Source organism: Peromyscus eremicus, chromosome 7, assembly GCF_949786415.1.
Source record: "Peromyscus eremicus chromosome 7, PerEre_H2_v1, whole genome shotgun sequence".
Taxonomy (NCBI): Eukaryota; Metazoa; Chordata; class Mammalia; order Rodentia; family Cricetidae; genus Peromyscus; species Peromyscus eremicus.
In genome coordinates, this window is record NC_081422.1 from 52684685 (window position 1) to 52755237 (window position 70553).

Sequence of the window (70553 nt, forward strand, 5' to 3'; positions counted from 1 at the left end):
CAGTACTTCTTATCACCCTTAATTTGCATACAAGGAGCACAGTTTTAGACAATCAGACAGACGACTCCATTTTGTACTGGTCTTACCACACTGGTCTGACTGACTGGGTTTTGGAAATGTTTTTGTGGTTAGCTAGCTGGCTTTTGTAAGCAGCCTGGCTATCGGGTTGGGAATATTTATAACATGTATGAACTGCATTGTACTCCAGGCAGATGGTCTTGGAGAGAATTCCTTTGAGCTGAGTTTAAGGAAGTTCCTTGAGCCAAGACTGAAGGAATTTTTTCCCCTCATTTGACAACAAACACATTTTGTACAGTTGGATAGGGACTTCCAAACTCTGTGTGTGTGTGTGTGTGTGTGTGTGTGTGTGTGTGTGTGTGTGTGTGTGTAAATGATGGGGAGAATGAGTGGACATTCTAGACCTCTCCACAGGCATCTACTTCACTCAGGCCCAGTGGGTCTGGAGCTGACACATGGATTCCGTCACAAAAGCAAAGGGTAGTCCTGCCTACCATTCCCTGAGCCCCAGGCTCAGCATGGCCCTTGTGTAGGAATCCACTGAGGGGGAATGTGTCCTAGAGGTGGAATGTGCCCTGGAGCTCTCACCCATATAGTCTTTCACTTCTCTCCAGATGTCTCCACCCCCACAGAAGGCTCAGCACTCCCATGACCACTTCTTACCTGCGCTGTAACTGGAGATGGGGCCTCTCCAGAAACTGCACACCCCTAACAAGGGAGGGAAACTGGTCTCTGGTGGACGGCTGACAGCCTTACAGAAATCCTCACTGTGATTTCTGACTGTCCAAACCGCTAGCTGCTCTCCCTGAGTGCAGCTGTCTATGAAAGAAAACACTCCTTTTGGAGGTCGCCCATCTGAAAGGTCCTAGAGAAGGCACAGCACAAAGTGCATTCAAACTTCAGCTGCAGGGACGTGAAAATAGGCCAAAAATTATCTTAAGAGATTCCTTAGGGGGTGGCAGTAATGAAACAGAAAGAGGTTGAGAGACATTGCCCTAAAATTTTTAAAAATTAAAATTAGGATAAACTCGAGCATTGGGACCGGAAGGTTGAGGGAGACAGGAGCTTCCAAGGACCTGTATTTCTCATCACCTGAGATTGGACAATCAGGAAACCACTAAAGGAGACAGGTAGCCTTCGCAGTGGGGGTGGGGGTGGGGGGTTACAAATGATGCTGGTCTGGGCATGGGCTCCTGTGAGGGTCAATTCTACTTCTGCCATATGCAAGAGAGCCGACCTTGAACAAGATATTGGCCTTGCTGTTCCCAGTGTTCACTGACAGGATGAAGACAAAGGTGTAATGTAGCTGGAAGGAGGCAAAGAAGCTACAGCTACGTGTGCTCGTGGCTAAGGCGTGTCCGGCGTGCAGTCTCCCTCCTGCTATGAGAGCCGGGAGACTACACACCTGGATGTCCTGGGCTCCCGCCCCTAGTGAGATCTGCACATGCCTCGGTCCCTCCCATGATTGGTGGGACTTGGCTCCACTGGGGTTCAGTGAGCTGCAGTGGAGGCCCATCTAATCGCTTCTGAAAGATGGTCCCAGGAAGGGATCCAGCATGCACTGGGGTGCCATGGTAGCAGGTGTTTCTCCGAAGCTTCAAGGACTTCTTGGTTGCTAAAGTCACACAGATCAACTCTGCTGCTAACTGGATTCCCAACCCTCATTCCAAATGTGAACCTTAGTCTGATCTACAGCTAGCTGAACTCATGCCCGCTAACCTGGCTCGGCTCTCACTCTCCCATGGTCTTCATCCTGATCTCACCGATTATCCATTTCCCAAACCGAGACCACACGCTTCCACATTCACAGGCTTGCCGTGCCTGTGTCCCTGGATTTATAGTTACTTAGTATTGATGATAAGTAGACCTTTAAAGAATTCCATGTTACTGTTATTCTGAGTGATGGTTACCTCAGAAATCAGCAAGACTGGTAATGTTGTTTCTGATGTGTTCAAATATAAAAAGCTCAACATTTGAAAAATTGTTTTCCGTGGGTCAGCTGCCTAAAGCTGTCTCTTGTAGTCCTAGAAGAATACACAGCACACTACCAAGGGTTGGTATAGTTTATTTTAAGTCTAGGATACCAACCCCAGGAGTGCTGTGCACAATGATCTTCCCAACAGCAACCTCTGGCCAGACGTGGGCTGTGGCGCCCTCTGCTGACAGAATCTGGGAGTGGTGCAGCTTGGCTCCTCTTCTACCTGGGCTGGCTCAGCGTCCTGACCTAACGTTCAGTGTACCACACTCTACACTAACTAGCTGTTCCACTCTCTTGATGGAGAATAAAGACACAATGTGAAACAGAAACGCTGAATTCAGAGAAGCTGGACAACCCTGGTGTGTCGTGGGCAGGGAGTCTCAGATCTAAGGGTCTGCTGAGAGGGGCTAGACCAAGTTTAGGCATTGAAGGTGGGGTGGAGTAGGGTCCAGGGTGGCAGAACAGCAGGCACCTGGGTAGCATTTGGGTATTGTGCAGGTTGGAGAAACATGGTTGGGGCTGGGCCAAAGCAGACTTTCAAGAAACATTCACAAGGGCATGAGCTAGGTAGCCTTTGGTTCCCAAAAGAGGGGCTGGGGCGGAGATGAGCCAAGTAGCTTCAGGAAGCCTGCTCTCTATTCCAGGTCCTTCTCCCATTGGGTGTGTTATGAACACAGAGCCAACTACTGCTTAGAGGCTACAAGGTGGCGCCTGACTCTTATCGGCTCCCAGAGACCTAGGCCCCCCTCCCCCAACACAGTGTGTATTAATAGTATCACTTTGCTAAGATTTGCTGTTGGTTTTCTTATAAAGTGGTAAGTCTCATCTTATTTGTGTGTGTGTGTGTGTGTGTGTGTGTGTGTGTGTGTGTGTGCGCGCGCGCGCGCATGTGAAATAAGACCTTAACATCAGAAAGCTGATCTTCTCATTGATTCTAGCAAAGATCTCATGATGTAAAAATCTAATACATATTATCTCATTTATAAAGGAGCTGCCTGGGAACCAGGGCGTCAACAGTACCAGATCAGGGCCACAGGCTACCGAGAACTGAATTCCAGTGCCCAAACTTGTAGCCCAATAAGGTCTTGGTTGTTGCTGGTGGTGGTGGTAGGGCAGATCTTGACAGAAATTTAAAATGTAGCACATACAGCATATTTAAACTTTGATAATTTTTTGGTCAAAGGGTCAAACTGAGAGACTAAAACTCTAGGAGTGGAACTTGGGCAGCTGGGGCAGCAAGTGGGTATAATGATGATGTTGCTGAATAAGCCTGTCACCTGGCTGTTCATCCAGCCAAGGAGCACTAGAGTGGTGTGCACCAAAGCCTCGGACGTTCTACGTTAAGTTCCATCCAGGATATCAAAGACACTGTATGAACACACTGCCCATGTCCTACGCTGCCCCTCAATTCCAGTTTATAGGATTTTATTGCCTGCTCCAGGAACTTGAAAACAGGAGAGGCCCCAGAAGCAAAGTACATGCATGTCTCTGGCCCCCACCTCGCTCTAGGAGGTAATTCTCAAAGTTGGTGCCTCTGACCTTTGGGAATCATTCTGAGGAAAGTCTACCTGCTTCTCCCTACTTGAAGTAGAGGATTCATGTCCTTAATGCCTTTAGCTCTGAACAAGGGGATGCTCAGCTCTGCCAGACTCTGAAAGACTTCCCCCAGAGTCAAGTTGGGCAATTTCCTGCTCACCCATGCTTGGGAGAGCCTCTTGTCTCCATGAAAGAGGAGGCTTGATGGCTCCTCTAGGAAAGGAAGGCTGAGGAGAGTTTGTGATTGGAACATTAGGCTTTCAAGATTCACATATTTACCAGGCAGTGGTGGTGCACAACTTTAATCCCAGCACTTGGGGGTTAGGGACAGGTGGATCTCTGTGAGTTTGAGGCCAGCCTAGTCTACAGAGCAAGTTCCAGGACAGCCAGAGCTACATTGAGAAACACTGTCTTGGAAAAACAATCACATATTTACTACGGGCTGTAACAGCAGATAGGGCAGGGCTTTCCTTCTTTCCTTTGTCATAAATCCATGATCAGATGCAACTGAAGACAGCCGGTCTGGTGGGGCTGAGACTCAGTGGGCCCTGTTTCATTCAGGGATAGGCTAAGGACGAGGTATGACACATGGCCCCAGTACCTCCTTGCCCTGTACAGCCAGGCTAGGGTCTCAGCCTCTTTACCTTTCCCGTCCTCACCCCACCCAGAACTCTAATGGATGGCTGTCAGGGTCCAGCCTCACTGTGGTAGGAATGAGCTTCTATAGAATGCCTTAGAACATCAGGACACCCGTAGGATGGGTCGCCACATGAAAGTGGAGACCACCAACCTGTCAAGACTGGACCTCTGGGCTACCTGGGAAATACCCTGGGAGCAGGAAGCAGGGAATGGGTCAGGGTGAGAATGTGGACAACACCAGCCACAGTTCAGCTAACCACAGGGGACAGCTGACCTTCAAGATGATCACAAGGTTGGGGACCAAAGGCTTGGCATGAGAGCTAGGGTCCAAGGGTGAGGATGCTTATCTGCTGCTCCAGCAAGCTACTGTCCATGCCTGAAAGCCCACAATGATTGAGCTGGCTGGGGACTCTGAGTTAATAATGCGAGTCAGCCAGAACCAGAAACCCATTTCACAGAACACTGGAGCTCTGGTCTTCTCCTAATCATATTCAATAAACACAGCCCAGGGGCTTTCTCTACTTCCCTTTGAGGGGGAGGTGGCCTATGACAGCAGTGATGCTCAGAACTGAGCATACGGCATCACCTGGAGAACCTGTTAATGCTGCAGGTCCTACTCCAGAAGGCCTGATTCTAGGGACCTCGAGTAAAGCCCACAGGTTCACCTTCCCAAGCTCTCGACGCAAGTGCCCCACTGGGTGTCCCTTGGAAGGGCTGAGTGCAAGGAGAGCTTATGTGGCCTGATGAACTAAGAACCAAGTTGGAAGGGTCAGTCTGTAGAAACACGGTTACGAATGGATGGAGCAACAGCTTCTACCTCTCTCTGCTGCTAGAAGGCCCCTTTGGAATGAGAGTGCTTAAAAAAAAAAAACAAAAGTGAACACAGTTGGCCTCTGGACAGTGGGAGCTGGGAGAACCCAAATTCATGAAGGGCAGTTTGGTTTGAAAGGCACTTTGGGTGCCCGTGGGGCTGCTGGTATAGTGGTAAACACTACCTTAGAGCAGTGGTTTTCAACCTGTGGGTCGCCATCATGGGAAACCGTGTATTTCCGATGGTCTTAGGAATTGAGACACTGCTCGGTAGCAAAATTACAGTTACGGTTGGGGGTTCCTAAGACCATCATAAATACATGTTTTCCAATGGTGGCAACCCACAGGTTGAGAACCTCTGCCTTGGGGTGTTATCTGTGGGGGCTATCAGCAGATCGCTTGGGACACGAAGCATCAAGGAAGAGCTGCAAGACCACCCGTGGTAGTGGTAGGTGAGGTGACTGGGGCCATGTGAAAACCAACCAGAGCGCCCAGAGGCCATGCCTTCTTTACTCAAGTCTTCCTGGTTCTGGCTTCTAAATGGAGGGACTTGGTCTGCAGTGCCTTTGGTGTCTGCTGTGGGAATTTTAGAGAAAGAGCATTTGGTCCCAGATAAAGGGCACCTATTCTGAACTAAGTAACAGTTCCGTATCGGAGACCATTACCCGGGAATGTGGTGAAGGGTGGGGCCTGGCTCAGGGATGCCCCTCCTTCTGTGGCCGGCCACCAGCTAAGCCGGGCATCGCTTCCTTTCAGCTCTGCTGGGAGGCCTTTTTGGCCAAGCTCTGGCGAGAGAGAGGAGTAGAGCTGCCTTCTGATCTGGCCGGGGCATGCCTTTCCAACAGTCCTTCCAGGTAGGTGCTCAGAGCCTGAAGGTACTGAGTAAGCTGGACGGAAGCCGATGAGGTCTGCAGGCTCAGATAGCGGCCATACTGCTTCAAGCCCTCTTGCCGGTTGCTGCGGTATGCCGTCATCAATTCTAGGAAGCTCACGTTGTGAAGAGCCAAGAGGCGGGCCTCAGGCAGGGGCAGCACACTTGCCTGAACTAGGGGCTGCAGGGAGGCGAAACACTGCAAGTTACTGAAGGGGTAGACATGCTGGACCAGCTGTGGTCCTGGGGAGATCTCTAGGAGACAGCACAAGTCTCGCATGGCCAGCACGGCCGCCAGGGCACTCTGCTCACTCATGTTTCTTGCCAGGTAGGTCTTGGCCAGGTTTCTGAGTTTGAAGCTGCTGGCACCGGGGATGCGTTCCTGGATGAGAGGCAACACAGCCAGGAAACCGGAGATGGCGTCCTGGAATTCCCACAGCTTGTCAATATCCTCCAGGGCCTTGAAGAAGATGGGGAGGCCAGGCCCCCACAGCTTGGAGCAGGCCAAGATGGGACGGTGCATGGAGGTGAGGAAGCGGAGGAAGTGCTGCAGTCCGACCTCCAGGGAGACAGCCTTAGAGTAGACACTGAAGGCCCCGGGCTGGATGAGCACTCGGAACTTGCTTTCCCGATTCACGGCTGCCAGTTGGCTAATTTTCTGGGCTAGGCAGGAAAGAAGGGCAGGGTGAGCTTCCACGGTTCAGGAGGTACTGGGGTGGGTGCAAGGGGTCAAGCTGCTGACTCACTATCTAGAGAGCCCACCTTAAGGCCTGCTGGCAGAAACCAAATATCCTCCATGAGTAGTTCTCGCCTGGCTCTGATGGGAGAGGGGTCAGGGGCTCACTTGTCGGAAGATGGCTCTCCCTATCCCTCCTGCCCTAGAGTTTGCCCAACCCTAAGAACTCTTCCCCTTTTGTATTTTCTCAGCCTCCACCTCCACCAGAGACCCTCAGAATGTTTCTTCTGGGCCTTCTATTCTCCTGCTCCTACCTCCAACCCCATCAGTCCCAGCTGGATCACAGCCCAGGGCTGCAGACAGCAGAAATGGCCTATGTACCCTATAAAAGTATGGCCCAGAGTCTCCTCCTGAAGCCTGCAGATGGCTTTTTTGTGCTATACATATACCCGATGCTTCTGGCTGGTAGGCTAGCCCTAATGGCAGGGCTCATAACTGGTTGGCCAGGGCAAAGGGTCAGAGCTGAGGGACCAGGGCAAGGATGACATCGAGGAAGATAAGGGTCTTCCAGGAGGAGGAGTCACAACTCTCTGAGTCCTAGGTTCTGCAGGCCTCCCTGTGTATCCATTTGTGGGGTGGACCCTGTTTTGGGAAATGTGCGCTCAAAGCCAAAGGTCAAGTGTGGATTACTTGTCAGCCATGAGCTCACACACTGTTCCCAGCCTCTCCGTCTTGTCAGAAATGAACCTGTGGTGTTACACGTCTCCCTCCCACACCCAGGTTCCACTTCAGGCCAACATGGCAACACCAGGCATCCCAGGTGGGGTCAGAGTCCTCTGTCCACCTGGCTGCCAGGGCCCGCCAGTGCTAAGAGCTGCTGGAGCCTTACAGGTGTCTCTACCTGCACTCTTCCTGGGGACTCAGAGACTAAAATAAAAAGAGATGATGTAGCTCTTGGGGAACCCACTTTCATTGTCAATCTTGAGGTCAAAGAAAACCAGGGGCCTGTCTTCTGCTTGGGGGTCAGCGAGGCTCTCGTCCAGTGCCCTGAGGGAATTGGGGCCCTCCAGCTGGAGGCCACTGGACTCACTGCTGCTATCTTCCAGCTCGTGGGAAGGCTGCAACATAAGAAAAGCCAATAGGTCAGGAGTTCAGAGGCCTGGAGGTCCAGGAGAGACGAGTCTGCGCTCTGGAGCAAGTATGCACACACACACACAGGAAGATGCAGGAATGTCACCAAGCTGGCACAGTCGGAGCGTCTTTGTGCACCAGAGGGTAGATTAGTGGGGATGCACAAATGCGTGTGCAGGTGTGAAACAGGTCACACATGTGAGCCAGGGCACACACCTTAGGAAGGGATGTGTGAATGGGTAAGACCCTACAGGTGAGCATGAGTATGCACAGGTGTGGGGAGGCAGGCATGAGGGATATGAATCTATGAACAGTGTTGACACAAGATTGTGAAAGTGTGAGATGGGGTGGGGTGAGGTGGGGCAAGCTGTGCCTGCTTGTGGAGGCTCAGGGAAGGGGCCAACAGCTCGGTGTGCAAGGCCTGAGACATGTGCTCCTAAGTTCATCTCTGAGCAGACTCAGAAGAAACAGAAGGCACAAACAGGAACAGGAGATAGGAGCTTCATCTGCGATCCCAGGTGATTCTTGGGGAGGGGGAGGAGTCTGGCTTTCCTCAAAACCAGACTGTCCCATGGGGTCTTGTAGTATCGGGAAGGAAAGGGCTGCTTGGCCTCTTGGAGTCCACATCTAGGTGGACACACATTCCCTGGCTGGGAGAGGGTCTGGGAGGGAGCAGCTGAGAGCCTCAGATCCTGGAGACTTCAACTCTCCACATCCGTACCTCAGCTGCACAGAGGAGCCTTCCGGGACCCACGGCAGGTTTGCTGTGAGGCTCGGCTCCCCAGCATCAAGGTTGTCCTTGCTGGAACACCTGGCCTCAAGGATGGGAAGAGCTCTTTCTACCTCTGAGATTTTCCCAAGGAGCTGGGGCTACAGATAGGGTAGAGTCTCTGAGGATGATATACAAAGTTACTTAACAGCGCAGCTGGTTAGTGTCCTAGGAATGCCATGTTTGGACACTAGACAGGGCCAGGGTCTCTGGAACAGAGCCCGTATAAGGCTCCAGGTCTGTCTTCTTACAGACTGCTCTGGTAGTCAATGGAGTCAGCACCTGGGGCTGAGGCCTCAGTTCACTGTGGCCTCCAGCTAATGAGAGACAGTTAGCATAACTGCTGTCCTGGTGGTTGTTGTTGTTTTTGTTAACTTGACCCAAGCTAGAGTTATCTGAGGAGGAGGAACTACGGTTGGGGAAATGCCTCCAAAAGATTGCGCTTAGGCAACTTGTGGGGTACTTTCTTAATGAGTGATTGATATGGGAGGGCAAAGCCCACTGTGGGTGGTGCCACCCCCTGGGCAGGTGGTCCTGAGGTGTATAAGAAAGCAGACTGAGCAAGCCAAGAGGAGTAAGCCAGTAAGTAGCACTCCTCCATGGATTCTGCATCAGTTGCTGCCGTGAGTTCCTGCCCTGACTTCCCCGGATGATAGACTACAAGCTGTATCCTGAAATAAACCCTTTCCTGCCCAAGTCGTTTTTGGTCATGGTGTTTACCACCCACCTTTCTGAAACACTTGCTTTCCACAAACCTTCAGCCAAGAGAAGTCATATTGCTCACTAGAAAGCTAACCAGGGCTGGGCTTTCCTATAGAAGGCTGCTTTTCACTCAACTTACATTTGCAGTCCTGTGCCGGGCACCCCAACTTCTTCCCAGCCTGCCTTGCACCCAGAGACCCCACATGGCTTGCCTTTCCTGTGAGGACCTTTCTGGAGGCGTTCTCCTAGTTGCTAGCCGAGAGCAGTAGACCCAGTCCTCTTCCCCGGGGAAGAATCCGGTCATTTTCTGTCTGCGGCTTCCGGGGTCTTTTCCTCTACTCGGGGTTTCTGTCTGTAGGTCCCAGTGTCTATCCTCCCACGTGGACTGGGGGCAGAGCTGGACCACCCTGGCCATGGCCTTCCCCAGTCTGGGAACGTGCACTCTTGCCAGCCACTGAAGAGCAGGCTCACTCGCCCAGTCCGTTCTGCTACCACTGACATAACACACGGGCTTCATCTTCCTGGGTCTTCTTCTAGCTTCAAACGTCACTTCAAAAGCCCCTTTGTGGTCCCAGGTGCTTCCACCTGACTCCCGGCAATGACTTCCATGTCCTTCTGACGATGTCCCTTCAAGGCCTCGAAGGCAATTTTCCAGAGCAGGACATCTGGAGTGCCACACAACTGGACCTTCCGGTTAGTGCCTTCATCTTCACACCACATGGCAGGAAGCCTCATTTCTATATCTGCCTTCTCTGAGGGAACCTGTGAGTGTCTCATTAACAAGACGCCTCTTCCCCTTCCTCTGCGCCGCGACCAGAGAGAGGAAAGGCTGGGTCTGTCTGTTAGCCTGGACACAGCCCTTCCTGCCCCATCTCTGAGAATTGCCATGCAGGATGGCAGAGGCTGGTCTCTCTGGAACACCGTCTACTTGAGCTAGGCAGCTGTAAACTCCCAATTTTCTTTTTCTCTTACCTCCCAAACCAGCCTAGCACGAGTGGACCATTTAAGCAAGACGTTTCTAAAGGAGAGCCTACAGGGAGGCCACAGAGCATCTGGCACCGGCGTCTTTCCCTCCTGGCTCAGCAAGGGAGCCTCTGGTCACGCCTGCAGCCCTCTCCTCCATCTTAGTCCAAAAACCAGGACAGGGTGTGAAGGACAGGAGTAGACAGACAGACAGACAGACAGAGAGATGCTGGTGGGGGAAAGGGAAGTGGAGGCAGAAGGGAATAGGGTTGAGAAAATAGAGGTCGGCCCAGGGGTGAGAACAGCAAAGGGAAGGGCAAAATACTCTGAGAAACTGTGGAGTGATGAGGAGAGCCCAGGGGACGGGATGGGGGCTTAAGTGTCACTGTGGGCTATAAGCTCTCCTCCCCCTGTTCCCTGACAGAGGCAAGAGCCGGCCTTTCCTGTCCCTCCTGTATCACAGCCACTGTGTAAATGTCACTTTCTTTAAAACAAATGAGCATTCCTCTCACCCAGATGCTTAAGTGAATCCCCCAAATCAGTGGTGCTTGACTTTGGCCAGGCCTGAGTGGCATAAAAAGCTCTGGAAGTCCAGGCTGCACAGGGAACGATTCAATTAGAATCTGCAGGGGTGGTACCCAGCAATCTGCAATTGCTTAAACTCCTCCGTGCACCGCCAGGCTTGAGAACCCCTGGTCTACATAGGGGTTCGTTCCATGTTTGATCACCAACCGAACAGACACAAGCCAAATCCTTTGGGAAGCCAGCATTCAGCTTCGAGGAGCCATCTAGTACCTTCCATCAATGCTCAGCGAGAATTGTGATCCTGAGGAACTTTCTCAGCACTAAAGCTCCAGCTACACCTGGGCTCAGTTTAGCAAGACGCATGCATCTCTGGGGTTTGCAGGCACCAACTCCTAGCTCTTGCAGTCTTGAAGGCCTTGGAGGCACAACAAAGATATATGGAGTCCAGGCCACCTAACTGACTGCTACGACCCTTCTCCAGGCAGCTCTGCTCTTAGGCAAACCCTTCCCACCTTCTCGGCCAAGCACCTGACTCATGGTCTCTGACATGAGTGCTCATCAGTGTCACGACTGCATCTCTGCACCAGCTGCTGTCCATGGTCCTCCCTTCCTCTGCCAGTCATCACTGCTGCGTCTATCACAGGCTGCTCCCTTAGCTAAACCCCTTCCTGCCTGGTCCTTCTGCTGCCAAGGTGTCTCATCATCTGCCACAAATATGGGTGAGAACACCTACCTCTTCTGCTGTGACTCCTCAAACAGTGGCCCTGGCTAAGTGCAGGACTCGCCCACCTTTCCAGGGTTTAAGCAACAGTTCTCATCCCATGGACTCTACAAGAGACTAGGACTTGCTTTCTGCTCCAAAACTGTGACCGAGCTCTTCCAACGCATTCTACCTTGTTTAGTCTCTCCCCCTCAGACAGAGCTGCAGGTCAAGCTGGGCCTACCCCAGCTCACTAGGAAAAGGTGGCACTTCAACAGGCCAATAGTATAGAACAGCCCCTCACTGCAAGGCAGAACAAAGGCCCCACAGCGAGGATATGTGGCTGGGTAGCCTGGAACACTGTCCTCCCTCCAAGCTGCAGAGTGGGGATTTGTGGGGAGGTATGCTGTAGTGCCTCAGGGGTTTGGGAGGGTCCTAGAAGATGAGAGTGAAATGCATGAGAGGATCTAGTTTATTTTTTAAGTTGGGGACTCCTGTAATGGCTAGTTTTTACATATATACACAAAAGCAGTGGACTCTTCTCTTCTGCTCCCCAGGCCTGCTCTGCAGTGAGCAATGCCTTCTCCCTGGTCACCCCTTCCTAACCTGAAATGTATATCTCCCTTGGTGACCCTGGTACCCCCCAATGATGGTGGAGTTGGATTTCCTCTTCCCATCTGCTATGCTGCTTGTGGCATCTCCTGAGCTGAACCCTGCACTATGTCCAGGGAAACTGCTGGGTTACTTCTCTCCACTGTTCCTTCCTAGGTTCCCACCTCCATCCACCAGCAGTAGCTTGAACTTTATCAAAGATGATGAGCTAGAAAGAAATGTCCAGGTACCAGAAGAATACAAGCCATGGAAAGGCGAGGATCAAATTTTGGCTGGAGGTGAGAAATAATTAAAAGGGGTCTCCTGGGCTCTCAGCTTTTGTACCTAGGCAGATGGCAGAGTGATAGCGCGAGAGGAAATAAAGAGAATGTGTGAGGTACATAGGGGGACATCTAGGCAGAGCTGGCGGAAGGCCCTGACATTCTGGTCTGGCAGGCGGGAGCAAGTGTGGGCATCAGCTCTCTCTGGGCAACAACCAGTCAGAGTGGGCTGCACAGAGTATAGAGGAAAGAAGGCCCCGAGCCAATGCCAGAATGCTAACCTTTACAAGAGCAAGGAGGCCTGGAATGGAGCGCCCAGAGATACAAAGAGAAAACAGACTTCTGGGAAGAGCTAACCCAGTCACAAACGCCATGGGCCGTCTGGGACCACCGTGCTGAGAGGCCTGGGGCTCCCCTGGTGCTGACGGGTAGGGTTTGCAGGCATGGTGGAGAGGTTCAGAACGTGAGTTGAGGAGCGGTGTGAAGCACAGGCCAAGGGAGAAGCAGGGAGTGGGCAGAGACTGGCCCGAAGGCAGCGGATGAATCAGAAGACACAGGCCGATGAGCATGAGGTAGAGTGAGGCTTCCCACAGGGCAGGGGCGGGGCTGGCTGGGCTAGCTGGGCCAGGACACAGGTGTGGGTCTTAGAGGCAAGCCGACTTCCGGGCAGAAGGGCAGCAACAGGCAAATCTGTAATTAGGTAGCAGATGCCCACGATTCCCACACTGTCCAAAGGGTTTCTGTTTCCTCCCAGAGCAAAAGGTACAGTCAACAGGTAAGAAAGAAGCCCAGGAAGAAGCCCAGAGAAGTATCCCTAGGGAGCCAAATGAAAGCAGGAGGGTGTGACCAGAGTCCTTTGCTCTTGGCCTTCCTGTGTGGCTTTTCTCCAGCTTGTCTCCAGGGGGCAGCAGAGTCAACATGGCCCTGAATCTGTGGTTGTTTCTGCCAGCAGGTCTCCAAGAGAGAATGATTGAAACATCTCAGCTGGAGGGAGGTGATGGTAGGTTTGAGGGCTGGAGGAACATGAGGCGGTGGTCTGAGTCAGGGCAGTCCATTTAGAGATGGTGTCAAGGAACGCAGTGTGGCCATGTCACTGCTGGGCAGCTGAAGTGGCAGGCTGAAGATCCTTCAGAGACCAAGGAGCTTAGGACAGATGGCGGGTGTTGAAATCAACCAGGAAGAAAGCAAGACATGAGGGGGGAGAAAAAATGTAGGGGGGGAAATGGTCCTATCGTCCCTCCATGAGAGGGGAGGTGGGCAGGTGTCCAAGACAGACTGGGGAGATAAGGTTAGTTACACCCTAAGAGCCACCTCAAAGCCACCAGGTGAGCTGTACAGGCCTTGTCCTGCTTCCCACTTTGGATGCTCATAAGTGTGGAAGGAAGAGAGCCATGTTTTCCCCCAGAGAGGAGCTAAGTTCCATGCAGGATAAAAGACAAACAGCCCTCCAGGGAAGATCCTACACGGGATCTGATGGCTGTGGAATAAGGGTTCACAACGGAGATCATTTAACAAGTATTTATTGAGCAGTCATACCTGCCAGGCCTTGGGATGGATAGTCTCTGCATGCATCGGCAGGGATATCTGGCCACAAGACTGCAGACAGTGGCATGGGGTGGCAAGCAGCCACGGAGGAGGGAAGAACTCAGGTTCTCAGAGGCCTGTCTGATAGAGGGCCTAGGCCTGGACTGGTAGGGATGAAGCCTCTTGGGTGGCTAAGGGGGTGGTAATGAAATTTCAAAGACTTCAAGGGAGACCTTGAACTTGGGGATTCTCCGCAGTGGCTTTGTTAGAATCTCTGGGGGTACCTGCTACCTGTGCACTACCCATGGAAAAAGCATTAGGCTGAGAAGCAAGGGTGAAAAACTAAGTTGCAAAGCCACTGGTGGAAATCGGGGGGGGGGGGGGGAGCCCCGGGAGAGCCCCCGAAGGCTCTGCGCATCCAGCAGAGTGTGCTGATGCCCCCCTGTAGATAAGTTATCAGCAGGACGCCTGGGAAGCCCTATGGTGGCAGGGGTGGTGGCCTGAGCTACCAGAGGAGGCCTGTGTCGGGGCATAACATCACTGGGGGTATAGGCTACCAAGAATGTGATGAAGGCAGGGGGCTCTCCTTGCTTTGTGTGAGAAAATGCAGATCTGACAGAGGACAGCAGGATGCTTCTGGCAAGTGGTAGGCTGGCCGGAAGACTCGGTGTCAGAGCCGGCAGCTTGCTCAGTGGGATGATGGGAAGACCAAGCTGGTGGCTGGCAGGTGCCTTGAGGTAGACTGCGGGCCCTGTTGGAGTGGGAGTTCCAATGTGGGTGGGAGGCTCTTCGGGTGCTCAGCAGGGAGGAGTAGGTTGGCGAAGAGGGTGTTGCAGTGGTATCCAGTAGCTCTGTATATTTTCCAATACAGAATCTCAGACTGTGGCTGGAAAGAACCTCGGGGACCCCTGATCTAACCTTTCTCCCGACTCAGGCTCTGTTTCCCCCAGACGCTTAAGAGTCTAGTCTCTAATAACATACCTCCAGGTAGTCACTGGTTTCACTATAAGATGCCTTTAAAGAAGTTTTCTAATGTGAAGTAAAATCTTGCATGTAGCTCCTGTGGTGGTTTGAATGAGAATGTTCCCCATACGCTCAAATGTTTGAATACTTGGACCCCAGTTGGTGGAACTGTTTGGGAAGGATTAGGAGGTGTGGCCTTGTTGGAGGAGGTGTGTTACTGGGAATGGGCTTTGAGGTTTCAAAAGCCCTTGCCATTCCCAGTCAGCAGCGCTCTCTGTAATTTGTGCTTGTGTATCAGATGTGAGCTCTCAATGACTGCTCCAGCACCACACCTGCCTGACTCTTTCTACTATAAGATGCCTTTGTCATGGTGTCTCTTCCCAGCGATAGAAAAGTAAATAAGTCACTCCTGCCCATTATTTGTTACCCATGGACACATTCTATCCATCACTAGCCTTCATTGATTGATTTTGTTGTTTTGTTTGTTTGTTTTTCAGACAGGATCTCTCTACATATCTCTGGGTGTCCTGGAACTCACTATGTGGACCAGACCAGCCTTCAATTCACAGGGATCCATACCTGCCTCTGCCTCCCAAATGCTAGGATTAAAGGCAGAAACCACTACACCTGGCTCATTGTTTAACCAGAGAACGAACTCTTGTCCAGCTCTCCTCATGGAGAACTTAGCAGATAGAAAATATATAAGGAAGCTCTAGACAAGGGCTTTGGATATTCCAGAGGACAGCCAGGCCCTGGAGGAAGCAGTCTAGCAAGCATTTCAGAGGCATTCTTGCCTGGTGCAGTGAGGGGCTAGGATGTAATAAGCATGCAGCTGGTACTTGCAAACTCTCCTTGGTACAGTTTAGGCTTTGATTGCCTCACTAGAAAATTCCCCAGGTGCCAGATGAGCCCCAGAGTCACCTGCTGTGGCTGCAGCCTTTGGGGCCTTAAATGAGGGGAGGCAGGAGTCCTAGGCCGAACTCCGAGTTACTCACCAGATTCTCGGTATCTGAGTCTTCCGAGCTGCTGATCACCACAATTCGCTCTTCTGAAATGGAGAGGGGGTGGTGGCATTAAATCCTTCCTGAGATATCCACTGGCTGGGGTAAGAGATGGCCACCCAGGAGAGTCCTTGTAAGCCAATGGACTGAGGGTGGCAGATGCCCTGTCCTGTGTGCATCAGGAGGAGATAGAGTGTATATACCTCCAAGTAATAGTGTTTGGCACTGGCCGAGTTTTGGAGGAAAGGAGTCAGAGCTAGGGCATAGCCCCTCAAGTGTCCCACACTGGAATCACAGCAAAGTACAGTGTAAACTACCCCCACCATACTCAATGGCAGCTCAGAGCAATGTGTGCATGGGAATCCTGGTGGCTTTGAGCGCCTAGGTGGGATCAGAATGTGGGGTGGGAGCTGGGAGTGTTCCAGATATCTGAGGACAGCATGAGGGTCTTACCCAAGTGCCAGCTTGCCTAATCTCCTTACCTGTTTTCTCTGTGTCGCTGGTAACATGGTTGCTGGTGGGCGGGGGGGTCTCCTTTTCTCGGATGGGGCTCTCAGGGCTGGATGGCCCATCCAGATGGGGAGGAGAGATGGCCCTGGAAGTGCTGGGCCTGGGCTGCTCAGGGGAGCTAGAGATCAACCTGTTCTCATCCTCCTCTGTGGACTCCATCTTGATGATCTTCCGGCGGCGGCAATCGCTATGGCAGCACTTCCTCTTCATGGGGGTGATTGTCTGAGAGGCCTCCTGCACAGTGGGGAGTTATGGGGTGACTCAGGAGTCTGTAGGGTTGCTGGGCTGAGGACCCTGAGCTGTGTGCCAGGGGCTTGTGGCATGGTTTTGCTCCTGTTCCTTTGGCCAGGCTGACCATGTCTCTGCAAACAGGAAGCTCTCTCGGGTTGCCATGCACACTGGTCATGGCCGCTGACCAACAACATCTCTGTTGGCCTCACAGCTTTGGCTGTCTCAGCATCCCAGCCGGGCTGAGACTGGCTCAAGCTTATTGGGAGCTTCCTAGGGGAGCATCCCAGAGCAATGGAGACTATGGAGTCCCTGCTGAGCAAATAAAGACCTCAGGAAGGCCCCGATTCTCATCCGGCTATGCCTCAATGCTGGCTGGAGTCTGAGCCTTTCTGATGAGGCGGGGCTGAGTAGGGGGGACTTACCTCTCGATATGTGGAGCCTTCTTTCATAGAGAAAGCATATACTGGCACAGGGTGGGCTCCAGGCACTGACTGCACCACAGCCACGGGTGGAGTCTTAGACAGCCTCAGGGCCTGAGCCTGGGTCCTCTGCACCTCACTGGCCTGTAAAATCAGGTAACAAGAAAGTCAGAAGTGACCAGGGACCCTGGGCCTAACAACCTGCCTCGGTTGTAAGCTTCTTGGTCCCAATCAGATTGTTCACTGGGACAAGTAGTTCTCCCCAAACCCTCCATGAGGGCACTTGCTTCTGACCTTGGGTTGCTGGTACCCAGGCACCACGTCAATTTCCTGACAGGGTAAGAAGATACCTCAGGGACCACAGAGCCCAACTCCTCAGAAGATGCCTGACAACTAGCCTCGCTTGCTCACCGCTAGAGACAAGCTGCTTGCTGGTGAAAGCAGCACCTGCCTCAGCAGTGAGAGAGTAGCAGCAGTGAGAAAATCCGAGCCCAGCCTCCTGTGAGCTTGCCTCTACCCCTGAGTCTTAACTCTGTCCAGCAGCTGCTGCATATTGGAATTACTTAAAACTCACTGGGCCTCGGTCTCCTTCCAAAAAAAGTGGGATAATAACATTTGTTTCATATGACAATACGGACGAAAGGTGCCAAACATCTTCAGCATATCTAAAAGAGTATGCAGTACTTACAGAGTCTCATTAGTGGGCGTGATGAGGACGGCTAATGAATATAATACTGGTTTTATTACTATTCCATGTCAGACTTGGTGCTCGGGTTTTTGTGTATCTATATCAAAATGAAGCAGGGGCGGTCCCCCAAAAAGTGAAAAAGGAGCTGGAGAGATGGCACAGAGGTTAAGAGCACTGGCTACTCTTGCCAAGGACCCAGGTTCAGTTCCCAGTACCCACGTGGCAGCTCCCACTCATCTGTAACCCCAGTTTTAGGGGATCTGACATTCTCCTCTGGCCCCCGCAGGCACTGCACACACATGGTACACTTATGTGTAGGCAAAACACTTATACACATAAAATAACAATAAATAAACCTTTTTCAAAATGAAAGAATTTCCACATGACTTACCCATTCCACTCCTAGGCACTGCCCCTAAAGGACTAAAGGTGGGTGTTCAAACGCAAACTTCCACACGGGGCTGGGCAGGCAGCTCAATGGTAAAGCACCTGCCCACCCTGTGCCGAGCCCCAGATTCAATCCTCAGAACAGGAGCCAAAGGTTTAAACATCTTATCTTTTTCTTCATAGCTCCGCCATTGCTGGCCTACAAAAGGCTCTCCTTCTACTCAGGCCAGGAACTCTGGAGGGCAAGGCTGGGTGCCTCTCCTTCTGTTCCCTCAACACTCCACTCACCAGCATTAAAGAAGCAGAAGACAGTAAGGGGGAAAGTCACAACTGATTTATAGTTAGTGTCTTAGAACAGCAGTTCTCAGCATGTGGGTCACGACCCCTTCGGGGTTTGAATGACCCTTTCACAGGGGTTGTCTAAGCGCATTGGAAAACACAGCTATTTACACTATGATTCATAACAGTAGCAAAATTACAGTTATGAAGTAGCAATGAAAATAATTTTATGGTTGGAGGTCACCACACCATGAGGAACCGTATTAAAGGGTCACAGCTTTAGGAAGGTTGAGAACCACTGGGTTAGAGTTTTAAAATCATAAATACGTTCCCTGCTGAGGCAGTGCTGTGAGGGCCAGAGCCGAATCTCCTACCAGGACTGACGACGCAGTCACATTACCCTGAGATAGGTCTGTGCCTGCCTCCTGTGACCTTTGCACCCACACACTGCTACCCACCTCTTTCTGGACTCCTATCCTCGCCACTCAGGCTATGACCATGGTGTAAAGCAGGAATTTTTGTAAAGCAGGGCACTGCCAAAGTTCAAGTTCAAACTGCTTCACCGCTGAGTCTCTTTGGGTCTGCATCTCTGCAGGAGGCCTTAGGCTCCATGCTGTCTTGTACCTCTAAATTCTCAAAGTCCTGCCTCCCCCAGGAAGCCTTTCCTGATTGCTGGAGCCCACGGCAATCTCTTGCCCGTGGGTCACCCCAGGGCAAAGATAGAGAGGCTTAATACCCTTGTTGCCCACCAGAGGATCTGCTTGGTCCTGAGCCCACATCTTGACATGCAGACACACACAACGGAGTGACCAGGATCGGGTGGAGAAAGATGCCAGGCGCAGGAAGGAACTGAGAGGACTTTGCCCTGCCGCAGGGGAGCCATGCCTACGAGTGTTGGTGGAGGAGAATGGAAAGGACGCCTGTGCATTTCTACCCTGGGAAGCACTAAGTCAGAGCAATCGGAGGAGGAAGAACTACCTCAAGAATGAACAAACTTCCTGTCCCCAAAGACATCTGCATGAAAGTCATCGAGTCAAGGGTGCAGCAGAGGGAATACCAACATGAGACTACCTAAGGATGTCTTCCCACCCTGAGAAACTGTAGGTTTTAGGTATGGGATGAATCTGTGAGACTGAGCTCTGACTCTCAGCCTTAAATCCAAGAACCATGTGGGTGGGGGTGAGGTGCACCTATGCCAGCCCCAGAAACTGGCTCATACATTTAGTACGAGCGTCAGGGATATCCTGTGTCACATCCAACAGGGCCATTGTTTACATTTACTTCCTTCACTTCCTGCTCACCCCTGGGTCTGACCCCTCCTGAACTAGCCCATGGCCCATCAAGAGCTACTCAGGCATTCGGGAATGCGGCGCCAGCCAGCCAAACCTTCCTTAACTCTTCTTTAACACTCTCCTTCTGAGAAGTCCAGCCATTTGCTGTCCCCTCTCAGGCATTCATTCTCCCTGCTGCCACAGGACATCAGGACTCCTTGCCTACCGCATCTCCTCACACATCAAATCCCTCTCACCTGCTCAAGGTCCAGAGAGTCCCTGGGAATACTGGCTGCCTCTGGGGTGGCTCTCCTGGCTACAGCTGCATCTGGAAAAACACAAAACAAAAAGAGAGAGAAAGCACAAGGGCTGTCCAGCAAGGAGAATTCTGGGCTGGGACAGTGACAGGGAGGTGGTCCTGGCTTTTCCTGGGTATTCACTATTGAGCATGTCTCCACAGAGGGGCTGGAGTCGGCTGTTGTAGGCATGAATCCAACGAGAGCAGAGGGGAAGGTAGCATGGCTCTAAATCCCAAGTGCACACCTTTTCATCTCTTGGGAATCATTCACGGCCTAGATGGAGAAGATGCAAGTTCATCTCCATTCTAGGACGGCACCTTTACAAGCCCATAGCCATCAGCTCCAGGAGGGAGCCTTTGTTCTTGGAACCTGCCAGTAGCCAGTAGGGGTACCCCTCCATAGCTGCTCAGAGTTGACCTTCCAGCCAAAAGATTTAAACGAAAGACCTGAAGGTGTACATGTGCACTCATGGTCTTCGTTCTGAAAGCCCCTCGACGCCATCAGCTCATACTGGACACAGCTCCTGGATTTTGATTCAGAGCCAAGCATGTCTCTGAGCTATGCTATGTGGCCCAGAATCTTCTCCCAGTTTGACAGGACAACTTTTGAGGTAGGAACTGGTCTGCTACTTCTGTACCTCATAAGAGCCCAGTACTAGTAAGGCCCTCAAGGCTGGCAGCTGGCTGCTTCATTCTAGGGGAATTCTTCCTTTCAGTGTCTGACCAAGTACCTCCCTGCTATTTCCTGAGCCTCCTCTCCTAACCTTACATCCCAGTTGACTTCTCTTTTCCCGGTCATTGGGGACTTAAGAGGCCACATCCGGCTGCAAGGATACCACATCCTGTTCTCAGCTCAGCAGCTTCTCAATTCCCACATGTTCCCCAAGGTTGATAAAGTCACATCTATTCCACAGAGTCTTATAAGTTAGCCAAGGGCCTCCTCTGGGTGTCTGCCACACCAGATCATCATATCCTTTTATTCTGCCCTCTGGAACCTAAGACCTAATAGTTGTCTTTCATCTATCAAATGGAGATAGATCATCTTTTCTGTCTTGGCATCCCCTGCGGGCCCTTTAAAGGTCAAACCAGCTGCCCAGGAGTGTGGCCTCAGCACTTACCTGTCCTCTGGGTGATACAGGAGATGAGGTCCTGCAGGCACCACTTGAACTCCTCGAAGCCGCTGGTGCGCAGCTGGACTTGCTGGTTCTGGGGCTCCTCCTGGCTCAGGCGGCTGAGGGCCTTGCGCAGAAAGCCATGCATGTCCAGCACCTCCTGGTCGGAAGCATAGAGCTTCATCTTATTGACCAGCGCGCCACCACTGCGGATGCGCTGCAGCACAGCTTCCAGGTGGCCCAGCTGACCAGCTATTTCCTGGTAGTCCCTCTGGTAGCGTGCATTCACCGCCTCAAGCAGCTGGCGCTCCTGCGCCTGCACATGCTCTACCACCTGGCGAACGCGTGCGCGGATGCGCTCCTCGGTGTCTGCGCGTGCGTGCTCCAGCTGGCCTATGGTGGTGCGCATCTGCGCGTGAGCACTGTCGAAGACCTTGTCCTGCTCCTGCAGCGCCTGCGTCATGGTGCCCAGCTCCTCATACCGCTGCTGGATCTCGTCGCCAATGTCGCACCGGAGATGGTTGTGGTCGCCATCCAGGAGGGCGCATGCGCAACACAGAGGTTTGGAACAGCCTCGGCAGTAGATGCTGCGGACACATAGGACCCACTTAGGACATGCTCTTTCTCAGTTTATGCTTTTCCCTACTCAGTGTCTGTGTTTATGGTTATGATAACGGATCTATCCATAAAATACCAGACAGTAAAAAGCTACTACAGAGCCAGCAAGTTCGGGAAGTAAAGGCACTCGCAGCCAAGACTGACAACCTGAGTTTGATTCCCTAGAACCTATACGGTGGAAGGAGACAACCGACTTCTGCTGTCCTCTGACCTCTACATGCGTGCCACAGCACACGTGCACCCACATGCATACACACATTTTTTTAAAAAGCTTTAAGAAAAACCTACCACAGTAACAATACCTCCACCTAGGCAGCAATGCAGACACGGACAAAAAGAAAGAACCACTCTCCGCCATTTCTCACCACCCCCTAACCCTAGCTCTGACCCTCCCCTGCCCACTCAGGCCTCAGTTGAGCAGGGTATGGTTTCTTCTTCCCACCTCTCCACGTCCAAACTCCAAAGCAGCTGACGTGCATGTCACTCCACGTTTGCAAGCCCTGACCGGGTGCTTTTATCATTCCCTTTTCACAGATGAAGAAACCAGGACTTAACAGCTAAACAATGTGGAGGGCTAATGTTTGTTCCTAAAAAATAAAATCATACTACAATTTTACAAGTTACCTGGTAACTTCCTACTCTAATCTTTCATTCAAGACATTCCTTTAGTACATAAGAACAAACCTAATGTATTTCTTAATAGCTTCATTATAACTACATGGACAATTGTTTAGTTCAACAGGCTCCCTTTTGACAAACACTCACGTGATTTCCTATTTGTGCATTTTCTTTCTGCCTTTCTTCTCTCTCTCTTTTATTGTTTTGACTGATGTGAACGGTGATTAAATAACATAACATCCATGTTAGGCAGCCTAATGTATGGGTGCCTTTCTCTCTATGAAATAGAGTACAAATAATAGATTGCTAGATCAAAGAATGTATCTCTCTATCTTAATATTTTATGCATGTAAAAATATTAATTAATGGTAAGTATATGATGTCATGGATATTTTAATTAGTTGGATTTTTCCAGTTCACAACATCATGGTGTATGTGATATATATAGAGATAGATAGATCACTATATATAGTTTTTATTAGTCAATTTAATATATAGGCTAACAGACTTTCACAGCATTTACTGTAGTTTTTCTATCTAATTTTTGAACATGTTACACGGTGAAAGGACTTTGAATGTGTGATTAAATTAAGAATCTGGAGGTTATGGGAGCTGCAGAAACAGCTCAGAAGTTTAGAGCACTTGGTGCTCTTGCAGAGGCCCCCAGATTGATTCCCAGCACCTACACAGTGGCTCACAATGTCTGTAACTCCAGTTCCAGGAGATCTGATGCTCTCTTCTTACCTCTGTGGGCCCTAAGCACACATGTAAGCATACATACATGCAGGTAAAACACATAAATAAGTAAATCTTTTAAAAAGATTATTTAAAAAGAAGTTTAAGATTGAGAGATTATTCTGAGTTATCTGGGTGTTATCTCAAGAGCTGTAATAAAAGAAAGAAGGGAGGCAGGAGAGTGAGAGAGGGCCTGATGGGAGCAGAGGCTGGAGTCACGTCCTCCTGATGGCTTTGGAGATGGAAGGGAAGAGGTGCCAAGGAATGTAGGTAGCACAGACCCATTTCAAACATCTGAAGTCCAGGGGGACAAGAAAAGGGATCTGTATTGTTGTAAACCCGAGTTTGTGGTGATTTGTTATAGCAGCGATGGGAAATTAACATAGGAGCCAGGTAGCAGCCTCGGTCTAAGTTCTTAACCACAGTAATTCTGTGGCTTCAAAAGTTACTGGGAAAGATACTTTCAGCGACTTCTCCAGAGATAGTCTGCAATTTACTCTCACCCCCGATGTTAAGAAAAAGCTCACTTGAGACCTGGGGAAAGGTCTTACCTGGGGCCACTTTGGCCTCAGTAACCAAGATCAACACGACCCGGAACTATCAACAGAATGCTGCTGGCCAGACCCTGGTCCTCTGCTTTACCAGCTCTCACCCTCCACAGACCACTCAAAGTGATGACGCCTCAGCACTCAATCAGACGCTGGAGGCAAAGGATTCCCAGAGAGCCCAGAGTGTGGGAAGAGGACAGGCCCAAGAGTGCAGCTCTTCCATCCATGGAGTCCGATCTACGGAACAGGGTCCTGTTACCCAGAGGCAGAACCAGACTGAGATAAACAGCAGTGGAACAGAGGGGGGACTGTACCCCAGGAGCACGCCATTTGCAGGTCACTAGAGGTAGACCCAGAATCAGGGTGACCCGTCAAGGGGCTGCCACCTAGACCCAGGGATGATCTTAGCCAAGTGGTTCCTTCCCCCTCATCTGAGGAATGCTCACTGGGCCTGTACTATGTGCTTGGCACCATGGAAGAGGCAGAGGTGAGATGGATATCTACACAGGGTTCTGTGCCAAGAACTTGGTTTAGTCAAGACAGAGAGTTGTATCTCCAGAAGGGCATATGGCCAGTTACTTCCTTCCAGAATACACAAAAGAATTCACTAAAACACTACTGAGTCAGCAAGAAATTACTCAGCAAAATGACCATATCACACCAGAATTGAAAGAGTGACAGAGAAAGGAGAGGGAGAGAGAGAGGGTGGGGGGAGAGAGAGAAAGGGAGAAGGAGGGAGGGAGGGAGGAAGAGGATGGGAGATCTTAATTCTATTCCATCAAAGGAAATAAAAACAAATTGGGGTGGGTGGGGGTTCCACTCACAACAATAATCCAAAACTGTTATAAAATACTTAGACATACTAGCAAGAAATACGCAAGATTTATTCAAAGAAAATAACAAAAACTCATTAGAAATAAGTCTAAAGAACAGAAAAGTGGGGCCAGTGAGACGGCTCAGTAGATAAAGGCGAGAGCCATCCAACCTGACCACCCGAGTTGGATCCCTAGGACTCACATGGCAAAGAAAATAACCCCAGCTTCTTTGAGTTGACCTCTGACCTCCACATCTGTGCCATGGCAGATGCACACAGGCACAAGCACATAATCAATCAGTCAATGTCCTGGCATGGCGAACCGGAAGAAAGCACAAAGTCCAACTCCTAACCAGGAAGCTATCTGCAGTTGATAGAGTTTTCATCAGTGAAGCGACATGGGGTGTATGAACCACACTTCAGGGCAGGCCTCATGCTCAGGAGTAGCTGGACAACACAGAACTGATTCCATGGTTTTGCTTTTTCTGTTTGCTTTTTTTTTTTTTTTAAGAGGAGAGAGAGAGAGAAAGAACATGCAATTGGTTGAGTAGGGAGGAAGATCTGGGAGGAGTTGGGAAAGGGGAGAGAATATGATCAAAATATATTGTATGAAAAATTAAAAAAAAAAATAGCCAGGCGGTGGTGGCGCATGCCTTTAGTCCCAGCACTCGGGAGGCAGAGGCAGGCAGATCTCGGTGAGTTCGAGGACAGCCTGGTCTACAGAGCAAGATCCAGGACAAGCACCAAAACTATAGAGAAACCCTGTCTCAAAAAAACCATAAAATAAATAGATAAATAAATAAGAAAGAAAGAAAATTAAAAAATAAAGAAATAGATAAATGTAATTTTAAAATTAAAAAAATCTTAAAACCCAGAAAAGTAGATGAAGTTCCTCATTAGAAAGACTAAATATTGTAAGATTGTCCATCCTCAAGACAGCATAAATATTTTAAAGACATTTATATCTAATTATGAGATTTTAAAAACTTAGCCAAATGATTATAAATGTCACATGTAGGAACCGATGAACCAAATAGCAAAGGAATGTTTGAAAAGCCTGTGGAAGGAAGGCAATGGGGACTCTTCTCAGTCAGGCAGCACTTACTAAAAGAAACATGGAACTAGAAGAGTATGAAGAGTCAAAGGATCTGGCTTAAAACACTGGACACACCACTTATTCAGTAGGTAGTATTCATTGTGTCCTGGGTCCCCAGCTCTTCCTGACATCCTTAGGGCAGTGAATGGCACCACCATTCTCAAGCCAGACACTATGGGGTCATCAAAGATGCCTTCCTCTCTACCACTTCAACAATTCACCAGTAATTCTTTTTTAAGATTTGTTTATTTTATGTATGTGAATGCTCTAGCTGCATTATGACTTTACGCCAGAAGGGGGCAGCAGATCCCACTATAAATGGTTGTGAGCCACCATGTAGTTGCCGGGAATTGAACTCGGGACCTTTGGAAGAGCAGCTGAGCCATCTCTCCAGCCCTCACCAGTAATTCTTATTGGCTGAGTCGACCTTCATCTACTTCAAAAAGGTTAGGAGGTCAGCTATGTGCAGCAGAGGCTAGGACAAAAAGATGTGACAGAAAAATTCTGGCTCCTCACCTGTTACATCACTGCTAATGTCTTCGTTTTTTGCCAATCTGGGGCACTACCCAAAGCTTGGCCTATCTTGGTCCCCCCTACTCCAGTCGAGACTCCCCAGTGCCTCCACTCTGTAATTTCCAAAGGAGAAGCTGAGATGTGGGTGTGGAAACTGTGCCCTTTATGGTCACAACCATCTCATGTCAGTTACATGGTAATAAAGAACACCCAACTTTTTCAACAAGATTAGAGAACTGAGGGGAAATTCCATTGAATTTTGTGATGATACATTATAATTACACACTGATGAATAGTAACAGAATTTGCCAATAAATGTTGCAAGAAAGAAAATGAATTTGGGGACTGAGAAGACAGCTTCATTGGTAAAGTACTTACTGCACAGCATGAGGCCTGAGTTTGGGTCCCCAGCACTCACAAAAACAAGGCATGGTGACCCACGTCTGTAATCCCAGCCTGGGGAGGCAGAGACAGCTGGATCCCTGGAGTTTGCAGCCTGTCAGTCTGGCTGAATTAGGGAGCCCCAGGCTCTGTGACTCTGTCTCAAAAAGTAAGGTGGATAGCAACTGAAGAAGACACTAACATCAACTTCCAGTCTACAAACACACACACACACACACACACACACACACACACACACACACACACACACACAGAGTCATGCATATAGTCATGTACGCATACACATAGTCATGCACACACACACAGTTATGCACACACACAGTCATGTACATATACACACAGTTATACACACAGTCATGTACACACACAGTCATGTGTACACACACGCACACAAAGAAAAAGCAAGCTTTATTTTACAGATAAGCACAGTGATTGAGTTATTTTTACTTAAGTCTGATCTATTTTCACTAAACAAAACAGCAAAATAGAATATCCAAAATAGGGCTGGAGGGATGGATCAGAGTTTAGGAGCATTGGCTGCTCTTTCAGGGGTCCTGAGTTCAATTCCCGGCAACCAAATGGTGGTTCACAACCATCTATAATGAGGTATGGTGCCCTCTTCTGGCTGGCAGGCATACACGCAGGCAGAAGACTGTATGCATGATAAATAAATAAATAAATCTTTAAGAAAAAAAAAAAAGAATATCCAAAATAATCAGTTAAGGCCATGAGTTAAAAAAGGATATTCGGTAAGAGACTAAGACAACAGCATGCTACTCTATTAGATAAGCAACATATAAAAACAGCCAACTCTGCCATTTACTTACACCCATCTTGAAATACCACACTAACCTTAACAGCTTTGGCAGAATATGTCCAAAGTGTAAGATATGCCATGCCAGAAATTTGTTACAAAATTCAATGACCAAAATTCATCATTAAACATTAACAGAATCTGGTGATATGCAAAATAGACAATGATTCCCTATGTGACACAGCAATTCTGGAATTATCGAGTAAGTTATAAAAATGACTATTATGTGGCTTTGCCTGTATATGGCAGCTCTAATTTTGGTTAACCCATTCAAATGTTAAATAAGTTCCCTTCAAAGCATACTGATACTGTTTGGTTATTAATAGGAAAACACTGAAAAAATAACCCAAAAGGTGTGATATCAGTGGTAGCACCCAGGAACAAGGGTAAGAAGGCAGAAAGTGAGGAGAAAGAAGAGTGATGTAGGAAAATGTCACTGAAAATGTCACAGAAGTTTTAGATAATGGAGTCTGGCAAGTTCCAGAATAATTTGATACAAAATGCTCACCATCAAGACAGCTTAGATGTCTTAGGTTTCTAATGTTGTGATGAAACACCATGACCAATGCAACTTGGGGAGGAAAGGGTTTATTGGGCTTACACTTCCACAGCACTGTTCATCACAGAAGGAAGTCAGGACAGGAACTTGGACAGGAACTCAAACAGGGCAGGGCTTGGAGGTGGGAGCTGATGCAGAGGCCATAGAGGGGTGATGCTTACTGGCTTGCTCCTCATGGCTTGCTCAGCCTGCTTTCTTATAGAACCCAGGACCACCAGCCCAGGAATGGCACCACCCACAATGGACTAGGGCCTCTCACATTGATCACTAATTAAGAAAATGTCCCAAAGGCTTGTGTACAACCCAAAGTTCTGGAGGCATTTTCCCAGTTGAGGCTCCTTCCTCTCCAGTGACTCTAGCTTGTGTCAAGTTGACATAAAACTAGCCAGGACATTGGTTAATTAACAAATTTCAATAGTAAGAAACATCTTTGGGCACTAAGACAGAAGAGAGGGTGCTGGGGAGAGGGCTCATGCTTGCAGATGGACCTGACTTTGGACCTCCAGCACTTGTGTGAAAAGCTGGGTGCAAAGGTCTATCCAGGGGATGAGTTCCATGTTCAGTCACAGACCATGCCTCAAAAAGCAAGGTGACTATTGAAAAGAGACAGCCAGTGTCAACCTCTGGCTTCCATAGGTACGAGCATGCTTACCTCCCCCCCGCCCCACACATACACATCTGAACACATGCTTACACACACACACAAAGACAGAAAAAGAAAATCTATTTTCCCTTGGCCCTCAACTTTTTTTGACGAATAAAATGCAGCAGTGTGTACAACATTCAGAAGGAAAGAGTGTGACCCAGGAACACTAGACTTGGCTTAGACGTCACTCAAGTCTATGAGCAGCCATGAATAGTCTCAAACCCAAGAGAGACACAAGCAGCTTGGAACACAGGAGTCCTCCTTGAAGGAAAATATTTACTATGTCCTTCAGTCAGGAGCTCAACCAAAACACAGAATCTGGGTGTTGATAGTATGCAGCTCAGAGGTAGTAAACACTCATCCCGGATTCCATCTCCAGTTGTGGAGGGAAAAAAATCCAACAATTTGGGGTTCGTGATGTAAAATGGCCCCGAGTTGAGGTGGAAACAAAACTGCAGGAATAGGAACTGAGCATTCAGACTGACCACAGCTTAGATTCCATGAATACTAAGATGGAGTGCTTCATCACAAACAATTAGACATCAATAGGTTTTTAAAAAAGTATTTGGGGCTGGGGATAGGTCAGAGGACACAGCTTATGTGTGGAGATCAGAGGACAAATGCAGGAGTCATCTCTCTCTTTACCCTGTAGCCTCTGGGATTAAACTTAGGTCACCAGGCTTGGGAGCAAGTGCTCTTACCCATTGGGCCATCTTGCCAGCCCCTCCAATAACTTTTTTTAAAGTCTAGGCATTGAGGTTTAAAAAAGGTGAGCTTAGAGGAATCTTTTTGGAAGGGTGTTCCCTCTCTCTCTCTCTCTCTCTCTCTCTCTCTCTCTCTCTCTCTCTCTCTCTCTCTCCCTCTCTCTCCTTTCTTTTCCCTTCCCTTTTTGGTGACTGGGGATCAAACTCAGGGCCTCAGCAGACACTCTACACTGAGTTTCATCCCCAGACCCTAAAACATACTCTGAAGTTGGCAAGTCTAATTTGTTTTTCTGTTAAATTCGAGGAAAATGAAACTTTACATTGCTTTAACAGCATGCTTCCTTTTAACAGTACAGTTCTAAAGGAAGACACTCTGAGTTCTAAATAAGCAACCTGCAGAATCCTTCTGCTAGCTGCAGGCTGCAGGAAGGGGAAGACTGGCAGGTCACGAGAGACCACACTCTGCAGTCAGGAGTCCTTCATCCTGTTCTGTCCCGGGGTGGGATGAGTCCTCCTTCTAGGTCAGCGCCTATGAACACCGTGACCTCTGATTTCCATCTCCTTTGGGCAGTGGAAACAGTCTTGGCAGGGGGCTCGGGATTAAGATACCACAGAGAGACCATCTCTGAAGATGGGCAGGTGCTCTACCATGGAAAGAAGGAAGGAGGAATCAACTCAGAACCCTCCTTTCTATAGCTCTGCGGGAGAGGGCTCCTAAGGAGTCAGGAGCCAGCTTTACATGATGCCGGCTATAAACCTTTGCCCTTGCTTCTGCCCATACCTGATATTTTATTTTCTTTGATTCTTTTGCAGTAGCCATTTTTCTGAGGCACATTGAAGACATTTCCCCCTCCTAACATCAGTATGGAATCAGACTTTCTTTTAAGGAGGACACACCTATGAGCTTTGAGAAAGCATAACTCTGATGCCAGAATGGCCCCTAGCATTCGGAGCAGCCTTTCAAGGAGAGTACTTGATCCAGCGGCGAAAGTACTGAGACTCGGCTTTGAATTTGTTGTCCCCCAGGACTCAAGCCTAGCTGTACATAACCTCCTTAGCTCTTATAATCCTCTGGCAACCCTGGGGAAAGAGCCTTTTGTAAATGGAGTGGCCTTGGCAGAAAGCCAGGCCACAGAAATACAGAGACCTTCCTGGTGGCACAAGCTATGTGTCTAATCAGGCTGGGGTCAGGCGCCAGGCCACCTTTCCTGGCTTATATGAACCATCAACCATTTTACACTCCAGAAGCTAACCAGACATTTCTCGCTCATTTTTACAAATCGTTTTTCATGGAACTCAACAAACCTCTCCAAAGTATGATTTAAAAACTGCTTCTAATCCTCCTCACAGTCAGATACAAGGCCTTTGTCCTTCCGACTGCCTGGCACTGCATCTGAAGCCATCTCCTGGGGCCTGGGAGTCCTCACCAGGGAGCACTGTGCTGTGTGTACTCAACACAGCCTTCGGATCAAAGGCCGTGTATTCAGCCCTCAAAGACACCAATTCTCATTTGTTCGGCAACAGATGTTTCAATGCCCAGCATGAAGTAAACTGTGACCTCCCTAATTGATTATTCAGTGTCAGATGGACAGACAAACAGATGTGGTTCCAGTTGGCTTCATTTTATGAGTTAGGAATCAATGAGAAAAGCAAGCCTGTTACCATTAAGTCTCACTGCTAACCATTCTTCTACACTGTCCAAAGTCTCTATGACCCATCTCTGAGCAGTTAGGCCCAATACCACTGCTGGAGAAGAGAGTTCAGCCTTTCCAGGGACTAACACTCTAACCCTGATCTTGCCTTGAGTTATTTTTAATTCTTTGGTTTTGTTTCTGGTTTTGGTTTGTTTTTTTTTTTTGTTTTTTTGTTTTTTTTTGTTTTTGTTTTCTCTGAAACATCACAAGGGCCAGGTGTGTGGAGGAGAAATCTCTTTATCCACGTAATATCCTACCAAATGGAGGATGGGTATTCCTGGGTCTGAAGCCACATTTCCTGGGTAAGAGCATTTCAAAACTGAGAAAGGAGTCACTAACATCCTGTCTGCTATGTTGCCCAACTGCAGGCAGGTACCCTTGCTTCTGCCTTGTGGCGGTGCTCCTCGCGGGCCAGAAATTAGTCTCAGCAACATTAGGAGCCCCAGGAAGATGTAATGCACTACAGATTCCCCAGGGGTGGGTGAGTGGGTAGGCAGGAAGGGTGAGGACAGGCAGGGCTGGTAAGCAAAGCGGAACCATCAGCATGTCCACCTTCAGCAGCAGCCCAGCTTGTCCTTGCTTTCTCACAGCTTTGCTCTTGGATGTCATCGGTTCCTGCCCGGAGCTGCCTTTCTGTCACCTGTTGCCAACCATTCCAGCTTCTGGAAAGTCTTGAGACTTTCCGCCAGGTTTCTGATCCCATCACACTTCCTTTTTTCTTTCCTTTTTTTTTTTTTTTTTTTTTTTGGTTTTTCAAGACAAGGTTTTTCTGTGTAGTCTTAGCTGTCCTGGATCTCACTCTGTAGACCAGGCTGACCTCGAACTCACAGAGATCCACCTGCCTCTGCCTCCTGAGTCCCAGAATTAAAGACATGCTCCACCAACCCCTGGCCCCCATCACACTTCTTTAATTTGATGAATAAGTATTCGGTTCTCTCCAAACAGCTACAGTACCTGCCTACAGACTTTGATGCCCTGGATGACTTCCCTCTCCCCAGTCCACCCAACTTTAGGCTCAAACATCCAGACACAGAGAGCCCTAGGTCCCTATCACTCATAAGTGTGATCTAGGCCTATCAAGTGAGCCTCCAGGTCCCACAGGCTCTAACACCGTGAGACTCAGTCTTTCCCCGCCCCTGTCCCTTCCCACAGACCTTAGTTTCCTAAGGGGCTTCCTTTGCCCTCCAGATTCTATGCTTCAGTTTCTGAACATACCCAACATAAGGTAATAAGTCCTGCCAAACAGTTGTGATAGAGAAACAAGAAAGCAACTGATTAAATAAACATTGGCCTAGCAGCTGCCAAAGTTGCCCACTTGGGACAAAGAACCAGAGTGCAGGGAGAGGGTCTAACCATGACTTCCAGCAGTGAGTTTCCAACAGTGTACTCCATTGTCTCATTAACACTCTATAGGGTACTCAATGACAAGAGTGTGTAAATGAAAAAAAGAGCAAGCTAAACAGGGTGAATGTTCTGGAAAGTGTGAAATAAAGTCCTGACTTCTCCCAAGCCCCATGTGTCTGACCCCAGCTCATCTTTCCTATCCCTGCATAGTACAATTTCTAAGACTCACAGATTCCCTAGTGCTCTACCTCATCCATGACGCCTTCTCCTTCTGGCCTTTCTCTCTCCTTCTACAGGGGCACTGCTAATCTAAGTCATATGACACCCTCTTAGAAGCTGCCTCTCTGTCCAGCCACGCTGGGCAGGTGGATTTCTGCAATCTAGACCTTTATGCCTTGTTTCCTTCTTCCTTCTGCCCACACATTAGATATCAGTGTCCTGGGCAGGTAATGCTATCAAGGGAACACAACAAAGGAGACGGTGTGGTCAGAGTCACTGTGGAGACACAGGCTCAAAGGGTAGTTAGTGAGACAGGCTCCCTGCCTGGTCACTCTGCAGCCTTTGCTGCTCACTGCTGGTTCTGTTTGTCCACCCCAGACACCCAGGAAGGCAAGGCTGGGTCTGTCTGTACTCATGGTCCAATACTTAACAGAGAACATGGCACACTACAGGCCTGGCATGATGGTGGGCTGAACCAATCCACTCCACAGGCATGGTGGTCAAATGCCAGTGACCTGAGGGCAGACCCTAACCCCGGTTAAAAGCCACCTCTTGTGCTGCTCCCCAGCATGAGCTACGTGTCAGCTCAATGACAAAGGCCGGGGTGGTTTATTTTGACTTGTGGCCAAAGGGAAATTGTGGATTATTTACGACATTGAGGTTGGTGAAAAAAAAAAAAATTTCCATAACCACTAGTGAGAGAGAGAGAGAGAGAGAGAGAGAGAGAGAGAGAGAGAGAGAGAGAACAACATCCAAAATTGTCCCCTGGCCTCCACATGCACTCGTGTGTGCATGAGAATACACACACACACACACACACACACACACACACACACACGTACGCACAATTCATATTGTACTTGTACAGACTTTTAGAAATCATTATTCCCAAATGTAGTTAAGTATAAAAACCTATTTACGGGCTGGAGAGATGGCTCAGAGGTTAAGAGCACTGCTTGCTCTTCCAAAGGTCCTGAGTTCAATTCCCAGCAACCACACGGTGGCTCACAACCATCTGTAATGAAATCTGGTGCCCTCTTCTGGCCTGTAGGGATATGTGCAGACAGAACACTGTATACATAATAAATAAATAAATCTTTAAAAAAAAAAAACAAAAAACCTATTTACATGGCATTTATATTTTTTAGCACTATAAGTAATTTTTTTTAAGGCAGGGTCTCACTTTGTAGCACTGGCTAGCCTGGAACTTGCTATGTGGACTAGCAAACTCATAAAGATCTGCCTGCCTCTGCTCCCCTAGTGCGGGTATTGAAGGCTTCCTGGCTTATGAGTAATCTTGAAGTGGCTTAGAGTTCTCAGGAAGATGAGCCCTTCTCTGAGGGGTGAAGAAATCGATCATCCCCTATGAAGGACTGTATTATCGTGCTCAAAGAAATGAAAGATTACAAATTAAAAAGATTAGTATAAAACAGACAGGAAAACCTAATGCAGAAACCATATATACTTCATACTAAATTGATTATACCTTCTGTTACAGAGAATAGCCTAATATTAAAATGTTTCAAAATGTAACTAACTAGATAGGAATGAAATTAATAGTATATCAAGATCCAAGTTGAATTTTTCCTCCTAGGAACCAAAATCCAGTTCAAAGAGAAGACATTCATTTAACTCATCATACTAAAAGACCATAGAACATATAGAGATTATTTTTAACATAGACATGAGCTCTTCCTTAGACTGCATTAAAACCATACACCATCAAGAGAGAGACTGATGCATTTGATTGCCTAAAACTAAAGAGTTATTTTAAATACAATATCACATACTACGTGAAAGACTATCACCACAGAGTCTTACAGAGGGACAAACTCCTCAAAGGAAAAGCAAACCAGCCTTCAAACTGGCAATTCACAAAGGAGGAAACACAAGGACCTGTAAACAGACAGGAAAGCCTTTTGATCTCTACAGTGCCCAATGAAATGCAAATGGGGCAGCAGTGAACGCTGGGGAGGACAGCAGGGCGGGCAGGACTCCTGAGACTCTGGCCGGAAGCAAGCTCCTGGAGTACAGAGTCTGTAGGTTAAGGGGTGTCCCACATGAGGAAATGCTTTCTGCTGCCGCCAATTTCCCAAGAACTACTAGTCCTGCTAGGCAGAACCGTATGCAAGGAATCTGCTTGTGAGGAGTCAAGTCATATACTACCTTATTGGCTAAAAAGGAAGAGACAAGCCGTTATAAAGCTACTCTACCTGCACGTATATTCACAAAGAAACTTAAAAGAAGCCTTCGAAATTAGTAAGGGCAGCTGCCCTGTGAAGAGGGAAAGTGTTGAAAACTAAGCGGATGGGAATGAAATAGAGACGGCACTCTCTTCTATTATAGTACAAATTTTGTTTGTGAGCCATATAAATACATTCCCTATATAAACATGAAATTAAAATATGCCGTTTAACAAAAATAATTACAAGTGAATTTCTCTTGTCTTTTTCTTTGCTCTTTTCATATAGACATTTTCGGCCAGCATTCCCCGATGATATAGTTTCAACTTTTTAGACACCGTTTACCTGCCCTTTATCTAAACATCCAGCCCTACTGAGACTCCCGGGGGCCCCTGAGGAAGAGTCCACTCTTAAGACATCTAAAATTCTGTGGCATGTACTAAAACGTACTGTTTTTACACCTCCTTGCTTGCAATGGCACCCTGAAAAATTTTGTCCTAAAGATATGCTAGGTAAGGGTGAAAGGATGATTCCGCAGCACTATATATTTCAGAGGGGCATTAGAAACGACTACAAGCCAGAACGCATTTTGAGGGACCAACTCCCCGAAGTTCCCACCCCTGGCTCCAGGATGCTCCACTCACTTGGTCGGCGCGGGGGTGCGATGGTTGGTATTGGAGCAGAAGATGTTGGACTTGCGCGTACTGTCAAGGAATTCACGAACTGAGCTGTCGCGGAGGTCGGCCAGGGGCCGGGCCTCGTGCTTGAGGAACCACTGGTGCGCGTCGAAGCATTTGTGGCACATGAGCTGCTCACACTCGAAACACCAGAAGTCAGCCGACTCTTTGCAGCGGGTACACGCAGCCTGCGCATCCACGATCTGCCGGAATACCGCCAGGCGCCGCTGCAGGCTCTCGAAGAACACGTTATCCAGGGCCTCCTCAGAGCCAGCCCCCGGCGCCTGGCAGATGGGGCACAGCAAGCCTGGCGCCTCCAGGCATCCAGAGCACAGCGTGTGCAGGCAAGGCAGCAGCTTGGGGCACCTGGCTTGAGCCTTGCAGCCCGGGCAGCGCAGAAACTGGAATTCCTCCTTCATGGCTTGCTGGTGAACCAAAGAAAGAAATAAGGCCTACAGAAAGCCCAGAAGTCCTGTTTCCCCCACCCCTGCCCCCGACCGTCCAACCCATTCCTTCATCTGGAGGCTGGAATAGGTAGGACCTCGCATTCCATTCCAGGGAGTCATTGGATCATGCCCTGGCTCATCGGCACCCCAGTTACTCAGGCCGTGGAACGTTCACTGCACAATTTACCAGGCCCCTATCTACTTACCATTAGAACCACTCACTAGTAGGCCCCGAGATACAAGATTGGATACATTTTTGCCTTCAAGGAACTCAAATTTGGAAAGCAGATACACAAAAGTACCAACCTCATATAAAGTGCTTATGGTTCTCAAAAAGTTAGACATAGAACTACTAAATAATCAGAACTCCCACCTTTCACATATACCCAGAAGAACTGGGGAAGCATTCCAAGCAGATATTTATATACTAATGTGCCCAGCAGCACTAACCACAATAGTCACAACCGCCCAAGTACCGACTAGCACATGAATGCATGAACAAAATGTGTCTGCACATATAATGGAAGAGTACTCAAACTTTAAGAGGAATGACATTCTGATTACATGCAACAACATGGATGAACCTTGAGGACATTATGGTAAGTGAAATATGCCTGCCATAAAGTGAGAAATACTATGCAACTCCAATTATATGAAATATTAGAATAGTTAAGTTCATAGAAACAGGAAGTATAGCCATTGTTTGAAGGGTACAAAGTGCTCCAATACAGTGCCTGGCTCGTGAGTAGTATCCATAAAATGTTAACTAGTCTTGTTAATCTTTCTTGGCTATATAATGCTAATAATTTAAAAGTTATGACAATGTGGCATTAGTTGAGCTTTTGTGAAGAGGAAAGGGGGAAAAAGGGATAGAGGTAGTTTCTTTGGAGATAAAGTATGGCAGGTTGAAGTAAAACTTCCAGGAGGACCAAGAACTAGGCTTCCTTAAGAGAAGCCACATGAGCAGGGCGTGGTGGCACACACCTTTAATCCCAGCACTCAGAAGGTAAAGACAGGTGGTCTCTATGAGTTTGAGGCCAGCATGGTCTACACAGTGAGCTCCAGCCCTGCCAGGACTATACAATGAGGCCCTGTCTCAGGAAAATAAAACAAATAAAAAAATCCATAAACCTTATACACATAAGATAAAAATAAATCTATGAAAATCAAAAGAGAGAGAAGCCACATGAGTCGCCTTGGTTTCAGCCAAGACAGCACTTCGGTCGGCCGAGTTTTATTTGTTTGTTCTGGAACAGGGTCTTGCTGTGCCGTCCTCAACAGTCTTGAACTCTCTGTGCAGACCAGGCTGGCCTGGAACTTACAATCCTCCTCCAGCACCTATATAGCTTGAGTACTGTTGCTCCTGGCATGGGCTACCACCGCTGTGAGGGGGTGTAAATGGTTTTGGCATGTTTGGGGCATGTCTTTAGCTCCAGGCTAGGGCAAAGGGGACTCCTGGCCTCGCCTTCTCCCTGGACGTTTTTTTACATCTGAGGTAGGAGCTAAAAGACAAGGCTCCAGGGGGTAGGAGTGGCCCATCTCATTACAACCCGACTATACCCATGGCTCCCCTAACTCCTTATGGTTCCTCTTTTTATTCTATGTTATCCGTCCTACCCCGGCCCACACAGGAGGATGAGGACCTTGGTGTCTCTCTAGGACACTAAACTGCCATCTCTATAAAAGCCTTCTTCATTCTCAACTCCCCCACCAAAGTAAACAAATAAAACCCTATCAGCCCTTCATCTCCTAACCCAGCAGTACCTCCGCGGGGCTTTGGCTGTGTTCATGGTCTTCGGAGGGGTCCTCCGGGGGAGGCATGGTGGGCGTGGGGGTCAGGGCAGGGTCCTGTTGGAGGCAGGGAGATCCAGTGGGTGAGGGCGCCTTCTGCATGGAAACCGGTGCAGTTTCGATTTCTGGATTTGGGTCTGTGAGGGCGGGAGATGAATCCCAGACTGCAGCCAGAAAACTGAGCAGCCTGAGCTGTCCAGCGGGGCGGTGCTCGCCGAGGGCCCGCCTCCCGAGAGGAAGTGAGACAGGGCTGGGGCGTGTCTAGGGGCGGAGAGGCAGGTTCTAAAGTCACACTTCGGGAGTTGGAAGAGAAAGACTGGGGAGCTATGGAGCCTTCTCGGGTAGAACCAGAGAGGTTAACCAACCAACCAAACAAACAAACAAACAGAGTGGTGGCATGACTCTAGCCGAAAGATCGCGAGTTTGACTGCTCTACGAAGAAAGATCCTGCCACGCACACACTATGCATACTAGGAGAGATGCAGAGCTGACAGGCTGACAGGCATTTCCCTGTTCCAGATCTGTCTGTGAGCTACTCAGCTCACCTCACAGCTTTGTGCCTCCCCAGTTAAGAACCCCTCTTTGAGAGGCTCTTTCTTTATTAAGAAATAAACCCCTCTTTGAGAGAACACCCAAGTCACCCCAAATGGAGACTTAGACCCAGTATTGGGATGGGTCTGCCTGGAAAGGCATCCCTCGGCTGAGAATGGAGCATGCAGGAGGAAGTCACTAGGGATTCAGGGCTGTGGGGACACCTTAAAGACAGGCACCTGGAAAGGAGTAGAGGTCTGAAACAGGAGAGCTTGTTTGGGAAGTAGTCAGGACCATTTTCAGATTTGAGATGGAGCTCCTAAAAAAATGATACCCGAGAAGAGGAGATTAATCACAAGGCTGGAGATTGGCCAGCTCTATTTGATCTGAGAGTTGGTGAAGGGTTTGGTACATGGTGTCAGCTATGACCTTGAGACAGGAGGCTTATTGAAGGGGCCGTGGGATGCCGAGGAGGACCTGAGTCAGGTGGGAGGGCCTTGGTGAAAGACAGAACAGGGTGATGCCTTGGGTGACCGTGGGTCTGGTGAATGTGAGGTGGGAGAGAGCAGGGAGGCAGGGGGGAAAACTGACCAGAAGCAGTGAAGAGAGCAAGGAGATAGAAAGGGAGCTCTTGGCCAGTGAAAAGAGATTCCGAATCCAGTGGGCGAGGGAAAAGGCACACCTGCAGTTAGTCTCATTGGCCAGTGCCTTTGGCTTTCACTTCAATCTATTCCCACCCACATTTCTGGTCCCTGTGTACATCCATCCTACGCCGTGTTCCTATATGAAACAGATTAGAAGGGATGGTGACAGGTCCCCACTGTTGTAAACTTAGAGTTGGGGTGAGCGGGGTGCTGAAGGGAGACACAACATCCTAGAGACTACAAGAGGCCTTGCAAGTGTGCCATACCTCCAGGCTGACCTGTATTCCTTGGCCTTTAAAATTAGGCCATCAAACTAAGAACAGTCAAATAGAGTGGGCAGTTGTTTCTGTCATATTTTGTTAAGAATGTGTTTGTGCAAATATTTGTGTTTTCTTTCCTCAATTTCATTATCATGTGATGTAACATCAATTAACAGAATATCAATGGTTATCATATTTAAGTTTTAGATACTAAAAGAATATCCCTCAAGGGACATTGTCACCTATTCTAAATTTATAATGCATTTGCAGTTGCATGAGGGATAGTTATGTTAGGTGTGATTATGACACATTGTTAAATATATAATGTGTTTGCAATTTATATGTTGGATAGTTATATTATATTTAGGCATTATTATGACCTGCTTATTGTTTTCATTTGGAAATTAATCACAACATAAGATAAGGAGACATGATTGTATGTCAAGTTGACAAGGAGTGGAATTGTGATGGTTATTCTTGGACTACATCTGGAATTAACTAAACCCCACTCCTGGTATCAACTTGTTTTATGGTTTTTATTGCTATGACCTTTGACAAAACACCATAACCAAAAAGAAAGTTGGGGAGGAAAGGGTTTATTCTGCTTACACTGCCACATTGTAGTCCATCAGTGAAGGAAGCCAGGACAGGGACTCAAACATGGCAGGATCCTGGAGGCAGGGACTGATACAGAGACCATGGAGGGGTGCTGCTTACCGGCTTGCTCCCCATGGATTGCTCAGCCTACTTTCTTATAAAATCCACAATGGGATGGGCCCTCCCACATCAATCATTAAGAAAATGTTCTACAGCTTGCCTATAGCCCAATCTTATGGAGACATTTTCTCAATTGGTGTTAACTCTTCTCTGATGACTCTAGCTTGCTTGTGTCAAGGTGACATAAAATTAGCCAGCACAGCAGTCATAGGCAGAGGGACTTAGAAATGGGCTATGACAGGGATCTGGGGAAGCAAGACTGGGAAAGCTTCATTCTTTTCTGGTTTTATAAAATGGCCTCCTGACAGCCTCCTTAGCATCCTATTGGAGTACATTTGCTCCCTCTCTTTGGGTTTTCTAAAGTCATGGAAAGACAATTTACCTCAAGTACCTGGATCAAGGGCTCTGATGTAGATGTAGCTCTGTGATAACTCTGCCATCCTCCTCCTCCACCACCACCACCACCACCCCTGCCATGTTTCCTGAGGTGTCTGAACGTGGAATTTCTCCTTTATATCAAAGTTCAGGCCTTCTGACTTCACCTTGTCGACAGTAACTTGGGTCTGCCATCATTAAGCAAGTAAGTACAGTGCTCTATGTGACAGGGTCTGTTTCCTGGGCTGTGGGGAAACAGAAAAAGGCCAGTCACGCCCAGGAGGAAGCCTAAATCTGGATAAAGCACATTCCTCAGTGTGTTGAGTTTGAAGGAGTACTGTGAGGCAGATGACATTTCCCTGAATCTGGAGAAAAGTCTCCTGTGATGCTCTTTTTTTTGTTTGTTTGCTTGTTTTTGGTTTTTCGAGACAGGGTTTCTTTCTCTGTGTAGTTTTGGTGCCTGTAGAGATCCGCCTGGCTCTAAATGCTGGGATTAAAGGCGTGCGCCACCACCGCCCAGCTCCTGTAATGCTCTTTTTAAGCCAAACTTCCTCTCCTCCTTTCTTAAGGCCAGGTGAAAGATTAGGAAAGGGGTGGTCATCACCTTTCAAGAGCTCTAGATTAGAACCAAGGCCATGTCCCCAAAACTGCGCGACCGCAGTTCGGTCCTCCCAACGCAGAGGGCGCTGTGGGACAGCAGGTGCGGATCCGGCCTGCTTCCTGCTCCTGCACAGCCACTGCCCTTGGCGGCGCAAGTGAAGCCGGAAGCGGCGGGGGCGAGGCGGGGCGGAGCTGCAGCGGGCTGGGCAGAGCCGGCGCCCGGTGGAGGCGCGGGGCGTGTCCCGGGCCAGAAGTCATGTTCGGCCGATCAGGCTACCGGGCGCTGCCCTTAGGGGATTTCGATCGTTTCCAGCAGTCGAGTTTCGGCTTTCTGGGTTCGCAGAAGGGCTGCTTGTCCCCAGAGCCGGGCGGCGTGGGGCCGGGGGCCGGTGAGTGGCTGCCCAGCACGGTGGACCGTATAGGGACTGGCCAGTACCCCCACACTTGTACTCCTTGCCTCTAGGAGGAGGGAGCATGAAGGGCATAAGATGTGGAGAGGGTGCCAAACAAGGCGTTGGAATACTGCTACTTTGTCTTCGCTAGGACCACCAGCTACAGCTTCGGAACCAGCCTAGCCCCATCTTCCCGAATCTCAGCTCATCACGTTACTATTTTCAGGATAGCTCATCATGCATAGAAAGAAAACAGAATCCTAGGCAGAGTCGGCCACAAGCAACCTAAAAACACCTGCAGAGAAATGGAAAAAGAATCACCCTAGGGTAGCAGCGCAGGGACCAGGAGTCTCCTGTGTACTGGTGAGATGCACAGAACAAAAAGGCAGGCCAGCTTATTTGCTTTGGCTCTTTCTTGCTCCAGAGCCTTCTGTGGCTTCTTTGGCCTGACCTTGAAGAATTTGGGCCCTCTGTGGTACTTCTGTATTGATAGTACCTTGAACTCTGGCATTGATGAATGAATTTCCTGTGTTTTGCCCCCTGCTCTTAGGAGTGCCTCTCACCAAAGATTCCTTTCCTGAAAAGATCAGAGTTTGGGATTTAGAAAGCCTTGCGGGCAGGGCTCCCTGAAGCATAGAACAGCCTCTTTTGGTCTTCCTGTCTACGGCTGGGAGAAGAGCAGACAACAATCTCACCCTAGATTCTGGGGATGTCTGCTCAACACCCATTCTCGATTTTTGGTTCTGCAAGGGTTAGAATCTTTGTCTTTAGGCTCATCTTCCCAGCTCTTCCCTCCAAAGGGCTTGAATTGAAAAATACATTAAAAAATTTTAGGGTATTAAAGCAGGAGTGAGGACTAAACTAGAAAGGGACACTTTAGTCTCGCTGTGACTCTTATTGATGAACAATTACTGTTTTATCCTTTTTAGCTGAGGCCCTTTCTCCATAAGGACCCCTAGAAAGCATAGAAGTTAGTTCCACAGCATGAGTGTTCTCTTCCAGGTTTGGGTGGGCAATACACATTAGACAAGGAGTTGTTGATTCCTGCTCTGTCCAGCAAAGAGAACATCACATGGGTTGTGTTCTCAGATCAGTGGCTCTTCCCTAGGAGAGAAAAGCCTTGGGTGGGGTGTTGCACTTGAGACCAGTTAGTTATGATGCATGGTCCCTAAATAGCTATGGGGAGCCTCTGAAGCAGAAGGCAGGCAAAATGTGCACATGACCCACTGTACTCATGGCACACTGTACTTGAAGTTGTCCTGCCAAGCCCAGCTGGTATTCTGTGGTTGCTTCTGCTCTTTTGTCCCCAGATGCACCTGAGAGCTGGCCCTCCTGTCTCTGCCATGGCCTCATCAGTTTCCTGGGGTTCCTGCTGCTGCTGCTCACCTTCCCCATTTCCGGCTGGTTTGCCCTGAAGGTAAGGCTGGCTGGATGCTGTTGGGGAGTTGGTAGGCACGGTGAAAGCTTTGGCACTGGTGAACGGATTCCCCATATTTGGCCCCTTGCCTCTAGATATTATCACTCCTCTAGGGAACAGGCAAGCCTAGGGTTGTTCAGTGTTTGGTGGCTCATCTTGGTTGTCAACTTGATGTGCCTGTGAAGAGGGCACCTCGACTGAGGGATTACCTCCATCAAATGGTCAGTGGCCATGTCTTTGGGGGCATTTTGATTGCTGAGAGGTGTAGGAGAGCCCAGCCCCCTGGGGTGCCATCCCTAGACAGTTGGGCCTGAGCTAGCGGAGCAAGCAGGGGAGGTGGGGCGGCCAGTAACCGTGATTCCTCCAAGGTCTCTCTCTGCTCAGTTCTGCCCCCAGTTTCCTGCTTGATTTCCTCCTCTACCCCCCACTCAGAGATGGTCTGTAGCCTGTACACCAAGTAAACGCTTTTCTCCCCAAGTTTCATTTCTTTTTTTTTTTTTTTTTTCCGAGACAGGTTTCTCTGTGTAGTTTTGGTGCCTGTCCTGGATCTCGCTCTGTAGACCAGGCTGGCCTCGAACTCACAGAGATCCGCCTGGCTCTGCCTCCTGAGTACTGGGATTAATGGCGTGCGCCACCGCCACAGGGCCCCAAGTTTCTTTTGATCACAGTGTTTATGACAGCTACAGGAGAAGCTAGGACAGTCCCCATCCTTCAGATGAATAAACTGAGGCCAAGACTTAACCAAGACCATCTTAGGAGACAGGAAGGAGTAGAAATAAGTTTTCTGAGTCCTGGAATCTAGACACATACATTTACCAGGTCGTCCTCCCTCTTGCTCCTGTCCAATTGAAAGAAAAGCTCCCAGCTTGCCCAGCAGAACTCCAGCCTCATTTCACAGAGGCGGTGGTGCTTATAGGAAAAGATGAGAGACGCAGCTGTAACTGAGCACCAGGCCTGGCAGCTCCAGCTACGCTGAAGCCCGGGCAGGCCTTTCCCTTTGCATGGCCCTGGACAGGCGTCCCTAGAAAGGCCCTGTGTTGGTGCGGTCTAGAAGGGAGCACTAAGATGAACCCAGGTCCTACTTCTACAGTGCCACTGAAATACAGGCCCTACGACCGTGGACGTGTGGCTGGGCCTCTCTTGCCTGTAGTTCTCAACTTAGATTTAACTACTTGAGGGGCTCCAGGGATCTGAAGGTGGTGAAGCTGTCTGCTCAGGGCATTTGTTAGAGCAGCCAGGGCTTTCCCCCAACTAGTCCAAGAGCAAACCGTGCCCTGGAATGAGTCACGATTAGCTTCAAGCCACAGAGGTAAAGTTTCTCTGATCAAGTGAGTTCTTGTGGTGACTAAGACATGGCCCGTTCCTGAGAACAGCGTTCTGATGAAGGCCCTTCCACCGGAGGGACTGTGTGATCACTGCGCATGTCTTTGGGTCCAGTGTCTCGGAGCCTCGGTTCTCCCATCTAAGCACAGCTAAGTGTGTTGGTATTTTTGTCACTGTGGCAAAATATCCTTCAGAAACTGTTGAGAGGGCAGGCTTAGTTTGGCCCTCAGCTTCAGAAGTGTCGGCCTCTGGTCGCTTGGCCCAGTGTGTTTGAGCAGGGCATCACACTATACCACAGGAGGCCCTTCACCTCATGGCAGAGAAAAATGAAACTAGGAAGTGGCCCAGGTTTGCCTCTGGCCTTCACACACACCATACACACCAAGGGATATTTGACTGGCAGAGTGAGGTGAGGAGGGCAGAGAGGGGTCTGGCAAATGGCATTGGCCAGCCTAGGTGAACCCCTTCCAAACCCTTTCTTTCGCCATCACGAACAGATCGTGCCCACCTACGAGAGGATGATCGTGTTTCGACTGGGCCGGATCCGCACCCCCCAAGGGCCTGGCATGGTTCTTCTCCTGCCCTTCATTGACTCCTTCCAGAGGGTGGACCTGAGGACTCGAGCCTTCAATGTTCCTCCTTGCAAGGTGAGGGGCGTCTTAGCTGCCCTGCACAGGAGGAATGGGGCCATGCATGGTGAATGATGAGTATATCTGGGCTTTGAGCCATACCTGACCCCACCTACTTGGAGATACCATTTTGTCTTCGAGGAGCTAGCTGCCAGGCAGGTGGGTCAAGCTGGATGGTCTCAGTGGGTTTTGCCCTTCCAGTAGCCCCTGGCCCTTCTAATGTTGTCTCTATTGTGGTCTCCTGAAACAGTTGGCCTCTAAGGATGGGGCTGTGTTGTCTGTGGGAGCCGATGTCCAGTTCCGCATCTGGGACCCAGTGCTATCCGTGATGGCCGTGAAGGACCTAAACACAGCCGCTCGAATGACAGCCCACAACGCCATGACCAAGGCCCTACTCAGGAGGCCACTGCAGGAGATCCAGATGGAGAAGCTCAAGATCGGTGACCAACTCCTGGTAGGTGGCTTCTCCAAGGTGCCGCTCAGGGTCTGGCAGCAGGGCCTGGCTTTCTCTGCCAGGTCACTCTGAACAAGGACCAAGTTACTCTGGGTCTTAGCTCACTATGTGTCCCAACATTATTACCACCTGGAAAGAATCTGGGTGAGGCCCCAAGGTGAGGAGCAGAGATGATCTGGGTCACTCATCTTGAGCACATATGTCCTGACAAGAAGTGCTCTAGCGGAACTTGTTGGGCGCCTGCCTCTGACTGTTGAGATATTACCCTTCACCGCTTCTGTGATCACAGCCCTGGGCCTTGGCCCTCTGCAGTTTCTGTTCTGGTGGGTGAGGAGATGATCAGGGCCCTCTGGGTGCAGCCACGTGCTTGGGACTCCCACACGTGAGTTTTTGTGGTCTTATTTTCTTGTTTAGAACAGAACAGAGACAGGGGGCACCTGAGTCTTCTTCCTGTCCCTGCTCTACATGTATGAAAAACTAGGTACCCTGGAATTCACCTTCTTTCCTGTCTATTACATTTGCGGTGGCTGTCCCTCCCATAGCCAACATGTGCTTCCTCTCCTGTGGGGCCTAGTGTTTGTCCAGCTTCACCAAGCACCCCGACTGGAGCAAAATGAAATTCCTACCAAAATTTTCCTTCCAGCCGTAACAGTGACCATGGTTGTTTTGTCTTGTTTTGTGGCAATGCCAGTTGGGGATGGAACTCAGGGCTGTGGGCATGCTAGACAAACATTCTATTGCTGAGCCCACCGGCCCTGGGCCCAGCATTTTATGGCTTACAGAGTACTTGTACCTGCCCAGCAGCATCTCAGCTTCCCATTTTCACTGTGAGAGGGCCAGTACTTGTCATTTTAATAGAGGAGGGAAACCAGGCCCAGAAACTATTCCACTTGGTTCTGAGAACCATTCATGGTAAAGGGCAGTTCTGGGCCAGAGCTAGACCATCTGCTCCTACCCACAATGCAGTGTTCAAACTAATACAACTCAGGTAATACGCTGCTACCAGATTTTCTTCATACCAGCACATCCCGTTATAATTCATATTTAGGACGATAAACTCAATCTTAAAGTTGTGTTGCTTTGATGTGAGAGGGGCAGTTTGGAAGAAGTCCATCTAGGATGTGAAAGTCACTTCGGGTCCATTGCCCAGGGTCCGTGTCCATCTCCTGGTAGAATAGAGCTGAAAGGAAACCTCGGGAGCTGCATTATCTGTCCCTCAAGTCCTGGTTCAAGCAGGTGTGCATGTGCCGTTTCCTTTCCCATCTGTAAGGCTTGTGGACTCCGCTCTCACCTCTTCCTTAGCCTGCCACTCCCGCCTCTTCCTCAGTTGCATTTTGGCCAACAGCTTCTTAGCCCTCCACTGCCTCCTGCAGCCCCGCCCCTTGTTCTCTGTCCACACCGCCCTCCTGCAGCCCCGCCCCTTTACTCTGTCCACACCGCCCTCCTGCAGCCCCGCCCCTTTACTCTGTCCACACCGCCCTACTGCAGCCCCGCCCCCTGTTCTCCGTCCACACCGCCCTCCCGCAGCCCCGCCCCCTGTTCTCCGTCCACACCGCCCTCCCGCAGCCCCGCCCCCTGTTCTCCGTCCACACCGCCCTCCCGCAGCCCCGCCCCCTGTTCTCCGTCCACACCGCCCTCCCGCAGCCCCGCCCCCTGTTCTCCGTCCACACCGCCCTCCTGCAGCCCCGCCCCTTGTTCTCCGTCCACACCGCCCTCCTGCAGCCCCGCCCCTTGTTCTCCGTCCACACCGCCCTCCTGCAGCCCCGCCCCTTGTTCTCCGTCCACACAGCCCTCCTGCAGCCCCGCCCCTTGTTCTCCGTCCACACCGCCCTCCTGCAGCTGCCCCCTTGCTCCCTCCACCTTGCCTCTTCACTGTCAGGAGAGACTTGAGGCAGAACTTTTATATTCTCTGCATCTCTGCATCTGTGCTTCCTGCTTCCCTCCTGGAGGCTCCTCCCTGAACTGGGTCCTGCCTGATCCCACCTCTCTCCCAAGGATCCCAGGGATTCGCTTTCCTCCTCCCTCAAGCTCTCATGCCTTCTTCCCTTCCTTCAAGAAGGTTCTGTTCCTCTCCCTCCATCCTTGGTCTGAGCTTTGTTCAGACTTAGCTCTGACTGTCACCAGTGACCTCCCTCTGGTCTGGCCAGTAGGTGTTTCTCAGCCCTTCCCCTGTTGCACCGAGTGGCAACAGTCTCCTTTGGGCCACCCCACCCCACCCCGAGGCCCCCAGCCCTGCCTGTCTCCTGCCCTACAGTGTCCATGTTCCTATCGTAGGCCTGGGAGAGTCCAGGGCTCACAGCAATATCCTCTAGTCTTCTGCTTGGGCACCCTGTTCCCTTTATCCTTTGGAAACTTACAAATCCATTCGCAGACACCTTGAGCTAACAGTGTGACAGTAACTGCTACCCTCCCCTTCCCACCCTCATGTGTCCTCTAGGAGAATGTCATCATGACCCCAGGAGCCTGCCTTCCCCACCCCTGCGACATCCATATCCATTGTACAGGCTGTTCCCCTCTCCCATGCCTGCTGTGGCCTGGCAGTTTGCAAGGCAGTCCTCCCTTGCTGCTTCTGTCCCCCTCCCTTCCCCTCCCCTGCCTTCTGGCCCCCTCACCACACCCCTGCCCTCTGCCCAGCCCTCCTGGCCCCCTCACCACACCCCTGCCCTCTGCCCAGCCCTCCTAGCTCCCTCACCACACCCCTCTGCCCAGCCCTCCTGGCCCCCTCACCACACCCCTGCCCTCTGCTCAGCCCTTCTGGTCCCCTCACCACACCCCTCTGCCCAGCCCTCCTAGCTCCCTCACCACACCCCTCTGCCCAGCCCTCCTGGTCCCCTCTTCACACCCCTGCCCTCTGCCCAGCTACCCTCATCTCTTGCCTGCAGTGAAACCATTCCTCCACTCCTGGCCCTCTCTAACACAGTGTCTGCACAGCACCAGGACGATCGTTCTCCAAAGGGAGCCTGCCTGCTTGGCCACCTCCATGTCTATAAACTCCTCTTGTCCTCAGAACAAATCCAACTGAGCAGGAAGAGGCTACCTGGAACCCCCAATTCTGACCAGTGCCCCATTCCGTACTTGAGAATCTACGTGGAACTTTCTAGAGTCTGCTGCTGTCTGGGGTTTGCTGAGAAAGTCTCTACTTCTCCTTAGAGTCCCCACCTCCCTCCCCAACTCAGCACTTGTCTAGCCAAGAGACTGGCTCTTGCTGGATTCCCAGCTGGGAGCTTCTCCATTATGTCCTCCATGTCCATATGTGGCTAGAGTGAGTTGTCCAGAGCTGTTCAGGGAAGCCTTATCAAGTGACTCCCATCGCTTCCCTCACTGCCCTCAGCTGGAGATCAATGATGTGACCAGAGCTTGGGGCCTGGAGGTAGACCGTGTGGAGCTGGCGGTGGAGGCTGTACTGCAGCCTCCCCAGGACGGCCCAGCCATGTCCAGCCTGGACAGCACCCTCCAACAGTTGGCCCTCCACTTGCTGGGGGGAAGCATGAACTCAGCGGTAGGAGGTACTCCATCCCCAGGGCCAGGTAAGCAGGTTTTACTTCTAGTCCCCTTAGCTTAGCTGGTTCGTTCTGCTCCGTTTCTGGAGCTGACCAGAGTGCGGTTGTGGAGAAGTCTGTAGAGGCCCTGGGACCTCCGTGGGAAGATGCTATAGTCTTGCAAAAGTAGCTAAGAGGAGGACTGTGCTGCAGGCCAGAGGAGCGTAGGCATGGTTTTGGGGGTGCTGGCTGGGAACCTAGAGGCAGCTTAGGAGATGAGTACAGAACATGAAAGGCTGTAAGAAGAAACTTCACAAAAGGATGGAGGCACACTGACCTTCACAGTACACTGACCTGTTCTCTGTCTCCCTCCTCAACCCTGTTGGCCACCAGTAGACACCTTGGAAATGATAAGTGAGGTGGAGCCACCTGCCTCTCAGGCTGGGGCTGAGGCTGAGCCCAACCCGAAGAAGCAGCCCGTGGCTGAGGGGCTTCTCACTGCCCTGCAACCCTTCCTGTCGGAGGCACTGGTCAGCCAGGTTGGGGCCTGCTACCAGTTCAACGTCATCTTGCCCGGTGGCACCCAGAGTGTCTACTTCCTGGACCTCACTGCAGGTGTGGCTGTTCCCTCTGTCCTTCCCTTCCCACTCAGGCTGCTAGTCTCCTCCCCCTGTGGTCCTTTAAAGACTGTCCCTTGCTCCTGCCACCTGATTGGAATGAACCCATAATGACAGCCTGGGCTGTGGTCTCACTGGGATCAGCAGGAGAGCTCAGTCGGGTAACTAGGAGCCTCGTACACTCAGGCCTACTGCATACCAGGCTCTGCACCCTGTGAAGCAATATTACCGTTCTCTTCACTCATAAATTTGCAAACAGTAGCAACAAGCAGTCCCAGTCAGTAAGGCTTGAAGCCATTGTATTAGAACCTGCCCCACCCCCACTGTGTGTTGGGGGTTGGGGATTAAGTTTAGGCCACACCCCCGGCTCTAGAACTTGAACTAACCAGTGCTTGTGACTGTTCCCGGTGGGATGTGCTACCCTGTCCCCGCCACATGGTATCCTCTTACTGATAACCTGATGACAATGCTACCTCCCAACAGGACAAGGCAGAGTGGGACATGGAGCACCTGATGGCATCCCTGACGTAGTGGTGGAGATGGCCGAGGCGGACCTTCAGGCCTTGCTGTGCAGGGAACTGCGGCCCCTGGGGGCCTACATGAGTGGGCGGCTGAAGGTGAAGGGTGACCTAGCCGTGGTCATGAAGCTGGAGGCTGTCCTTCGGGCCTTGAAGTAGTCATGTCAGTTGTCCATCCGTGACCTAACCCTGAGCCTGGTGCCAAGCCAGAGAAGCCTCTTGGGATAGGAGGCATTGGTCTGGGCCACGGAAAATTGAGGCCTGAAGATGTTTCAGGCCCAACCAGGAGCCCAGGAGGCTGGGAGACATCTGCTACTGCTCAGTGCTGAGTCAGGTGTCCTGAGTCAGGTGTCCTGCACGTTCACCTATGGCGGCTCTCTGGACAGGCCTTTGCTCATTCGATCCCCAACAAAGGTGCTAGTCCTGAGCTGACTACACAGGGTGAAGACAGAGCCCAGCCTGCCCTACCCAGCTGAAGACTGACTGGACAGACAAGAGGCACAGAAGCAGCCTGTACGGCACCCATGTGAAGGACTGAAGCACATGGATCATGGCTCTGACATCCAGGGAGATCAGAGGGTAGGGCAGGGGAGGGAGGGCAGCCCCCAAGAAGGGGTTGCTGCAGTGGAGGCAGGCGGCCCCACTTTCCTATTGGCAGGCCAGAACAGGCGAGGAGGGAGGGCATGGACAGCAGAATTTGATTTTCCAGTGGGCCTGCTCTGGAGGACCCCTGACCGCATCCACCAGCTCCATCCTGCATGCTTGAGGAGCTGGGCTCAGGGCAGCATGCGGGAGCGCCCTGCTGTTCTGTGCTTACTAGAGGCTTGAGCGCCTTTGACAAATAAACGTGGCGTTTACAGTGTGCAGTGGAGAAGTCCAGCGGGCTGTGGGCGTGGTGGGCCAGGGAGGGTCTGTAGGGCCTATGCCCAGCCAAGGGCCTATGCCCAGCCAAGGGCCTATGCCCAGCCAAGGGCCAATGCCCAGCCAAGGGCCAAGGCTAGAGGTTGACGCAGGCTCTCGGAGCGTTTGAAGCTCTTCCTTCTGGGTGTCTCAGCCCTGAAAGTCAGGGTGAGGTAGCTGTGAGTTGCTCTCTGTTTCTTTTTATAGCGAGGGACCCGATTTCCCAGGGAAGTCAGGCATGACTACAAACACTGACTTACGGAGAACAAGATGAGGGGCTCTCAACGTGTTCAGGAGGGAGCTGGAGCTACTGTCTACAGCCCTCTTGCCGTCCTCAGATGCTGTGGCTTCCCTGGCTGATGACAGATCCAGCTCGAGGCCTGACTTTGGGCTCAGCTGCTTCTGCTCCTCTGAGCCCAGTTCAAGGCTAAGAAGTGAATGCAACACCCTGGAGAAGTGTGTAGAGAAAAACCAGATCACACCCCAGTCCCATAGCCCTCAGCTCGTCCTCTGCCCACGCCAGTCCTTTTCCCTGGGCTTGTACTGGACCAGGTCCTGCAGTGTGTCCCTCTGTCTTTCCTAGTGCCAGATACTGGCTTGTATTGCTGTAGGTCCTCCACCTGGCCTGGGGACTTCCCTCAGAGCCAGCATGGGCCCCACAGAGTGTGGGGATCCTCTTGAGGCTGTGTTCCAGAGCTGCTTCTCCAGGCCCCACTGACTGACCACGCAGTGCCCCCTAGAGCCTTGCCCTAGAGCCTTTCCTTCGTGCCGGAGCTCCCTCAGCTATTCTTTTTCTTCCCTTCCCCCTCCCCCAGTGCAGCAATTGTCACTTTATCTTTTAAGCAACTACAATTTATTTTTTAACAAAATAAAATAAGGTAAAACAAAAAGCATCATATCAAAGTTGGACAAGCCAAGCCAACAGAAAAATAAAAGAACCCCAAGAGAAAGCACAAGAATCAGAGACCTGCTTGTTCACACATTCAGGAGTCCTATAAAAGCACTAAACTGAAGGCTATAGTACACATGCAGAGGACCTGTGTGCCCCTGTTTCAGTCCCTGAGTTCATGTGAGCTTTGCTTAGTTGTTTTAGAGGACCTTATTCTCCTGGTGTCCTGTCTCCTCGACTCCTTCTGCCTCTTCTGTGGGGTTCCCTGAGCTCTGAGAGGAGCAATTTGATGGAGACATCCCATTTAGAGCTGTGTATTCCAAGGTCTCATTCTCTGCATAATGCCTGACTATGGGTCTCTGTTTGTTTCCATCTGCTGCAGGAGGAAGTCTCTCTGATGATGGCTGAGCAAGGCACTGATCTGTTAGTGTAGCATAATATCATTAGGAGTCATTTGATTGTTACTTTAAAATTTTTTTTAGACTAGTAATACTTGGTTTTACCCTAGGTCTCTGGGCTATCTAGACTCTGGTTCTTGGCCACCCAAGCAATGTCAGGCATGGGTTCCATCTCATGGAGTGGGCCTTAAGTCACATCAGACATTGGTTGGTTAGTCCCGTAAGGTTTGTACCACCGTTGCCCTAGCATATGTTGCAGGCAGGACATTTGTAGATCAAAGGTTTTGTAATTGGGTTGGTACCTTTCCATGCCATAGTCATTAGAACATGGGGGTGAAGGTTCTATGTAGGCACAGCTCAACCTCTCCATGTTCAGTGAGTTGTGTGGGTGTTGCCTTTAGCAATGGGTCCTTGCTGTCAGTTTGTGGAGAGCAACCTATTGTCTTGGCAATATTAGCTGTCTTTCCTCTTGTTCCCTCTCAGTCCCATCCCCTTTCCCCCTTCCCACCTGTTCTCTTGCCCTCCACCTCCTGCTCAGTCCCCCCTCCCAGGGAGATCCATAAGTACCCCCCCCAGTCCCTGTAAGTCTTACCTCTCTGGATTGTAGCTTGGTTATTGAGGGGGACCAGCCCTTACCATTATTTACCCCAGGGACTCTTGAGGAATGAGGAATAAGAGACTTAGTTAGAAGTAGAGGGGAGGGAAAGAGAGAGAAAATACAGGATAGACAGACTCAGGTGGGCCTAGATCCTTATCCACCGACCCAGAACTTTATTTCAAAGGTCTATTTATAACAATGCCAAGGGGTGGAGCAAAAGACCTCCCCTTGCTAGTTACAGTCAAGTGTAGACCCTTACAAACGCCTGGTACCCAGGCCTGTGGTCCAGTCAACCTCTTATGTAGTCCTGCTGGGTACAGCCACTAGGAAACCTAGTGGGCTACAACAGGCCCCCCTTCTTTATATTTATATATATATATATATATATATTTATATTTATTTATTTATATACATGTATTACTTTATATATATTTATTACTTAAAGTAATAACTCTAACCTACAAACCTACTCTCAACCTACAAACTTACATTCAAAAACAATTTCTTAATAAAACTATACAAAACATAACATTAATTCACAAAACATAACATTAATTCACAAAACATAACATTAATTCACTCAAGTAACATGAAAGTGTCTTTAAATTAAATATACTGAGGAATATTTACTCTCCCTTTTCTTTATATATTTTTATTTCTTTATATTTTTATTAAGAGATTTTCTATTCATTTTACATATCTACCACGGATTCCCCTGTCCTCCCTCCTCCCACCCCCCAGCCTTCCCCCGCAACCCACCCCCCATTCCCACCTCCTCCAAGGCAAGGTCTCCCATGGGGAGTCAGCAGAGCCTGGTACATTCAGTTGAGGCAGGTCCAAGCCCCTCCTCCCTGCACCAAGGCTGCACAAAGTGTCTCACCATAGGCACTAGGCTCCAAAAAGATGGGTCATGCACTAGGGACAGGTCCCGATCCCACTGCCTGGGGGTCCGGTAACAGTTCAAGCTAATCGACTGTCTCACTTATCCAGAGGGCCCAGTCCAGTACCATGGGGGTTCCTCAGCTATTGGTTCAATTTTCTTTATATTGTAAATTAAATCTCAAGCCTAGTTAGAAAACCTAAATTTCTGTATTTAGACAGTTTTTACATAACCAGTTCCACAAGCAGTTCATAAGTCATCACCATTGCTAGAGTCTATAGGCATAAGTAAATTCAGACTGCCCCATTGTAATGAAATCATCACTGTCCATTTTATTTCTTAAGTCTGGAAGTTCAAAGAGAGTTCTGGCACCATTCCTAAAAGTTCCTCTGAGAGCTCATAGTCAGGGCCTGGCTCGTCAGCTGCCCTCAAGTCTGTGTAGCCGTCAGAGTCGTAATGACTCTGAAGCAAACAGTTCCAAATACGAAAGGTCCCATAGTTAGGCTCATCTTACCCTACTTTACTCTAAGCTTTTTCTTTTCTATGTTCCTAACACTATTTCTATTTTCTACCTTTCTTAATTTTTATAGATAGGAGGGAGAGGGGGAGGGAGGGAGGGGGAGAGAGAGAGAGAGAGAGAGAGAGAGAGAGAGAGAGAGAGAGAGACCTAATGCTGCAGCCTTGCGGTATTTAACCGCCTACCTATACACTCGAGAATAAAACACCGTTGCCTTCATTTCTCAGTTCCTTATCAGCATACCGACACTTGCAACGCCTCCGCTATCCTTTCGCCAAGTCCTAGGGTTATGTTTTTTTCTATCTTCTTCTTTGTCTCTGTTCAGGCGCCATCTGTGGAGGACCAGCCCCTACCATTATTTACCCCAGGGACTCTTGAGGAATGAGGAATAAGAGACTTAGTTAGAAGTAGAGTGGAGAGAAACAGAGAAACGCAGGATAGACTCGAGTGGGCCTGGATCCTTATCCACCGGCCCAGAACTTTATTCCAAAGGTCTGTTTATAACAATGCCAAGGGGTGGAGCAAAAGACCTCCCCCTTGCTAGTTACAGTCAAGTGTAGACCCTTACAAACGCCTGGTACCCAGGCCCGTGGTCCAGTCAACCTCTTATGTAGTCCTGCTGGGTACAGCCACTAGGAAACCTAGTGGGCTCCAACAGGTTGTCATTTATTTAATGACTAATATCCAGATATAAGTGAACACATACCATTTTTATCTTTCTTTTTTTTTTTTTAAAGATTTATTTATTTATTATGTATACAGTGTTCTGTCTGCACATATCCCTGCAGGCCAGAAGAGGGCACCAAATCTCATTACAGATTGTTGTGAGCCACCATGTGGTTGCTGGGAGTTGAACTCAGGACCCCTGGAAGAGCAGTCAGTGCTCTTAACCTCTGAGCCACCTCTCCAGCCCCATTTTTATCTTTCTAGGCCTGGGTTGCTTTACTCAGAATTATTTTTTTCTAGTTTCATCCATTTGCCTGCAAATTTCATGGTGCATTTTTTCTTTAAGAGCTGAGTAATATTCCATTGTATAAATGTACCACTCTTTCTTTATCCATTCCTCTACTGAGGGACATCTAGGTTGTTCCCAGTTTCTGGCTATTATTAACAGAGCAGCGGTGAACAGGGGAACCCTTTTCTGTTCTTCTGTGCTTCCCCACTGGGCCATTAGCTACCTGTAAGCATTCACCTGCCAGTGCCCTAAAGGGCTGCTTCACGCAAGGAACCCAGGCCTTTTTCCATGCTCCCACACACAGAACCATGGGAGCTGGCACTGTTCCCCAGGAAGGAGGAGGCAGTGACAGGAATGATGAGATCATAGATTAAGAACTGAAACTCTTTTTTCCCTGAACTTCTGATTAACATCCCTGCTTGGGGAAATGGAAACAGAAACTTGTGTGAATGAGTGTGCAGGTATAGACAAGCCCTACACTAACCATTCGTGTGTCCTGAGTGGGTGCCTCTGGGTGTGGCCAGCACTCTAGAAGTGTAGCCCACGGGCTCAAATGCCCCTGGGCTTGGAGGACAGGGTAAACAGGGCAGTCCACAGGGGAGGGCACACAAAAACACCTAAAGGGTCAGTCAGAGTCTTCCCTGAGATGGCTGCTGGGTAGACCACTGAAAGTGGGACCAGGGACACCCTGTTAGAGCACCAAGAGAAGACAGGCTGACACCTCCAATTTGAGTAGATGGAATCTGAAATATGAGGGCTCTGTGCAGGGATTTTGAGGAGATAGAAAGAAGAGCTCTTATTGTGTAGCTCCTACTGTATCCCTGTACTGAGCCAGACAGAATAATCTAGTGAGTAAATGTTAATGGTTATTCCTAGCTAATTGATACGTAAATATAATGTGGTATTTGGGCGTCATTTTAAAGTCAGCATCTCTCTCTCTCTCTCTCTCTCTCTCTCTCTCTCTCTCTCTCTCGTGTGTGTGTGTGTGTGTGTGTGTGTGTGTGTGTGTGTGTATTGTGTAACAAGACTGGGTTCATAGCCCCAGCTGGCTTATAACTCAGTGTGCATCCCAGGCTGACCCTCGACTTTCGGTCCTACTGTCTCAACCTGTGTGCTAGGACCTTAGGCATATGCCAACACACCTGTCGGGCTGTGCATTTTGAATAGGTGTCTTAATTATTTTTCTATTGCTGTGAAAAGACACCATGACCATCTCACAAAAGAAAGCATTTAATCGGGGCCTTGCTTACAGTTTCAGAGGGTGAGTCCATGACCATCACGGCAGGGAGCATGGCAGCAGGCTGGCAGGCATGGCACTGGAGCAGCAGTTGAGCATCTTATCAGCACATAGGAGGCAGACATGGGGCATGATGGCCTGCCCACGCAATGGCACACCTCCTCCAACAAGGCCACACCTCCTAGTCCTTTCCAAACAGTTCCACCAACGTGGGACCAAATGTTCAAATATATGAGCCTATGGGGCCATTCTCATTCAAACCACCATGATAGCTAACATATCCACATAGTTCAAAAAAAAAAAAAGTTAAGGGGCTGGAGAGAAGGCCCAGAGGTTAAAAGCCATGGCTGCTCTTCCAGAGGAAGACACCCAATGTCAACTTGCACATGCCTGTGTGCCCTCACATATGTGCCCCCCCATGTATACATATGCAAAAGATTAATTGGGATTTGTTGAGAAAGGAAGGGAGAGAGACAGAGAAATCCTGAGGCAGAGAAGAAAAATGGAGAAGTAGGATAACAGGACGAGACAGCAGAGGAGAGAGCAGAGTGTGGGAGGGAGCAGGACTACGGAGGAAGGAAGGGGAGGAGCCAGGTGCTCTCAGAGCGGCTACAGGGCAGTGCTCCTCAACCTTCCTAATGCTGCGACCCTTTAATACAGTTCCTCATGTTGTGGGGACCCCAACCATAAAATTATTTTCTTTGCTACTTCCTAACTGTACTTTGGCTACTGCTATGAATCATAATGTAACTCTATCTGATATTCAGGATACCTGATATGTGACCCCTCCGAAAGGGTTGTTAGACCCCCAAAGGGTTCGCGACCCACAGGTTGAGAACCACTCCTCTAGGGTCACAGGTCTCTGTTCCCACTTAGAGTGTATCCTAACTTTGACCTTGGGACTGAGATGGCCTTGTAGCATCTAAGCTGGCTTTAGAAACCCTGTGGGTACCCAAACCACTAGGCTTGCCACCAAGATGAAAATAAAGCCTGCTAGTCACCCTAAGAAGGGCCAGAGTCACCTGAAAGAGGAAAAACTAGGGAGGGACACCCAGAACTCTCCCTGCCTTCTGCCTCCTATTCTGATGCCAGAAGGAAACCTGAAGCAAGCAGTCTGGAGTGTGTGGCGCCATCTAGTGGTGCTTGGAGGACAAAAGGATTTTCTTCCAGACTAGGCTTTCAGGGGCGAAAGGTTCTAGGGACAGCGAGGGAAAATGTGGGGACCCAGGAGAGTTCACCTGGCCTGACCACTCCTCATCTTCAGAACAAACATCTCTGTTATACCTGGGCCCCGGGTGGGTTTGGCAGGGCTTAGGGCAGAAAGGGAAGCAAGGAGCCGGCTATCCAGGAGAAATTGGGCATGGTTTTGGATGAAATCTGTGAGATGGGCTATTTATATCAAAGACCGTTTCCCCAAGTGTTATGAGAATTAAAATTGAGGATTTCTACACCAAGTGTAACACATTTGAAGATAACACAGTGTGAGTTTTGTAGGTTTCTGCATGGGAATGACCCAGCTAAGAGCCGTTCTCAGACTCCTCATGTACCCCTTTCATTCCTGAGGTGCTCACTCACAGAGTTAAACATCTTCTAACCCTACAAATCATTTTCAAATATAACACAACTTACATGACTGCTACATTTAATAATGAAAGAAGCTGACAAGAAATTAATGACATATATTAATAATGGATGACATCTTATAAACATTCGATTAAATATTGATGAATTTGTGTTATTCTTTAGTTTTTCCACTTTACAATCAAGCCTTTATCATTGGCTTTAACCCTTTATGTGGGTCCCTGAGACCCTCAAGGGCTCTTTGCAAGCCTATGGAGGGGACCCCCTTACCTGAGGGATAAACACGTGGTTCTAATCATACCTCCCCATAGGAAAGCCATAAAAAATACAAGTGAGGCAGATTATGGTGGCACATGCCTTTAATTCCAGCACTCAGGAGACAGAGCCAGGTAGATCTCTGTGAGCTTGGGGCCAGCCTGGTCTACAGAGTGAGTTCTAGGCCAGCCGTAGCTGTATAGTGAAACCCTTTCTAAATAAAAGGCTGGAATAAAAGTGGCTCAGCAGTTAAGAGTGCTTACTGCTCTTGTGGAGGACCTGGGTTTGGTTCCCAGCACCCACACAGCAATATAAAACTGCCTATTACCTCCTATTCCAGGGCCTCTGATGCCTTCTGCTGGCCCGTGTGGGCTCCTGCATGCACATGGTACCCACATTCTCACACAGCCTCACACACATAAGCATACATGAAAATAAATGAATTTTTAAAAGGTAACAATAAAAATGAATAAAACTGGGTTACAGATGAGAGGACAGCACAGTGCCTGGTACACTCTTAAGCACCCCATAAGAAGCAGTTGATGTTATTCAACAGATCCAGTACACACACATTCATCCCTTCATAAATGGAATTGGAAATGACGATGGCTGTGAAAACTACTACTGTTCTGCTAAATGGACATGTTCTGCTAAACAGCCTGTCAAATTCCCTCTAAATAACTCTGCTTCTGCCCACAGAACAGTGCTGCTGTGGACTTGGTCAGAAAGTACTCTTTCTGTAGTGGCCAGGAGTGACCACAGAGACTCATGACTGCTCAAAGCCCATAGAATAAATGGAAGAGGGGGTGGGACTAGCGTAAGTGCTGGAAGAAGGGTAAAATGAGGTGTGGGATGATCACTTCTAAGGATGGCATGATTGTTGTATGCTTGAACACACAGCAGCGGTGATTACCTGCACAAAACCTGGGCAAAATTGGGCCTGGCAACACCTTGTCATTGAAGGGGAAGGGACTCGTGAGGCCCTACTTTTTACTCATATTCCTGTAAATAACTCATATGTAAATACACACACACACACACACACACACACACACACACACACACACACCACATGCACACAAAAGTAAAAAGGGGGTTAGTTGAGAAGACCAGGGAGATTAGCGGGAGTGGAAGAGGGACAAGAGGGTAATGGAGGGTGACTGTGATTGAGATGTATTATTCATATGTATGAAAGTGTCATTGTGAAACTCAGTATGCATAATTGACATGTATTTTTAATGTATTTATATATATGAACGTGTCATTGTGAAACCCATTATGCATAATTGACATACGTTTTTAAAAAGTTGAACATTTGACTGGGCACTGACTTTGTGCTGGGTAAGGCAATGTTCTAGGTAGCACTGTTCAAACAGTGAACCAACTCAACTAAGGTGTAAATCCTGTGGAATTTCATTCTAGTTGGGAAGATGAGACACGAGCACTAGAACTAAAAGCTGAGTGTGTTAGAAGGGCATACATGTCCTGGAAGAGGGCCTGGCACATTTCAGAGCAGCAAGGAGTCTGTGTGGCCAGAATGGAAAGAGGCAGAAAGTGGGAGATGAGGCCAGAGGGGAACGGGACCAGGTCAGGTGGGGCACCAGGGCCTCTGTAAGGACTCACTGTACACTGGGAGAGGCTGAGCAGGTGCTCCGGGGAGACGGAACGAACAATGGAACAACATGGAAAGCGAACTCTCGTCCCACAGCCTGAGCCGTTTGCCCAGGAAACCACTCCCTTTATCTCAGTCAAGAGCCGAGAAGCTAGCTTGCTGTCAGCCAGACGTTAGGAAGTCAGCCTGTGAGCCCAAGGAACCGTCCAAGAAGCCAAACAGCTTCTGCAGTGATCAGCCAGATGGCTAGGACTGCATTAGGGACTGACAGCATCTCTCATGTGTGTCCTCGCCTCCAAGTGAGGACCAACTAGAAGAAGACAAGTGTGTCCCTGTTGTAAGTATGTTATGTCAGAAACATAGGGGTCTTTGTCTTTCCACGATGTCAGAATTTATTGAATAACCAGTAAATTCACAAGCTGCATTGTGTGTGTGTGTGTGTGTGTGTGTGTGTGTGTGTGTGTGTGAGAGAGAGAGAGAGAGAGAGAGAGAGAGAGAGAGAGAGAGAGAGAGAGAGAGAGAGAGACAGGGTTTCTCTGTAGCTTTGGAGCCTGTCCTGGCATTCACTCTGTAGACCAGGCTGGCCTCGAACTCACAGAGTTCTCTCTCCTGAGTGCTAGGATTAAAGGCGAGCACCACCACTACCAGGCATAAACTACATGGCCTTATTGGTTATGATTAATAAAATAATCCCAGTTACCCTCTCTAGCTAGCCACAGGCAAGCAGGGCTTTTTTTTTTCATTCCAAACTTAGTGACTAATATTACACTTATTTTATTTACTCTGTGTGTGTATGTGCATATGCCACACTGTGTGTGTAGAGGTTGGAAGACAGCTGGTGGGAGTCCATTCTCTCCTACCATACGGAGTCTGGGGATCAAACTCAGGTCATCATTCTTGGCAGCAAGCATCTTTACCCACTGAGCCATCTCCTTGGCCTCTTAGTTCCTTACTCTCAGATCACACATCAACACTTCACACAATAATATACAGATGTGCAGTTTACAGGCTGTCTGAGAAAGGGGCGGAAAGGCTGCAGAGTTCAGAGAAGTTGTCTTCAAGTTGGAAGCTGGAGAGACGGCTCAGCAGCTAAGAGTGCACACACAATCCTTTTGTAAGGCGAGAAGCATCTCTATACATGCTCTTTGCTCCCAGATCCTGGGACGGAGCTCTTCAAATCCAGGAGTGTCTTTAGTTATTCATAAGAAACCTCTTCACACTGGAGTTTAACTCAGTACAGTTGCTATTTAAGAGACTCTAGTGACAGGATCGCAGGATGCTCACCAGCAAGAAGTGATTGGAGTTAGCACTTTCCCTATGACCTCTAGAGAAGGGAGAGGGACAGGTGATGAGTTCACTTGCCAGTGACAAAGGTCTTATGTGACCATACAAACAGCATAGGACTTTCACAAACCAACGACAACAAAAGACCCTCTAAATATTGAGGTCTGGAGAGCTCCCAGGTCAGTAGACACGTGGTGGTCTTGGGAGGGGTTGTGCCTTGAATAGGCAGCAGTGCTGGCTAGTTTGATGTCAACTTGACACAAGCTAGAGTCATCCGAGAGGAGAAAACCTTAATTGAGAAATTCCCTCCATAAGATCAAGCTGTAGGCAAGCCTGTGGGGCATTTTCTCAGTTAGTGATTGATGGGGGAGGGCCCAGCCCATTGTGGATGGACAATCCTTGGGCTGATGGTCCTGGGTGCTATAAGAGAGTGGGCAGAGCAAGCCAGGAGGAGCAAGCCAGTAAGCAGCGCTCCCCCATGGTCTCTGCACCAGCTCCTGCCTCCAGGTTGCTGCCCTGTTTGAGTTCCTGCCCTGACTTCCTTTGATGATAGTGATGTGGAAATATAAGTGAAATAAACCCTTTCCTCCCCAAGTTGCTTTTGGTCACAGTGTCTATCACAGCAGTAATCGCCCTCCTGGGACAACTAAGACAACAGGCAAGGAAGCCTTCCCCTGCTAATGTCTGCAGTTTGGCTGTTCAAAGTCACATCCTTTACACAAACCAGTAAACAGTGAAGGACAAGTTTTGTTTTCTGTAAACTGCGCTAGCCGATCACCATGTTGGAGAAGCGGGATTGGATTTGGCTAGGCAGAAATGTAGGAGCTGGTACTTGTGACTGGCATTTGAAGCAGGTTGTCTGGTTAAGGTTGAGACCTTGAGGCTGGACACTAACTCTAGGTAGTTAGTATTAGAATAGAACTGAGCTGAGGGACAAGGTGTCTGAGAATCAGAAGATCCTTTGTTGGAGGTGACAGTGCTCATTTGACCTGTACAGTCATGTCACATGTGGAGCCAGGAACTGCCAGCACACAGTTGTCAGCTCCCTCGGCTGCCCCTTTAGGGTTTCCACAGTCTCTCCCATTCCTAGCCCCTGAGAGCGACTCACCTGTGTCTATGAACCTGCCATTTCTCCATTGGTGTCCAAACAGATTCCTGCTGACTGTATCCTTCGGAGCCTGGCAATTTCACTCAGCGTTTTTCACTGAAGTCAAGTTGCTGGATGTAGCTATACTTCATTCCTCATTGCCAAGTAGCAGCCTGGGATGTGGATGAACCAGTGTTTAACCATTTACACTTGGGAAGATACCTTTTATTTATTGGGGGTTATTACAAATGAAGCTGCTATGAACATTTGTGTACAGGTCCCACTGGGAAAATAAATGTCCTTTTCTCTGGGATAAATGTGAGACACTGGGATCTCCGGGCCTTCTGGCAAGTCTGTTTTTAGTTTTAAAAAGAACTGCTTATGTTTTGAAGCTAGAGTCAGTCGTGGTAGCTGGGATGAAGGTGTGATAGGAAAAACAAGAGTAGGGGGTGGTTACTAAGGGCGAGGGGCACACCTGGACGGTACTGGAGCAGTGCATGGAGGCGGTCACAGGCATCCACACCAGAGGAAGCAACTGTGACTCAGGCTGCCAAGAAATGAAAAAGCCACAAGACACTGTCAGCTAGGGACATTGCTTCAGACGGTATTAGGACATGTGGTGTGTGAAAACCCCTTTGATTATTTACATATGTGAAAAATAATTCTCAGCCTGTAGAAAACCTCAGGAGAATGATCAGTTACGCTCTCACAGGAAGAGCCAGATAACCTATGAAAGCATAATTTACTAAAGCTGTCAGAGCTGAGGTCAGAGGCAAGTAAGAAACGGAATTCCAGTAACGAGCTCTTCCTGAGAAAGGCAGAGCAGCTGTTCTGCTGGGCAGGAAATGTGGGGGCGGGGCGGGACCGTGCCCTCCCTGTGAGCTGTTTCATAGGGCCTTTCCCCGGTGTGCAAAAGAAAGGCTGGAAGGCAGGGAGCACCACTTGGTGGTAGCACACGCACCCGACTGGCACAGGACTGCACCACACTCCACTGGTTCCCTAGCACAGTCACCAAAACAATGTGTTCCCTGACCCCAAGGCTGCTGCCGAGGAGGCAGGAACCAAGACTCTGCTCTGGAGACAAGATAAAATTTTGACACAATTGTCCTGTAGGTGAGGCAGGACGCTGTCCCAGGCACAGTGGAGAGGGATGGGACAGAAACAATGTGGGGCCCCCACCTTCTGAGACCAAGGACACAAGCTCTGAGGAGGCTGGGCCAGAAGAACCCAGCAGCATCCTACTGGCTCTAAACACGCTGATCCATAGCCACACTCCGCTTCTACAACCCTTGCAGAGAGTGAGAATAACAACACTTACTAGTAGTGGGAGAGCAAGGAGAGAGAGAGAGAGAGAGAGAGAGAGAGAGATAGAGAGAGGCAGACAAACAGACAGACAGACAGATGTGGTGATATTGTGCCCCCCAATATATTGTGCACCCTAATAAACTTATCTGGGGTCAGAGAACAGAACAGCCAATAGACATAGAGGCCAGAAAATGGTGGCACACACGCCTTTAATCCTAGCATTCCAGAGGCAGAGATCCATTTGGATCTCTGTGAGTTCAAAGCCACACTGGAAACAGCCAGGCATGGTGACACACGCCTTTAATCCCAGGAAGTGATGGCAGGAGGCAGAAAGGTATATAAGGCATGAGGACCAGGAACTAGAAGCTGTTAAGCTTTTAGGCTTTTAGCAGCAGTTCAGCTGAGATCTATTCAGATGAGGACTCAGAGGCTTCCAGTTTGAGGAAAGGAGATCAGCTGAGGCATTGGTGAGGTGAGGTGGCTGTGGCTTGCTCTGTTTCTCTGATCTTTCAGCATTCGCCCCCATATTTGGCTCCATGTTCTTTATTTAGTAAGACTGCTTAGAAATTCATCTACAGAGAGACAGAGACAGAGACACACACAGAGAGAGACAGAGAGTGACAGAGACAGAGAAACAGAGACAGAGAGGACAGAGACAGTGACAGTGAGAGAGAGAGAGAGAGAGAGAGAGAGAGAGAGAGAGAGAGAGAGAGAGAGAGAGAGAGTTTAAATGACCCCTCTAACCCAAAGTGACCTCAAACTTCTGGGAGGATGATTGGAAGTTTGAGGTCACTTTGGGTTGTGGGGAGATGATGAAAGATAAAATTATGTAAACAACAGCCAAAAGAAAAATAGTTCAATGTTAGAGGAAGTAGACTTTGGAGGACAGAACATAAAGGAGTGAGCTAATCAAGAGGAGATAACATTCCCAAGACAGTTAAGATGTATGGAGCTGAAGGAAGGCACAAGAGAAGCCCTCCCCTCTCAGCACAGCACACGCACACAACATACCCTGTGGAGCAGCTACAGGTAATCTGAAGAACACGAACCAATTTAATCTGGTGACCATGCATTTACGAGATGTTCCACCCAACAACAGCCAAATCCACATTCTTTCCAAGTGAATGTGTAACTTCACTAAGACCATGTTCTGAGCCATAAATCAAATCCTGGTAAATTAAAAATAGTTGAAACCATTCAAAATAGGGTCTATCATGATAACTTAAGCTATAAATCAATAACAGAAAAATATTAGGAAAAATCTCCAAATACTTGGAAATCAAGTAACAGGCTTCTAAAATAACTGATGGTTCTAAGAAGGAATTAGGAGAATAATTAGAAATATTTTACATAGGTGAAAATGAAAACACAATTTGTTAAAATGTGCAGAACACAATTTAGAGCAGTGCTTAAGAAAACTACTTTTAAAACAGAGAACAGGGGGCTGGAGAAATAGCTCAGCATCTCTTCTAGAGGACCTGGGTTTGGTTCCCAGCACTCACATGGTAGATCACAACCACCTCTAACTCTAGTTCCAGGGTATCTGATGGCCTCCTCTGGCCTCCTCAGGCACAAACACACACGGTGCATAGACATTACTTTCAGGCAAGACACCCATACACATAAAATAAATCTATAGAGAAAAGAAAGTGACTGTGATTTTGTTTGAATAAATATTTCTTTGATAGGACAAAAAAGCAAAGTCCATATCAGAAAAAAAACCTCCTGATACATCACCTCTTACTAACGTTAAAGCCACCGCTGTTCAAGAATTATAATCAGAAAATGAAAAGACAAACCACAGAGACATAAACTAGCGCAATATGTAACAGACAATAATGTACAAATACACCAATTAAAATGGTAAGGATTTGAACAGAGATTTCATTGAAGAAGAGATATGATGGTCCATAAGAACACAGACACCTAAAAATATTAGTCAGTAGGGGAGTAAAAATTTAAAACCTCAGTGAGATATTGCTCTGAACCTACTAGAATGACTTTAAAATCATGAGACAGTGTGCTGGAGAGCTGTGGAATAATAGTCTCTGGGGAAAGCTCAGTAGTTCTAAGAAATCTGCCCTCATCGTGCAACTCAGTGACCTCATTGCTAACTATTTAACCAAGAAAAAGTGAAGAAAAAAAGTACGTCCACCACAGAAGCTTGGTGAGAATATTTAGAGCAGTTTTCTCACAATGGCCCAAAGCTTTGGAGAAACAAAAACAAGTCTACTGGTAAATGGAAGAACATATTGCGGTATGTCCATGAAAATCGTGGTACGTCTATGAAATGGAATATGACTAAACAAACGAAAGAAAGAAAATCGGGCTGGGAGTATAGCTCGGCTAGTGTGAGGAAAGTCATGGGTCCCGTTCCCAAGGCTGAATAAAAAAAAGAGGTACTGAGCTACACAGCAATAAGAATGAGTCTGAAAAGCATTATGTCAAGGAGAAATACGGTTTCACTTTATGATAATCACATGACACAACAGATACAGTGAATAGAATTGTACATTCCCAAATCATGAAGAACTGTGCCTCAGTTGGTAGAGCACTTAGCTAGCATATACAAAGACCTGGGTTCAATCCCCAGCATCGCATAAGCAGGGTGTGGTGGCACATGCCTATAATTCCAGCACTTGGGAGGTAGAGGAGAAGTTCAAGGTCATCCTTGGCTACATAGCAAGTTCAGGGCTAGCCTAGGCTAGAGGCCTTGGCTGAAAAAGCAAACAAAGGTCACCAAGAAAGTGCATTTTTGGATGTTCTTATCACACAAAGATTAGCGTTTGAGATGGTGGCTATGTTAATGAGCTTGATCTAATTGTTATGTCATGCTCATAAGTCATAACCTCACTTTGTAACCCATAAATAAATACAGCAACATTTTTTCAACTGACAATGTAAAAATAAAAAAATTAAACAACAAAACATATTTTGTGAAAGAAGCTAGAAACAAAAGGCTACACATTACATAACTCTATGACATGAGACTCCGTGAGAGGCAAAATTACAGGACGGAAAACAACTTGGTAATTCCTGGAGTCTGTGGCTGTGAAACTGACTACAAGGAAATGACATGTAGAGTAAGATAGAAAAAAAAAAAAAAACAATTATTAGACACTGATTTATTGATTTATTTGGTGATTACTTAAAATACCGCCTGGACTGCCTATTGCCACACACGGGTGGGTTCCCTTGCTACCTGGAACAGAGTGACCTGGAGACAGAGCTGAAACAAAGGGTCGTTGCCCTTGACAACCTGCTGACGGCGGCCACACAGGCCTCTTGCTGACGGCCATGGAAGCGTCTGTAACACCGTGCTCGCTTGCTCCCCCACCTGGTGGTTCTAGAGTATAACGTGGGAATACCAACTGGACCCAGGCCTCACAGGAGCTGTCCTGGCTTCCGTCCTGCAGTGACGTCTCCTCTCTTCCACTCTCGCTGGTGTCAGGGTGCTTATTCCAGGAAGGTCCCACAACAGAAGCAAGAGAGGAGTGGGGTTTTTGTTTGTATTTTCATGTGTGTGAGTGTCTTGCCTGAATATACATGTGCCATGTTCACCACCCAGGGTAGTAATAATAATATCTGGGCGACCCATCTCCTTCCTTCTGGACACTGGAGCCACTTAATCAGTCCCGAGGGAGTTTTGGGGTACCACCTCTTCTTCTCATTTCCCTGTCGTCAGGGTAGGGGAACAGCCTGACCCACCTCACCAGACTTAATTGTACTTTCAGGGTTACTTGGATCCCTTAGAACTGGAATTACAAATAGTGTGATCCACTGTACGGGTACCGGGAACTGAACCTGGGTCCTCTGGAAGAGTAGCCGGTACTTTCAATTGCCGGGCCATGTCTTCAGCCCCAAGACAGAATTGTGAGGGCAACTGACTTTTCCCACATTTTTATTGTGGGGGTATTTATGTATTCATATTTACATTTTTTTCAAAACTTATCAAACGCTACACATAAAGAGGGAGAGTGTAACTGTGTGCAAATTATTCCTTACTTATACTGAAAAAATAAAAGAGACCATGGCTGCAACTCAGAAATGATGTCGCATATCCAGAAAAACCACATCTCCGAACTATCCCTGAGGAAACAGAGTCCTGCTCCCCCTGGTGGCCTCCCTGTGCAATGACAGTCTGTTCCCCGATACGATGCTGGGACCCTCTCTTGCCTGGCTCTGGGGTACTGCAAGAGATTGGAGTTCCTTGAGGTCAGGAAGAGATCGTCAACGCACCACGGGCACAGCCCTAAAGTTTTGGGGCGGTCTTACTATTTTCCTATGCCCGTGATAAAACACCACGACCAAGAGCAACTTAGGGAGGAAAGGGTTTATTTCACTCACAGTTCTCAGGTCACAGTAAGGACTGAGCGTGGTCCCGGCAGGAACTCAAACAGAAACCTGGAGGCAGGAACTTAAACAGTCTTGCGGGGTGACTTGCCCAGTTGAGGCTCCTTCTTCTAAAAGGACTCTAGTTAGTGTCAAGGTGACAAAGCACCAATCAGGACGGAGCTATGCACAACTGACACAGCGGAGGCAAACCTCTGCCAGGATGCTGAGTCTTTTTTTTTTTTTTTTTTTTTTTTTTCAAGACAGGGTTTCTCTGTGTAGCTTTGCGCCTTTCCTGGATCTCGTTCTGTAGACCAGGCTGGCCTCTGCCTCCCGAGTGCTGAGATTAAAGGCGCGCGCCACCACCCCCCGGCCGGATTCTGAGTCTTAAAAGCAGCTGTAATCAAACCCTGTAGGAAGAAGGCAGAAAGGGCAAACTAGTTAAAAACACTAAGCAAGGTGAAACATGTCTGTCATCCCAGCTACGGGGGGGGGGGGGGGGGGGGGGGGGGCGGGGGGGGGGAGGCTGAGGCAGGAAGATGACAAATTCCAGACCTGTCTAGGCTGCAAGTGAGCTTATGGTTAGACTAAGAAATTTAGTAAGACCTTGTTCTCATTTTTAAAGTAAAGTAAGAAAAGTAAAAAGGCGTGAGAATATAGCTCAATGGTAGAGTGCACCCAAGACACTGGTCCATGCCAAGCACCACAAAAAACACCCAAGAGCTTCTTCAGTCTAGTGTGGTAGCCACAATCCTATAATCCCAGTATTTAGGATCCTGAAGCAGGAAGATGGAGAGGCGGAGGCCAGCCTGAACTACATGAGGAGTTCAAGGCCAGCCTCAGCTATACAGAGAGCCCCTGTCTCAAAAAAAACAAAACTCCAAAAGGAAGAGAAATTTCAAACTATCAAGTGAGTGGGCTCTTCCAGCTAACCACAAGTTGCCAGCAGAGAGCAGGAATCCAAGTGGCAGCCCTTTTATACCATATTTTCACAAGCTGTGAACACTGGCTTTGCTGGCTTGCTCCACTTCCTGAAGGGGCATTTAGGACCACACAAAGTAGATGCTGGGTCCAAATTGCTTGGACTCAGACCTTGGCTCGATGCATTGCTGTTGCCCAGATCTGAGGTACAGGGGAGCCAGCCAAACACTGATCCTGTCAGACCACACTATGGTTCTGACCCCCATCTGCCGGCATTTCATCCTGGACTCTGCTGTCCGCCACCAGAAGTAAACCTGGCCTGTGGCTGTCACGTGAGCGTGGGTGGGCAGGAGGGCTAGCTCTGTCAGATTTTGGTGTCAGGATTATATTTACTTCATAAAATTGGCTAAGGAGCATAAAATCAACCCAGTGTTTGCATAGTGCTCTGGAAGAATTTAAAATAACATAGACGTTACCCACCCATTCCTCCACTTCAAAAGATCTCTTTTTAGAATTCTCTTTAAGTCTGGCATTCTTTTCAGAGATGACAACTTCTGAAATCCTTCAGTGGGTAATTGGTCATTTTTGTGCTTTGTACTCCTTGGTATTGATTTTGGCAATTTAAAAGTATATGCCTAGGGAAGTATTGAGTGTCGAAACACTCTAACTTATAAGCATGTATGAATTTTATTTTTTTAATTATATTTACGTGTGTGTGTGTGTGTGTGTGTGTGTGTGTGTGTGTGTGTGTGTGAGCTCCAGTTAACTTTCTAGGTTGGGCAGCACCTCCCATTCTCTCTGGCCAGCTGGAGCCAAACCTCACCAGCCTGCACAGCTCCATCTGAGGGTTGCAGGGAAGTGTGGGTGCTTCCTAACATTCACTATGGCTGTGGGGTGCACCAGGATCTGGCCACAGAGGGGGCTGTTGGGAAGGAGAGCCTATCCCTTCAAGGGAGCAGGAGACGCTCAGCTGTGTGTGGACATACAAGGGCAGTCTATTCTCTTGTCCATGATGAGGAGAGATGCGTGGCAGGGACGGGAAAGGGGGACCTTACTCTGGATGGGTGGGTGTTGCAGGAGGCACTGAGACACACCAACACTGTCTGGCCCAAGGAGCAGGTGTCAAGAGTGAGTCACATCTGTGGGCTCCTGGAGAATGCTCTGGAAACAGAGCCCTCCAAAGCAAAGGGTGAGGAGTGGGGTCCCTAGGCCCCTCTTTCTTTAGGGTTAAACTTCAGAGGTTTTGTTTGCAAGGCCCTTCATGTAACAGTCACACGAGAAATGGACCAGCATTTCCCATTCACACCCATTATCAACCATCTTCTACTACAGGTGTTACTGGGGCCCTCATGGGGATTTCTGTTGAGCGGGTGAAGACAGAAAGGAAATGCTTTAGTAAATTAGCCTGGTGTCTTGTGGAAAGGGTGTTACTCCCTTGGGGGGGTCCATGGCCTGGAACTATGGGCATCCTGGGGCATGGAGCAGGGCTCAGATATTGGTGTGGTCAGGACAATTGGCCACAGAGTCACCCTGGTCTGACTGACCTCTTCATGTTGGCTTTTGTAGCCTACCCACCTTGCTGGAGGCACCTGGACACCTTGGTCTCAGTTGGAGAGTCTTTCTGAAGGTTCCAGACCCAGGTCCTGGTTTGGGGTCTAATGCCCCATTGCAGGCCTCTATTATGGTTTCTTTGTTTGTTTTGTTTTTGGAGACAGGGTTTCTCTGGAACTTACTCTGTAGAGCAGGCTAGCCTCGAACTCAGAGATCTACCTGCCTCTGCCTCCCAAGTGCTGGGATCAAAGGCGTGCGCCACCACCACCCGACTCTATTATGATAAATCTTCTAAGCCAGGCAAAGCAGGCTACAGGACCCAGAAGTCTCTCTGGTCATTGTCCTGACCTGAGTCCAACAAGTGGTCTGGCCCTTCCCCACCAGGCTGGACTTTTCTCTCAACTCCTTTTCTTATTCCCTCCGTCTCCTCCTTCTCTCTTTACTTCTCTGTTCCCTCTTCTCTGTCAGACAAGGAATAGCACTGGGGCCCAGAAGCCAGGCCCTTAGACACAGGTGGAGAGATGGAGGCCCACCACAGGGTAATTAAGGCCTCTTCTCTACTTTTCCTGAATTCTTTCCATGTCTATGCCCATTGTACCAAATCATGGATCCTGCAGGCCAGACCAAAGGGAGGCTGCAGGGCCCAATGCAGGCCAAACTGTTCTAGCAGGCCTTGGGAGAGGTGGTGAGCCCTTAGTACTAGGGCCGAGTCAGGGGTGAAAAGTGCAAGAAGCTGGGCAGAGGACCTTGAGTCTCTCTATAAGCAGTGCCCAGAACCCACCCAGTCAGGGATGCACAGATGGGCCTGAGCAGAGATGCTATCTGTACACCCTCGGTGGTTGTGTCTGAGGGAGGCCCCAGAGCCTCCTCTTCCCCCCATGTCTGTCTAGGCAGCAAAGGCGTGGGAAGGCCCTGGGTAGGGCTATCCAGTGCTCCCCAGACTCAGAGGGAAGAAGAGAAAGCCCAGGCTCAAGGAATGGGACTTAGGCTGGCTCTTGAAG

At 49.1% G+C, this 70553-nt stretch overlaps 2 protein-coding genes across 3 annotated transcripts; one reads left to right on the plus strand and one right to left on the minus strand.

Moving 5' to 3' along the window:
- Nucleotides 1–4202: 4202 nt before the first annotated feature.
- On the minus strand, nt 4203–37468 carry Pml (PML nuclear body scaffold). The gene is made up of 9 exons (XM_059267994.1): nt 37268–37468; nt 35025–35482; nt 20880–21460; nt 19721–19791; nt 16842–16982; nt 16161–16422; nt 15673–15725; nt 7496–7646; nt 4203–6515 (listed from the first exon to the last, which is right to left on the minus strand). The coding sequence occupies exons 1-9, from the start codon at nt 37394–37396 to the stop codon at nt 5734–5736; spliced, it is 2628 nt and encodes an 875-aa protein (XP_059123977.1). The 5' UTR covers nt 37397–37468; the 3' UTR covers nt 4203–5733.
- Nucleotides 37469–40587: 3119 nt separating this feature from the next.
- Stoml1 (stomatin like 1) lies at nt 40588–50096 on the plus strand. Of its 2 annotated transcripts, none has more exons than XM_059266936.1 (7): nt 40588–40810; nt 42124–42230; nt 44051–44200; nt 44433–44636; nt 47968–48163; nt 48509–48730; nt 49216–50096. In XM_059266936.1, the coding sequence occupies exons 1-7, from the start codon at nt 40678–40680 to the stop codon at nt 49407–49409; spliced, it is 1206 nt and encodes a 401-aa protein (XP_059122919.1). In that variant the 5' UTR covers nt 40588–40677; the 3' UTR covers nt 49410–50096. The 2 variants fall into 2 exon arrangements, with proteins under 2 accessions (XP_059122919.1, XP_059122920.1); XM_059266937.1 differs by having other exon boundaries at nt 48512–48730.
- Nucleotides 50097–70553: the final 20457 nt, after the last annotated feature.

Bases quoted from the DNA above. Each gene is read 5' to 3' on its own strand.
- Pml (XM_059267994.1), bottom strand. From the start codon at position 37,396: ATGCAGAAGGCGCCCTCACCCACTGGATCTCCCTGCCTCCAACAGGAC. The intron at 35,483-37,267 runs GTACTGCTGGGT...TTGGTTCACCAG, and splicing joins ACAGCCAAAGCCCCGCGGAG to CAAGCCATGAAGGAGGAATT. The intron at 19,792-20,879 runs GTAAGTGCTGAG...GTGTTTTTCCAG, and splicing joins CTGTATCACCCAGAGGACAG to ATGCAGCTGTAGCCAGGAGA.
- Stoml1 (XM_059266936.1), top strand. From the start codon at position 40,678: ATGTTCGGCCGATCAGGCTACCGGGCGCTGCCCTTAGGGGATTTCGAT. The intron at 40,811-42,123 runs GTGAGTGGCTGC...TTTTGTCCCCAG, and splicing joins CGGCGTGGGGCCGGGGGCCG to ATGCACCTGAGAGCTGGCCC. The intron at 48,731-49,215 runs GTGTGGCTGTTC...ACCTCCCAACAG, and splicing joins CTTCCTGGACCTCACTGCAG to GACAAGGCAGAGTGGGACAT.